The 71,175-nt window shown below is 45.1% G+C and overlaps 1 protein-coding gene and 1 non-coding gene across 8 annotated transcripts; both read left to right on the forward strand.

Moving 5' to 3' along the window:
• The first annotated feature begins 7,148 nt into the window (after positions 1-7,148).
• On the forward strand, positions 7,149-53,120 carry Cnot10 (CCR4-NOT transcription complex subunit 10). Of its 7 annotated transcripts, none has more exons than XM_041677394.1 (19): positions 7,149-7,414; positions 14,547-14,641; positions 15,387-15,548; positions 17,598-17,748; positions 21,264-21,406; positions 22,964-23,050; positions 23,573-23,656; positions 26,719-26,836; positions 29,894-30,043; positions 31,472-31,674; positions 33,583-33,704; positions 34,648-34,824; positions 36,457-36,534; positions 44,780-44,893; positions 46,584-46,714; positions 47,488-47,523; positions 47,714-47,841; positions 51,623-51,698; positions 52,532-53,120. In XM_041677394.1, the coding sequence occupies exons 1-19, from the start codon at positions 7,393-7,395 to the stop codon at positions 52,684-52,686; spliced, it is 2,232 nt and encodes a 743-aa protein (XP_041533328.1). In that variant the 5' UTR covers positions 7,149-7,392; the 3' UTR covers positions 52,687-53,120. The 7 variants fall into 7 exon arrangements, with proteins under 7 accessions (XP_041533328.1, XP_041533327.1, XP_041533329.1 ...); XM_041677393.1 differs by having other exon boundaries at positions 36,454-36,534; positions 52,532-53,118; XM_041677395.1 differs by lacking the exon at positions 15,387-15,548 and having other exon boundaries at positions 36,454-36,534; positions 52,532-53,117.
• LOC121464588 lies at positions 43,259-43,364 on the forward strand. The gene has a single exon (XR_005976532.1). It is a non-coding gene; the product is annotated as a U6 spliceosomal RNA (small nuclear RNA).
• Positions 53,121-71,175: the final 18,055 nt, after the last annotated feature.

Here is a 71,175-nt window from a genome sequence, read left to right on the forward strand (position 1 = left end):
TAGATATTGTTATTATTATTATTTAGATATTATTATTACTATTACTATTATTATTATTTAGATAAGGTCTCCATGGCCCTGTCTGTCCTGGAACACATAATTCAGGCTAGGCTGGCCTCAGACTCACAGGTTTCCACTGACTCTCAAGTGCTGGGATTACAGGGCCACCATGATGGCTCCTGTCAAGTTCTTGATTAGATTCGTATGGGGACAGGGTCCACAATGTTTACACTTGACACCTTGGTCAAGTCAAACACTCTCCTCAATGCGGTCTCAGAACGCCCACGCTAACTGTCGCATGGTCTGTGAGATGGTGCCATCTAGTGGCCAATGGTAAAACTGGAGTTTTCTGTTAGCATTTAAGCACAGGTTTGAGGGTAGTGCCATTGGATGCATGTGCTGTAGGCACACACGAGATAGGGGTAGAGAGAACCTGGGACTAGGAAGGCCATCTCCGAGGTCAGAATGTGAGGTCCTAAAACAGATAGCAGCGTCTAAAGATCTTTCTCTTAAAATGTATTTTTCAAATTACTTCATGCATATGGGTGTTTTGCCTGCATGTCTGTCTGTCTGTCTGTGTACCGTGTGCATGCCTGATGCCTGCAGAAGTCAGAGAGGTGATCTGATTCCCTGAACCTGGAGCTACAGATGGTTGTGAACCACCATGTGGTTACTGGGAACCAAACCCAGGTCCTCTGCAAGAGCAACAAATGCTCTTAACCATTGAACCATCATCTGTCTAGCTCCCTGGTCTAATGAGTTTTGGGTTGGTCTCCAAAACCATAGAGACTTGCCATGCAGTAGTGTGCACACTTTTAATCCCAGCACTCAGGAGGCAGAGACAGGTGGATCTCTGTAAATTCAAGGCCAGCCTGGTCTACAGAGTGAGTTCCAGGACAAGCTCAAAAGCTCCAAAGTTACAGAGAAACCCTGTCTTTAAAAAAAAAACAAAACAAAACAACAAAAAACAAAAACAAAACCTTAGATATTTGCCAGGATGGCTGTTCTGAGTGCAGGAGTGTTTGGGACCAGGCTGTGTTTATCTGATCAGGAAGGAGGAAGGATAAAGCCTTTTCAGCTGAGGGTGGTGGAAGGGTGCCCTGAAGTCTACCATTGTATGTTGTGTAATCCCAAGTATGATAAAGATCACCTGGCTTCCTCAAGCCCAGGTTGCTAAATACAGAGAAGGTGGCTGGCAGTGGAGTTTCCTGAAGGCCTAATGTAACCTCATCCTATCTAGTTAGTTTTCACTACTCACTTGCCTTTGATTTGGTGTCACCTAGGAGACACATCTCTGGTTGTATCTGTGAGGGGGTTTCCAGGTTGAATGTGGGTGATACCATCTGTCTTAGTTAGGGTTTCTATTGTTACAACAAAACACCATGACCAAAAAGTAAGTTGGGGGTGAAAGGGTTTATTTAGCTTACATTTCCACATTGCTGTTCATCACCAAAGAAGTCAGGACAGAAACTCAAGCAGGGCAGGAACCTGGAGGCAGGAGCTGATGCAGAGGCAATGGAGAGGTGCTGCTTACTGGCTTGCTTCACATGGCTTACCCAGTCTGCTTCCTTATAGAACCCAGGACCATCAGCCCAGGGATGACTTCACCCAGGATTGGCTGGGCCCTCCCCAATTGATCACTGAATTAAGAAAATGCTTTTTAGCTGTATCTTATAGAGGTATTTTCTCAATTGAGGCTCCTTCCTCTCCATGACTCTAGCTTGTACCAAGTTGACATAAAAGTAGCCAGTACACCCATCCCATGGCTGGACTGTCAGAGTGAATGACTAGGGAGAAGGAAAGAGCATACAGACAGACCTTACATGATGGTACATGCCTTTACTCTCAGTACACTGAAGGCAGGTGGATTATCCGTGAGTTCAAGCCAGTCTGGATTACAAATGAAATTCCAAGGGCAACCAGAGATATATGGTGAGACCCTACCCCAAAACACGTTTTTAAAGAGTATACTGACACATTTGTATGAAAATGGCAGGTGTCAAGGAGATGACTCAGTGGGTATTGGCACTTGCCACCAAGTCCAACAACTTGATTTCAACCCCTGGTGGCTGGAGAGAACTGACTCCAAGAGCAGTCTTCTAACCTACACACACACACTTTTTAAAAATGTGTATGAACTTTTTACCTGCATGTTGGTGTACCATGTGCATGTCTGGTGCCTGTGGAGGCCTGAAGAGGGCACTAGATCCCCTGGAACTGCAGTTACTGAGAGTCTTGGGCTGCCGTTCCAGTGAGAGACTACACATACTGCTTGTTCGGGGGCCAGCTGGCATCCCCTCTGACTCTGCCCTTCTTCTGATCATTCTCAGTTTGACTTTTCTGAATAACTTTGTCCTTCCCAACTATTGGTCAGTCAGCTTCTTTATTAAATCAATCAGAGCATAGTTTACACACTGTACATGAATATCCCACAGCAAAAAGGCATCTGCATGTCTTTTCTTCCACCAGACCCTCCACTGACTAACCTACACAGTGTGTAAAAAGAGACAAATTACAAGTTTAAAGATCCTATTTGTAGCTGGTGATAAAGGCTTTCTGGTGGAATGCTTACATAGCACAAACCAAGGCCTGGATTTGATCCCCAGCACTACATAAACCAGGTGTGACGGTGCACACTTGTAATGCCAAAACTTGGAAAGTGGAGGCGGCCTGTTTAGTTGGATTTTTTACCTTTTTTTTCCTTTTTCTCTATGTGTATATGATAATGTCAGTGAGTAGGTGACTGTGGATGTCAGTAAAGGAAGCTGGATCTGCTGGAGCTAAAATCACAGGTAGTATGCACAACTTGACATGGGTGCTGGGAACCGAACTCATGTCCTCTGAAAGAGCAGCAGCTACCCTTGACCACTGAGCCACCTCTCCAGTCCCTGTTCTGTTTTCGTTGTTTGTTTCTGTTGTTGTTTTTTCTCTCATTTGTTTGGCTTTTTGTTTTTATTTTTGCTGTTTGTGACAGGGTACCATGCTGGCCTCCAGTTGGCTATGTGGCCACGGATGCCTTTAAACGCCTGGCTCTCCTGCTTCTGCCCTTCCAGTATTGTGATGATAAGCATGTGCCACCACACTTGGCTTGGGTTTTGTAAGCAGGGTGTCATTCTTTACCCAGGCTATCTGGAATTCATCATGATCCTCTGGACCACTATGTCCCAAACGCTGGAACTAAAGACATGTACCACCAAACAACACTCTGCTAGTTTGTATTTGTATTTTAGAGTGTGTACATGTTGTTTATGCTCCTGCCATAGCATACATGCCACAGTGCCCATGTGTAGGTTAGAGAACAACTTTCAGAGTCCTCTCTGCCATATAGATCCCAGGGATCAAACATCAGGTTCTGTTGTCAGGGTTTCTAACCTGCCCAGTTCCCGCAATCGTTAAGTCCCAAAGAAATCACACAGAGATCTACCTTAACTATAAACTGATTGGCCCATTAGCTCAGGCTTCTTATTAACTCTTATAACGTATATTAGCCCATTATTCTTATCTTTGTTAGCCACACGGCTCGGTACCTTTTTCAGTGAGGCAGTCACATCTTGCTTCTTCTGTGGCTGGGTCAGAACTGCAGAAGGAGCTTCTCTCTTCCCAGAATTCTCCTGTTCTCACTGACTCGCCTTTACTTCCTGTCTGGTTGTCCTGCCTATACTTCCTGCCTGGCTATTGGCCAATCAGCATTTATTTAAAATATACTGACAGGATACAGACCATTGTCCCACAGCAAGGTTCCATGGTGGGTGAGAGCGCTGAACCATCTCCCCAGGCCATCTCCCCTGCAATAAAAGATATTTTTAAGTTTTAGAGCCATTTTGTTATTTGTAGCCACGTTGCAAAAATCATTCACAGAGTTCCTGCATTATGCATCCCGTTTTCCTGACTGTGAACCCTGCGTCATTAACTTACTATGGTACATCAGTCACATCTAAGACATCAGCTTGGAACATCACTATTACAAAGCACAATTAACTATATTCAAATTCAGATTCTCTGCAAGAACAATACCCATTCTTAACCACAGAGCCATCTCCAACTCGTGTCTTGACAGTTTTTGTTTAATTTTGAGACAGGGTCTCATTATGTATCCATGGCTGACAATCTTTGTCGCAAAGGTTTTAAGCAGCAACTGGTTCTGGTTTTGTTCAGTGACCACAGGCTTGGGCTCCAGAAACACCTACTCCATCCTTCCTTTTCCGGAGGAACAACCAGTGCTTATGGTTACAGAGGTTTGTTTCATGGATAGAAACAGACATGAAGGACACATGTATTAGACATTTGTTACTAGGAAAAATACCATGGAAGAGAATTTAAATGAGGAAGGATTGATGTTGCCTTAAGGTGTCAGAGTTTTCAGTCCGCAGTTACTTGGTTCCATTGTTTCTGGGCCCTTGGTGAAGCAGTGCATTGGGCCAGGGCCCATGTGGCAAAGTAAAGTTGCTGACTTCTTGGTGGCTGGAAGCAGAGAAGGCTGGGAGAGGAAATAACCTTGAAGGACACATCCCACTGAGATACTTACTCTAACTAAACTCCACCTCCTTAATTTCCATTACTTCTCCATAATGCATCAGATTATAAATCTGCTAATGGATAAATCCATTGAGTAGTTCCAAAACCTTGGAATCCCATCTCCACCCTCAGTCCAGGCCTCTGTTTAGGAGCCTTTTGAGGAAGTGAGTGCTTCCTATCTAAACGAAAACAGCACTGAATTGTAAAGTGACCCAGAGTGGTGCTTTGATGTATGGTAGATTGAAAGAAAAAAAAAGTGGCCTCCAAAGAGAGTGACACTATTGGGAGGTGTGGCTTTGTTGGAGTATGTATGGCCTTATTGAAGGAAGTGTGTCACTGTGGAGATACACTTTGAGGTCTTCTATCTGCTCAAGTCTAGTCAAGTATCTCAGACCACTTCCTGTTGCCTGCAAGTCAAGATGTAGAACACCTGAATACTTCTCCAGCACCATGTCTGCCTGCACACCACCATGTTGCACCATTATGATGAGAGACTAAACCTCTGAAAGTGTAAACCACCTCAATTAACTTTTTTTCCTTTATAAGAGTCTCTGTGGCCGGGCGGTGGTGGCGCACGCCTTTAATCCCAGCACTTGGAGGCAGAGGCAGGCGGATCTCTGTGAGTTCAAGACCAGCCTGGTCTACAAGAGCTAGTTCCAGGACAGGCTCCAAAACCACAGAGAAACCCTGTCTCGAAAAACCAAAAAAATAAATAAATAAAAATTAAAATTAAAAAAAAGAGTCTCTGTGGTCATGGTGTCTTTTTACAGCAATAAAAATCCTGAGACAGAAGTGAAGGCAATAAATAGATAAATAAAATGCATTAACCTATTTATTTTAGTTACATTTTTATATTTTATACGTAGCCAAAATCAGAGATCTATCTGCCTGCTGCTGCCTCCCGAGTGTTGGAATTAAAAGAACACACCACACACCAGGTGCTCCTCATAGGATCTTTTAAATTTTCTTTTGATTTTTTTTTTAAATTAAGCCAAGAGCCAGCAGGATAGATCAGAGCATAAACACTTGCCACCAAGCCTAATGGCATGAGTTTGATTCCCAAAACCTTCATGGTAGAAGGAGAGAAATGACTCCCACAAACTGTCCTTTGACCTCCATAGATATACATACTGTGGCACACCTGTACACACACACGAATGAATGAATAAGTAAATGTGAAAAAAATTAACTAAGGGGCTGGAGAGATGGCTCAGAGGTTAAGAGAACTGACTGCTGTTCCGGAGGTCCTGAGTTCAATTCCCAGCAACCACATGATGACTTACACCCATCTATAATGAGATCTGGTGCCCAGAACACTATATACAAAATAAATAAATTAAAAAAAATTAACTAAGCAGTTCATGGTGGGATACAAGCACAGGACTCGACAAGCAGCAAAAGGAAGAAGTCTAGTCTAAGGCTTGTCAGGGCTATAAACAAGACCAGACCCTGCGTCAAGAAGAAAGTAATAAAGTATTTTATTAAAATGCTTAGAGTGGTTCCTATTTTTCAAACTAGTCCTCTGTTGGTATAAATCTTGGGCAAAAGACTTAGAGGTTAGATGTGATGGCACATACATAATATCCTAGCGCATGGGTGGCCAACGCAGGAGGATTTTGAGTTTGAGGGTAACTTGGACTGAACAACAAGATTTTATCTCAGATTTTAAGAAAGATGCAGAAGAAAACTTTTGACTCTACTGATGATGCCTCCTTGAAGCTATTTTTAATTTTACACTTTAAAGACATTGCTACAAAGATCATCCTTAAGCATGTGCAGAGCTAAGAGTCATTCTTTAGGATACAAACAATGAAAAGGGTTTAGCCTCGTGTTGTCATTAAAATTTTATTGTAAAGCATTCCAAATATATGCAAAAGCAGTGATTATCACAACTCCCATGTCCATAGTGCATTTTTGCTGCTTATTAGTTTCTTCTATGTTCTTATGCACTTTGTGTTTTGTGGCTAAAGAATGTTAAAGCAAGTCCAAACACTTCAGTATGCAATTTGCGGGGAAAGAAATATGTGGGGCTGGCCAGGAGTACATGCCTTTAATCCTGGCACTTCTTAGACAGAGGCAAGCAGATCTTTGAGTTCAAGGCTACCCTCTTTTATAAAGAGAGTTTCAGGGCTACACTGAGAAATATTGCAAAAGAAAAGAAGAAAGAAAGATATAGGGCCTGGGTCAGGCAGTGGTGGCATACGCCTTAAATCCCAGCTCCCGGGAGGCAAAGGCAGGAGGATCTTTATGTGTTTGAGGCCAGCCTGGTCTACACAGAGAGTTTCAGGACAGTCAGGACTGTTACACAGTGAAATCCTGTCTCAGAAAAAAAAAATGTCTTTTATCTAGGGAGGGAATGCAACATAGGGTTGTTGTGGGAAACCAGTGAGTCAGTACAGGCCATGTCAGGCCCAGCGCTTGGCACATAAACGTCAGATGTGATGCCTAGCATTTTGGTGAAACGCGGAACAAAAATCCCTACCTTTTCCTGTTTCACTCAGGATCTGCCCTAGCTCACTTCCGGCTTAGCACAGGCACGAGCTTCCGGGGCCGAGACCAGCCACTGTTCCCACGCCCAGCTGTCGGCGCAGCTGGCCCCGCCCCGGAAGTAGTGTGTTCCTGGGCCGCTACCGGGCGGAAGCTGTGGATGGCGGGGAAAACAGCCCTGTACAGGCGGATATGTAGGTGTTGTTGCTAGACGACCAACCGTAGCTTCGTCACTTCCTCAGCCCGTGGTCCGTCCAGGCCCGAATCAGAGGCGAGCGGAGCCGGGTTGAGCTGAGCGTTGTCCCCCGCCTTGCAGAAACAGCGGCCAGCCCGGCGGCGGGAGTCGGGGCCACGCCACCTGCAGGGAAGAACTCGAGCCGAGGTGGGAAGATGGCTGCAGACAAGCCTGCAGGTGAGGGGCCCGCGCCGCGACCCGGGGGCTGACACACTGTGCGCGGGGACGGCGGGGCCCGCGTGGGGGACTCGAGGCCACTTGTCTTCGCTCCTGTGCCCCCGCGCCTCCCTCTTCTCAGCTGTCTCCGCTGGGAGCCCTCGGGTCCCACCTCCAGTGGCTTTCTGCTGTGACTTCTCTTGAATCCACTGCAGACCATCCTTGCCTTGTGCTCCAAGATCGTTCTGGCCCAGGAAGCTCAGCTGTGTCACCCCGCTTTCCAGATGCTTCAAGGAAAGGTCTTCCCGAGCATACACGGTTGTCTGAAGGTCCCCAGGTTCAGCCACTGAAAGTGGCCTCCGGTCAGCAACTTTCCTGTGTCCTGTGAAATCCTCTTTCTGAAAACTGTTTAGATAGACGTGGCGTTCTGCTCTGTGCCGTTGTGAGCCTCCTCGTGTGGCTGCTGGGAACTTGGTCTTAGTCCTTCTGCAAGTGCTGCTGAGCCGTTTGCCCGGCCCTAAGATTAAGTTCTTATTCTCTATGGTTTTCTGTAGTGTCTCTCTGCTATTCCACTAGGGAATATCAGCCTGTCACCTGGAAAATCTGCCCTGTTTCTTTCAAGAAAGTAATATTTACTGTATTCAGGTTTAGTGAAAGAAACTTAAGCGACAAGAATTTAAAGTGGTCGGCACGCTTTTTACAGTGAAATATGATCAGAAAGGGGGGATGTCAGGTGACATAGGTTTTAGGTGGTTCCCATCTCCACAACTGACAAACGAACTTGTTAAAGTGAGCCTGTCCCAATTCAGGTGCAGATAAACAGAACCGCTGGAGAATCCTCTCAGTGGTCCCGGAAGAAAACAATAAAGATGTCGGGTGTTGAGCTAACAGAGTGTACTGTGGAATTGGTTGATAAATTGATTAGTGATTGAGACAGGGTCACAGGCTGGCCTGGAGCTTGCTTTGTAGACCATGCTGTTCCTAAATGCACAAAGACTTACGGTCTCTGCCTCAAGAGGCCTGGGTTAAATGGATGTGTGCCACCATGCCTGCTGCTATAGAATTTTAGATAGGTTGGTCAGGGATGGCTTCTTGTGAGATTTTGGTTTTATTGTGGTTTTGGTTTTTTATAATTATTTTTAATTGTGGGTGCGTGCACTTTAACACATATACCTGCAGAGACTGTCAGAGACATTGGATTCCCCGAATCTGTAGGTACATGTGGTAGTGGGTGCTGGGAATCAAACTCAGGTCCTCTGAAAAGCAGTATGTGCTCTTAATCCCTGAGCCCCCAGGTGATTTTTTTTTTAATGTTTTATCTGTGAGTGTGTGTGAATGCATGTGTTATGCATGCTTTGACTTCCAAGGATTGAACTCAAATATCAGGCTTACACCTTCAGGCTGCAAGCATCTTTACCCTCTGAGCCCTCTGCTGAACCAACCCCTGCTGGGGTAATGTTTGAGCAGAGATCTTAATATAGTGCATGGACGATCCACGTGTTGTAGGACGGCGGGAGGGTATGCAGTGCCTGTCCAAGTCCAGACGAGGAACCAACTTCGTCCTTGTTAATTAACATGTTCTGGCTGATTGAGGCCATCACGTTCATTTTCTAAAATCATCTTTCTAGATCCGTAGGACTACCCAGTTTGAGTTCTAGCTCGGTCATGCACGTTGCTTCCCTGGTCACTTGTTCCTTCGCAAAGGCACTGCTGCAGGTGTTGACGTGGCTGTAGCACAGCCTGCCCTGAGGGCCTAACCCTGGTTTGCTAAGAGCTGTGTGACATGTCTAACTGAAGAAGAAAGATCCAGAGCAGCCTTGATGTTCTTGGAGGAGGACCCTGTTCCTGCTGAGATGTTGGATTTATATGAAGGAGATGAGTTTGGCAAAGTTCCCACGAACCTGCTGTTTTCAGTGGCATGTTTCTGACCTTTGGGTCTCCATATTTTCTCTTTCATACTAGTCTTTTTTTTTTAAATAAGACTTATTTTTATTTTATTTTTGGTTTCTCGAGATGAGGTTTCTCTATATAGCCCTGGCTGTTCTGGTACTGCTTCTGTAGAGCAGGCTGACTTGGACTCACAGGGTCACAAGTGCTGGAATTAAAGGTACCTACCACCACTGCCCAGGTTAAGGCTTATTTTTAGTTATGTATATGTGTGCGTGTCTTCGTGTGGGTATATGCATATTTGGAGAGATATTGGAGGATGCCAGAAGGTGTTTTGATGCCCTGGAGCTTGAGTTACATGCAGTTATGAGCTGCCCCATGTGGGTGCTAGGCTCCAGACTCTGGTCCTCTGATGAATAGCGCACACTCTTTAAGTTTTCTCTGTTCACATCAGCCTGCAGAAAGGGTTGTCAGTCTCTTTCCATCCATCCTGTTTGCTTCACTGATCTGTTTTATTTTTCATCTTGTAAATTTATGTATATGGTATGTGTGTATATGTGCTTTAAAATGTGAGGGGTACACATGTTCCATGGCATGTGTGGAGGTCACGGAAAAGCCTTGGGTGTCTTCATCTTCCCCTTTTTTGGAAAAGATTTATTTTGAATTGCATGTATACATTTGTGTGTCTGTATGTGGTTATATACCTGTGAGTGCAGTGTCTGCAGAATTCAGAAGAGGGTGTTGGTCCCCTAGAACTAGAGTTACAAGCAATTGTGAGCCCTCTGACATGGGTACTGGGAACCAAACTCTGGAAAACAATATGCTGCTCTTAACCACGGAGTCATCTTCTAGCTGCTCACTTTGTATTTGGGGCAAGATCTCTTTGGTTGTTTGCCACTGTGCTGTATACTCCAAGACAGTTGCCTTCCAGGTTCCCAAGAGATTCGGATGTCTTCACTGCCCATCTATCTCACTATGGGAGTGCTCGAATTACAGACACACCATCCTGTCTGACTTTAAATGGATTCTGAGGATTGTTTAACAGAGAAGAACAGATTTTCATTTGTTTCTGGATTATGTGGCTCCTTGGCAGTTGATGAACCAGTAGATTCTACACTAGCCTCAGGCTCAAAGTCTTCCTGCCTCAACCTCCTAAAGTGCAGGGATTACAGATGTGTGTCATCATGCCCAATTTACCTCAGTGTTGGATGCTAAATGTCCAAGATGAAATGACAGCATCCCAGCCTGTGTCTGGTGAGGCCCTATGACTGTGTTATATGATGGGTGGTGGGGTTCCTGAGTGTGTAAGAGAGATCTTGTGATAAAATAGCAAGTCAGCCAGGCGTGTTGACACAGCCTGATCCCAGCAGAAGAACAGCACACAGGTTTGAGGTCAGCCTGGGAAATGTGATAAGTTCTAGGCCTTTCTGAGTTACAGACTGGGACCCTGTCGCAACAAAACAAAAGACAAAAAAGGCGAAGAGCAGATGGAGATCACGCTTGCCACCCTCCAATTTGCTTAGTATTCTAAGATGGCCTTATACCCACAATGTTTCTGCCTCCATGCACCATGGCACCCAGCTACCCCGAGAACAGGTTTGATCAGAATGTTTTTTGATTTTGTTTGTTTGTTTTCTTTTTGATTTTGTTTAGACAGAGTTTCTCTGTGTAACAGCTCTGGCTGTCCTGGAACTACCTCTGTAGACCAGGCTGGCTTCGAACTCACAGAGATGCGCCTGCCACTGCCTTCCAAGTACTGGGAATTAGGATTCCAGTACCTTACTTTGGTTTCTGGAACGTGTGTCCTCCCATTTTTTTCCAGCTGTGCTTATCTTAAAATAGAAGGAACATAGTTTGTTGGGCTGGAACTGTAAAATATAACCCCTTTGTGTTCTCTCTCTCTCTCTCTCTCTCTCTCTCTCTCTCTCTCTCTGTGTGTGTGTGTGTGTGTGTGTGTGAGACATATACATGAGGGTACGAGCTAGCATGTGGAGGCCAGAGAACACATGTCTTCCACTATCTCATTCTCTTGAGACAGGACCCTTCTGTTTCTGTGAAGAAGGATGTACAGCCATTTCCAGCTCTTTACATGGGGACTGAGGGTTCAAACTCACATGGTCTTGCTGCGGAGTAGGCACTCTCACCCACGGAGCCATCTCCTCAGCCCACATAACACCTTTGACCTTGTAACTTCTTTGCATTGTATTGAAGCTAATATCAGTTTGGATGAATTCAGCTTTTCCTTTGGGTGGTAGAAACCACATCTGAGCTGTCCTAGCAGCTCTCTGATGACTTCAGTAAGGGCTTTCATCCCAGCATTCAGAAAGTGGAGATGAATCGTTGAAACTCACATAGTGAGTTTGAAGCTAGCCTGGACTACATGAGAGCCTGTCTCAAAAACAAAATAAAATAAAATGAAAAGATATCATTTAAAACTTTGCCTTGCCAGGCATTGCTGATGTTTTGTGACCACACTGCCTGGCAGCCTTAGCATTGTGTTTCAGTCGTTCCTTGACTGCCCGCATCCTCCAGTCAGCTTTGAAGTGTTAACATTCTGTGTTGGAATATGTCTGTGCTTTCAGTTAACTGACCTCTTTTCATTTGGAAGAGGTGTTACGTTTCTGTTCTGTGGTTGAAACCTAAAGGTGTGTGTGTGGTTAGAAATGAAGTCTTTCAGCTTAAAGAATGTTAAGGTTTGTGCATCCAAGAGCTCTGTGCGCCTGCGTCAGCCGTGCTCTTTAGGCCAGGGCAGAAGGAAGATGAAGCTTCTGGAGGAGCGACCGTCCCCGCTTTCCATTGGCAATGGAGAATACTTTTGGACAAGTAAAGACACACTGTGGGATTATGTGCAGACGCTGTCTGGTAAGCAGTCAGCAGCTACAAGTAGTGCATGGCTCTTAAAACACTGGGAAATTGATTACAGCCCTGCACATGCAGAAGAAGCAAAACAGCAGTAATCTCACTGAAGTATTTTTTAATTGTTATTCTGAAGTAAAAGATGTAGGTGAACTATGGTTGATTAATATTTGAGAATATGCAACTCAGTTCTCTAGACATGGAAATGAGTTCCAGAGTCTGTCAGCCCCAGTCTTTTTCTATTTTCTAGGGATTATGACGTCTGTGGCTATGTGAGTCTGATTTTATTTTTGTTTTTGTTTTTTGGTTTTTCGAGACAGGGTTTCTCTGTGGTTTTGGAGCCTGTCCTGGAATTAGCTCTTATAGACCAGGCTGGTCTCGAACTCACAGAGATCCGCCTGCCTCTGCCTCCCAAGTGCTGGGATTAAAGGCGTGCGCCACCACCACCCGGCTTTTTTTTTTTTTTTGTTTTTGTTTTGTGAGTCTGATTTTAGTCGATGATAGATGCTTAAAATCTTCAGTATCCTAGATGGGCACCATGGCTCATCCTGGAAGCCCAGAGCTTGGGAGGCTGAGACGGGAGGATTGCCATGATTTTTGAGGCTAGCCCTGAGCTATATAGTAAATTCGAGACTAGCCTGAGCTAGTGTCTCAAAGAAAAAGAAATCTGAAATCTTCAATACCTTACTGAATAGTTAGGATCTCCCCTCCCTTCCCCCCAGTGCTGGGGCTCAACCACAGCCCTAACTGCTAGGCAAGCACCTCTACCCTCTACCACACAGCCAACATCACTACTGCCTTACTTTGGTTTGGTTTTGGTATTAAGTGTGGAACACTTTACAGATCTTCAAGTCATCCCTGCAGCTGGGCCTTCTTGATCTGCTGTCATTCCAGTTTTAGTAAATGTGCTGCCAACATGAGCACTTTATTGTATTTTAGTTTTGAAACAGGATCCCACTATCTTCCTTGGGCTGGTCTTGAACTCCTGGATTTCTAACAGTCTTCCTGCCTCTGCTTTCTAAACCAACAATGTTCTTGGTTTAATCTATTTTTTAAAAATTTGTTTGTTTGTTTATTATATGTGCAATGTTCTTTCTGCATGTTTACTGAATGCCAGAATAAATAGGGCACTATGATGCGGTGTAATAACCAGGCTAGCTCAATATGAAATGGTAAACTTTAATGAAGAAATAACTTACAACACCAGGGATCCAGCGATGAAACCGGAAGTACAAAATGGACCGGCGGGGCATGAGGGGGTCACGCCCGATTTATACATAAACATTAGCCCAAGGTGAACACGCCCCCTTGGGCTGGGCTTCCCCTACAAGCAGTAGATCTTACAGGTGGCTGTGAGTCACCATGTGGTTGCTGGGAATTGAACTCAGGCCCTCTGGAAGAGCAGCCAGTGCTCTTACCTATGCCATCTCTCCAGCCCCCAAACAGTGGTTTTTGAGTTAGGGTCTCTTGTCTTAATCTGACCTTTAGATGGCTAAATGAAGATGACCTTGAACTCCTGAGTCTCCTGACTTTGCCTCTGGAGTGCTAGGCACCACCAACCATAGTTGGTTTATGCAGTGCAAAGGACTGAACCATAGGTGCTAGGCAAAAAGTCTACCAGCTGATTTACATCCTGTTTGTTTGTTAATTTTTTGTGTTGCTGGGAATCGAACCCAAGACCTTGTCTATTCTAGGTAAGAGCTCTTCCTCTAAGTCACTATAATCTCAACTCACTACTATCATCTCAGTTCACAGGAAGCATACATGGGCGGGGGTGTGTGTGCGCGTGCGCACCTTCACTAGAGTCTGCTTAGATATAACTCTGGCTCTCTACTTGATCCTCAACCTAACTTCAGAACCCTGAAGGTAGACCTGAGGACATTATTAGGACACATTGAATAAATCCCTTTTCTGCTTTTTACTATTAACTTGGCTATTTTAATTAGTTTATCAAGGATAAGCGGCCACATTTTGTTGGGGCATAGGATGTCACCTCAGGTCTGGTAACCAGAGCAAGTGCTCAAGATCCTAAATCCCCAGTCATACAGAGACACACACGTGACAGTGTAGGGCACATGCCCAGCACTAGGAGTGAAATACTGAGTTTGAGGCTATTGATTACATGACACTGTATCTAAACCTACTCCTCAACACCCCCCCCCCAAAAAACAACAAAACAGATGGAGAACGGATTCATTGTACAGATTCATATTTTGTGTGTGCGTGGACATGTGATGAGCTATGGAACCCGTGTGGAGGTCAGGATAACTTGTGGAAGTTAGTTTTCTTCATCTTTTAAGATCTGGGGATCAAACTTGGGTTGTCAGTCTTGCGTACAAACAGTATTTTCCCTTGCTGAGCCCTCTTGCCAGCCCCAGCTTCCATTTCTAAAGAAACTTTGTGTTTGCAGATCAGGGAGCCGAGAAACATGAAGGGGCAGGCCAGTCGTCTGGGGTCACTGACCAGGAGAAGGAGCTGTCTACCAGTGCTTTCCAGGCCTTCACAGTAAGACACGGTCTCCCTCTTCAGCTGCTCGGAATGGGTCTGCCGAGTAGAACTCACTTCAAAACAAATCTAAATTTTATAAATTTTATTCTGTCATAATTCAGGAATTAACTTTAGGGAGAAGTGGGTTTCATTTTATATAAACATGCTGAAAAGATTGGAAATATTTTGAGCCACCCCCAAATTTTTGTTTTCATAAACATGTTTTAACTCCAATGTTGTTTGAGTCTTTTAAATTTAGATTGATAAATGTGTGGGTCAGTCTTCATTTCCCTACTTTGTCCATTTCTTGTCTTGAATGTACTTTAAAGTGGACCACCAAATATTTGTTGTCAGAATTGCAACTTATCTGACATAAACAGTATGAAAAAAATCTTATGATATACATGCACATTAAACAAAAGAATTCCAAAGGATCTGACCTTTGGAATAATTATGTTCCTTTTCTTGGCTAGCCTCCGATCCATACACTGCCAGCAACATGTGCGCACTATCTATCATGTCTGCATACATGTGTTAGAGCTCTGCTTACTGGTGTGAGAGTTGGAGTCTTAGGAAAATGTAACACAGTGTTCTCTGGCGTGCCTATTGCTCTACCTAGGGCGTTCATTAGAATGCTAAGGGGACTCCCACTTTAAAACATAAGTGAGATGAGGGAAACATATTTGGAAAAGCTGTATTGTTCTTAAAGCTAATATGGAATTTTGTGTGTATATGTGTGGTTTTGTTTGTCTTTTCTTTTTAGTCTGGAAATTATGATGCCTGTCTGCAACACCTTGCCTGTCTCCAAGATATAAACAAAGATGATTACAAAATAATTTTGAATACAGCAGTAGCTGAATTTTTTAAAAATAATCAAACAACAACAGATAATTTGAGACAAACACTTAACCAGCTGAAGAATCAGGTGATAAATGAATTTAACTGTAAAAATTTGTTGTGTTAAGTTGTGAAATACAAATAGTTAAGGAAAATAAATGTGATTTCTTGCTTGATATTAAAGACAGAATTTCTACTTCTCTGAATCCTTTGTTGCTATAAGTTTTGTTTGGACTTAGTTATTACTCCAGTCCCAGCACCGGGGAGGCAGTGACCAGCCAAAGCCAGTGTGAAACCTTGTCTCAAGAAAAGGATGGAGAGCAATAGAGGAAGATGCGTGATGTCGGCTTCTAGCTTTCATAGGGGCTTTCTACACTTGATCACACAATAATAGAAATTTTCAAATCAAATAAACTAATATTACAAGAAGGGCTGCCTGTCTTTCGAAATGGAGTTTTCACTATTTAAGACAACTTTTAATATGAAGGTAGTGGCTGGATAAGTAATGAAGAGCTAGCTCCCTTGAGCTGCTGGTCAGCCAGGGTCTTTCCCACCCTGCGAACTCCCCTGCCATGTCATGCTCAACCGTATGTGTAGCTGAAGTCTGATTGTGAACCACTCTTCTGTGAAGTTTGAGGTTCCATGCCATCAGCCACACCAAAGTTGTTGGATCTGTGTTTACTAAACCACTGCATGATTTGGGGAAATGTCAGTCAGAATTAATCTTATAACATTATATAATTATTCGTTTTAATCTTTATGATGGCAAAGAGATGTTAATTTTAGTATGACTAGAATTTTCGTTATGTGTGGTATACATAATTAGAGGGTTTTTTTTTATTTGTTTTTTTGTTTTTGGTTATTCGAGACAGGGTTTCTCTGTGGTTTTGGAGCCTGTCCTGGAACTAGCTCTTGTAGACCAGGCTGGTCTCGAACTCACAGAGATCCGCCTGCCTCTGCCTCCCGAGTGCTGGGATTAAAGGTGTGGTGGCGCCCGGCTAGAGATTTGTTTTGAAATGTAAAGAGATTCAAGGCAGCCTGGTTCACAAAATGAGTTCTAGACCAAGCAAGGAGGGCTACAGGAGACCCTTTCTCAAAAAAAAGGCCCACAAGTAAGCCAGGTGTGTGCATGCCTTTAACCCCAACACTCAGGAGACAGTACTCTGTGATTTCAAGGACAGCCACAGCTTTATAGTGAGATCCTGTTCCAAACAGACAAGAAAAACAATGGAAATAAAATGCAAACCTAGTCTATAATCCCCTCACTTGTTAAGATGAGGCAGGAGGATTGCTGTGTGTTTGAAGTCCTCCTGGGCTATAGAATGAGACCCATCTCAGAAATCTTGTTTTAAAAAGTGGAAATATGGGCTGGAGAAATGGCTCAGCAGTTAAGAGCGCTGACTCCTCTTCTAGAGGACCTGAGTTCAATTCCCAGCACCACAACCATCTTGATAACACCTGATGCCCTCTTCTGGCCTGCAGGTATACATGCAGAGCACTCGTAAAGAAAATACAAATAAGTAAATTTTTTTAAAAAATTAAAAACATGAGCCAGGCAGTGGTGGTACATGCCTTTAATTCCAGCACCCAGGAGGCAGAGGTAGGCGGAGCTCTGTGAGTTCGAGGCAGCCTGGTCTACAAGAGCTAGTTCCAGGACAGGCTCCAAAGCTACAGTGAAATCCTATTTCGGAAAACAAAACAAAGCAAAAAAAATTAAAAACCTGAAGATACTATTTTTTGTTGTTTTGTATTTTGTTTTTGAGGTAGGGTTTCTTCATGATTGTCCTGGAACTCATTCTATTGACTAGGCTGGCCTTGAACTCAGGAATCTGCCTCTCTGGTCCTCCCAGTGTTGGGATTGGGAGTGTGTGCCCCAGCCTAGTGAAGGTACTGTTGGGATGTGAGAAAGTGAGATGTGCTAGAGCTAGGCGTGGCAGTGCACATCTGCGCTCACAGCTATTCGGAAGCTAGCCTGGAACTCACTATTGCCTGGGCTGATCTTGAATTTACACTAGTGCTGCCTCAGCTTTTTAGGCGCTGAGATTATAGGGGTGTGCCACACATCCAGCTGAGGTCTTTCACTTTTGCAGTCTGTCGTACTGTTGTTAGAGCACATTCTGTCTGGATTGTTTTGTAGGTTCACTCAGCTGTTGAAGAGATGGATGGATTAGATGACGTTGAAAACAGCATGTTGTATTATAATCAAGCAGTCATTCTTTATCATCTGCGACAGTATACAGAGGCCATATCTGTTGGTGAAAAGCTTTATCAGTTCATAGAACCATTTGGTATGTTATCTGTCAAGCCAGAAATCTCATCCAGTCTTACTTGCAAAATTCTCTAAAAATGCTTTTTATCCAGATGACCTAAATTAAATCTATATGTCAGCATTTAAAGGGAATAGCTCAGTCAGTGGACTGCTTGCCTTGCAAGTGTAAGGACCTGAGTTCACTGCCTAGAGCCTATATGAAAACAGCTGAGTGTGGTAGTGTGTGCTTGTAATATACAGGTGGATCCCTTGAGTTTGCTGGCTGGGTGGCCTGGCCTGCTTCAGAAGCTCTAGGCTATGGAAATTCCTGTCTCAGAGTACTGGAGTCAGGGGCTGGAGAGATGGCTGGAGAGAGATAGTAGTTAAGAGCACTGGCTATTCTCCTAGGACATGAGTTTAATTCCCAACACCCACATAGCTGCTCACAATCATCTGTCACTCTCAGATCTGATGCTCTCTTCTGGCCTCCTCAGGCACCGGGTATGCATTTGGTGCACAGACATACATGAAGGTTCACTAAGGAACAACCGCAAAGATTCCTGTCTTCCACACACATGTACTCACATTCAACTGCATACCTGGGCACACACATATAAAATGACCAAAAATAAAGCTGTTTCCGTCTTTCTCAATTTGAGTTTAGACCAGATAAGCTTGTATGCCACTTAGAGAAGTCCAGTTTCCTTTAGCACTCCTCCTCACCTGAGCTTTAAAGGTGCCCCCATATGCTGTCACATGCCTGTGATCCTAGCATCTGGTAGACCAGCTGTTCAGGGTCGTCCTCTGACACATACTGGGTTTGAGACCTGGGTTTCATGAGACCCTATCAAAAAGGAAGGAAGATAGGAAGAGGGGAAGGGAAGGAATGAACTGTTAGATAGTAGAAAGATGTTTGCCTTTTCTTTCCTCTTAAATACTACCTTATTTCAGAGCCCTTTTTACCATAATATACATGAAAAAGAGATGGGGGCAGGTTGGAGAAATGGCTCAGTGTTTTGGAGTACTTACTGCTGTTGTAGAGAATCTGGGTTTGCCTCCCAGCCCTACATTTGGCCTCAGCATACACCAGGCATACACATACATACACACAGTCAAAACATTCATGTGTCTAAAGTAAACATTTTTAAAAGGCCATTTTGGAGCCGGGCAGTGGTGGCGCACACCTTTAATCCCAGCACTCGGGAGGCAGAGGCAGGCGGATCACTGTGAGTTTGAGGCCAGCCTAGTCTACAGAGCTAGTTCCAGGACAGGCTTCAAAGCTACAGAGAAACCCTGTCTCAAAAAGCAGAAGGACAGTGTAGTATTTTATTTCTCTGTTGCCCTGCTGAAATTTGTGCATGCAGAGAGCAAGTAGGGGTTTGTGTTTGCATTCTGATGCTAGCCCTAAGAATTGGGAAAGGTGGGTGCTAATGAGCAGGAAGGAGCTAGCAGATAAACAGCTGCTGGTGTATGGTTAGAGAGCACCAGTGCTCTCCAGTCCACAGGGAGTCTGCGCTTTCTGTTAGATCAGACCATTAAGGGGACTCAGAAGCTGCGAACGAACCCTGGTCTATTGGTGGTTCCTATACAGCAGGTGGAGGAGTGTGCTTCTGTCCCGGTGGCACTTGGGAAGAGGCTATGTAGGGCCTCTGACAGCTCGGTGAGCAGTTGGTGAATGACTCTAGGGAACCATTTTGAGTTACCTGTCTTTCAGTTCTGATGGTTTGGTGACTGGTAGGCTAGCCAGGAGAGAGGCAGTGGTAGGGACTGTGTATTAGGGACTATCTGTCAGAATTGCTCCCCACTGTGTGCTAGAAAGCATTGGCAGAGCTTTTCTGAATTCTGCCAACAGTTCACAAAATGCTGTTGAGCTCTACTGTGGCTAAGAGAACATAAAATTCAGTGTAAGTCATACAGATCTATTCATTTTTGTGAAAATTATTGTAATTACTTCAATTTTTCTATTTAAACTTTTAAATTCATTTATTTATAATTTAAGTACTTTTTATTTTTTATTCTTATTTTTATTTGGTTTTTTGAGACAAGGTTTCTCTGTAGCTTTGGAGCCTGTCCTGAAACTAGCTCTTGTAGACCCGGCTGGCCTCGAACTCACAGAGATCCGTCTGCCTCTGCCTCCTGAGTGCTGGGATTAAAGGCATGCATCACCATTGCCTGGCTTAAGTACTTTTTAAATGATATGTGTTGGAGGTGTGTCTATGTATGGGTGTGTGCACATGAATACAGATATCTGGAAGTTAGCTGGAGTTACAGGCAATTGTAAGCTGCCTGATGTGGGTGCCAGGAACTCGGATCCTCTGGAAGAGCAGCAAGCTTTCTTAACCTTTGAGCCACCTCTCTCGCCTTTATTTTATTTTTGAGACAGTATCTCACTGTGTAACCCTGACTGACCTAGAACTTGCTACGTGGACCAGCCTGACCTAGAACTGTCCAAGGTCTGCCTGCCTCCTCTGAGTGTGGGATGAAAGGCGTGCAGCATCATGTTCAGCTAAATTGTTAACTTTTTACTACTTGGGGTTTGGGTTTTTTGTTTGTTTGTTTTGGTTATATTCTGAGCAGTTTTGGATTCATAGCAAAATTGAGAGGAGAGCGCAGCTCTTTCCTATTGCCTTCCTCATCAACATTTGTAACTCCCATAGCAGCTGCCCCATTGGTGTGCGTGTTACAGTGGATGAGCCACGGTGACACATCACAGTCCCGCAGCGTCCATAGCTTACGTCAGGATTTACTCCTGGTGTACTTTGTGCATCTGGATATACAGAGTACAGTCACTGCCCTAAAATAAATGTTGTGTGGCTGTCTCCTCTCCTCTCCCACAGACATGGAACTTTCTGCCATCTCTGTAGCTGTGCTTCTCTTCTAGAGTATCTGTGCAGGTTGGAGCCCTGATAGGCATGCTCTTCACATAGCACATTTATTGAGTGCACACACCAATGCTATGAGCCAGGCATGGCTTGGCAGTGTAGGGGGCATTGCAGTGAGCTTAACAGAGGAAATCGTTGTCCTTGTCACTCTCACAGGAGTAGTTGAATGCTATGGAATAGTGCTAAAATCAGGTAAGAAGATAGAGGTTGATTAAATAGAGACTTTTAGATGCAATAATCAAGCAAAGCCTCTGACCTTCCACACATACTCTGTGTACACTTATGTGTGGAAAAATACACATGCACACACATATGCAGTCATACTAAAATAAATAAAAATTGGAAGTTAAGTGGTATGCAGAGGTATTGTGTATTAGTAAGTAATGAAGCAAATGCTTGAATTAAGGCTTCTTCCCACTACATGGCTGCCTCTATGAAGACTGTGTAAAAGAATACTCGCTGACTGCCTGAATGAGGCCTGGAGACCCCACTAGAACAATGGCAGCACCAGGAAAGGATACTGCTTTCTTTCATGGCTTTAGTGACATTCTTTGTTTGAATGAAGATGTGCTTTGTTTTGCGGAGCTCTGTGTCCTGTTTAGGAGTAAGCAGAGGTGTATGCTCAACCTTGGATTGTAACGTTTCCTATTTGTTTGTGTGTTTGTTTTGTCAGAAGAAAAATTTGCCCAAGCAGTGTGCTTTCTGCTTGTGGACTTGTATATATTAACCCACCAAGCTGAGAAAGCTCTGCATCTTCTTGCTGTCCTAGAAAAAATGATATCACAGGGCAGCAGCAACAAAAACGGGAAGAACGAGGTGAGTTCCCAAGCATCAGACTGAGACTTTAAAAGTGTGCCCCATAAAAAAAAAAAAAAAAAAAAAGTGTGCCCCATGTCTGTCATGTGAGCTAGTATCCTAGCAGCTTTATGGAGTGTGATTCACAGAAACTGTGCTATCTGTCTAACCCTTGTAAACTGCCTTTTAAAAACTTTTCTTTTACTAACATCTGCGTGGTCTACATTTTCAACCCCCACAGGTGGGTTAAGAGATTCCAACTAAATGCTCTTAGCAATCTTCCTAAACTTTGTGTTGTATAATATTTCATTTTCATACTTGGTACTTATAGTATTTGTTGAAGTAGACCTTAGTTCGGCAAATATATATATGTAGATGGAAGTTTCTGTCCCACCTGGTCCCACAGCCATTTAGTCCCAAAGAAACACACAGAGGCCTACATTAATTATAGACTGGTTGGCCTAATAGCTCGGGCTCATTATTAACTAGCTCTTAGAACTTAAATTAACCCATAATTCTTATCTATGTTTAGCCACATGGCTTGGTATCTTTTCTCAGTGCAGAATTTTCATCTTGCTTCCTCTGCATCTGGGTAGCAGCTGCAGACTGAGCCTTTCTTCTTCCCAGAATTCTTCTAATCTGGTTGCCCCGCCTATACTTCTGCCTGGCCACTGGCCAATCAGCATTTTTTTTTTTATTTACTTACTTATTTTTGGGTTTTTTAAGACAGGGTTTCTCTGTAGCTTTGGAGCCATTCCTGGAACTAGCTCTTGTAGACCAGGCTGGCCTTGAACTCACGGAGATCCGCCTGCCTCTGCCTCCTGAGTACAAGTGCTGGAATTAAAGGTGTGCGCCACCACCACCCAGCCAATCAGTGTTTTATTAAACCAATACGAGTGACAAATCTTTACAGGATACAAGAACAGTATACCACAGCATGTCTATGTGCAGTAGATTCTAATCTGACAGTAGGAACACTGAGCCCTTGTCCTTGGGGCCCTCTGTAGGGAAGGGATGGATGGAGTACAGTGAGGTCATGGGGAGAGAGGAAGAAAATTAGAGAATCTCCAGGAATTGAGTGTTTGATTTGAATATGCAGACTGACCAGTCAGAAAAGGAGGGATGGAGCAGAGTAACTGTCCTAATGGAGGAAACAGCACAAAGGGGATGAATGGTGGTACTGAAATGAGCAGGGTCTGAGTGTGGAGAGTGCCGAAGTGCACTCATTAGAAGGGAAGTGGGTCCGAGTAGGAGAGAGTGGGAAATCCTTCCTCGGGAAGTCAGGGCTCAGTGGTGCTGGCAGGATTCTGACAGAGGAGGGTGTAAGAAGGCAGAGTATCTAGAGAGATAGTCTGAGTGACATGCATGACTTTAAATGGGTCCATAGTTATGTTCATCGGTGAGTTTCCTGTTAGGAATGCCATACTGACCTGACCCATAGTCCCTCGGAGTGGGCTTTGCAGCAGGCTCAGTTTAAAATGGCCTAGGACTGCTTGACTTGGGCACTTTGTGCGTAGCTCACTTGAAAATCAGTTATGGTCATAACTATTTGATTAACTTTGTTTCACTGTTATACAGACTGGCAATAACAGCAGCAAAGATGGATCTAATCCTAAGGCTGAGAGTGGAGCTCTAATCGAGGCTGCAAAGTCCAAGATACACCAGGTAGTGTACATCAAAGGGTGGGTGTGCCCTGAAGCAGTCTGAGAGGCAGTGTGTTCACTCAGCTTGGAAGACTTGTAGTTTAGAAGTATAGTTTTCCCTCCAAATACATTTTAAAATATATATGTGTATGTATGTATATATGTATATACACATAAAACTTCTTTAAGTTACTTTATAGGACTTTGAAATAACATAGAATATATGATAAGTCAATATATGAAAATTTAAAATTATACATTTAAGGTAAATTATGCAGATGTAGATTTGTAGGGTTTTTTTTTTTTTTTTTTTTGCTCAGGAGTAGAATTATTGTCTACAATGCACAACACCTTCGATTCTGTCCCCAGCACCACAAAAAATAAAAGAAAACAAATATTTAAGATAATTTATAAGATGCATTTGTATGTGACTGGAATTTGACTGTGTTGTAAGCAGATGAGAACTAGTGTCCTGCACTGGAAACTAGAACTTGAGCATGTGTAAATGGCCCACCTCTTACACCCCTCCCTTCCTCCTCGACAGTACAAAGTCAGAGCATACATCCAGATGAAGTCCCTGAAAGCGTGCAAACGGGAAATCAAGTCTGTCATGAACACAGCTGGAAATGTAAGTTCTTTCTGGACTTTTTCTTGTGGCATCAGTTTCTGACTTTTCTATTTAGACTGAGGATTTGTTAGTTTTCGGTGAGGGGTGGCTTAGTGGTAAAGCACATGCCTCTAACCCAGGTTCTGAGGGGTCCAGGAAGATTCCGGGCTTGCTTGCTTCCAGCCTACCATTGAAAACACAGACTTCAGGTTCCGGGAGAGCCTGTCTCAACAGAACAGGGAGAGAGGGTAGGCTACCTGTTCTCTTGTGGCCTCAGCACATATACATATTTGTTTTTAAAAATTGATTGTGGCAGCACACGCCTTTAATTCCAACACAGAGAAACTGTCTTGGAAAAAATCCTAAATATATAAAATAGTTGGTGATTGTTGTATAGTTTACTGCTTATACCCAAGGCCATGAACACTTGACTTGGAAGTGGCTCCGCCTAGATCATAATCCTGAGATTATGATTTCTTAGTGCCCAGATCATCTCTGGGCCAACAGAAGGCTGAGAGAGAGGGTGAACTAGACCATAGAAGGAGAGCATGTTTATGAGCCAATGAGTAAATGCTGGGATGGAGGTTTTCAAACTCCAGTGTCCAGACCTCTGTGTGTGATTGCACTCTGAATCAGCACTCTCTGGAGGCCAGACAGCGTGAGAATTTATTGACAGTCGTCTGAAATCCAAAGAAAGAATTGAGGGATAGAAAGAGTAGTGCCTACAAACAAAACTTGCTGTTTTAACGTTCTTCCTTTCATACAGTAATACGGTTTCCCGTTATAACTGGTTATTGGTTATTAGGTGAAAGGTAAACTTGAATCCTAAGTAATGAGAAACATTGGGGATAGCTCAGTGGTAGAGCACTGAGCACTAGCCTAGCAAGCAGTCCTCTGTAGTTGACTTTTCACTCTTTGCTCTTTGGTGGCCCATCACCTGCTCCCAGACTTATTCTTACTTATGAATGCCCAACCTTAGTTTGGATTGTTTCTAGCTAGCTTTTGTAACTTATATTATTCCGTTTCTCTTTAACTACATTTAGCCTCTGGGCTTTTTATCTTTTTTTATTCTATATATTTTCTTTCCTTCTTACTACAGGGCTGGCTGTGTGGCTGGCTGGCTAAGCCCCCGCACCCTCCTCTCCTCCTTTTCTTGCTCCTCCTCCTTCTCCTGAGCCTAGATTTCTCCTATTTATTCTCTCTGCCTGGCAGCCCCACCTATCCCTCTTTCCTGCCTAACTACTGGCCACTCAGCTCTTTATTAGACCAATCAGGCATTTTACGCAGGTGAAGTAAACAGCTTTACAGAGTTAAACAAATGCAAGACATTTCTCCATAGTACATATGTAAATAAAAAGCCTGGGTATGGGGGCTCAGGCTTACAGTACCAACACTTGGGTGATGGAGGCAGGAGGGTCAGAAGTTCAAGACCATAAATCCCAGCTCCAGGATATCTGACATCTTATCCTGGTTTCCGTAGCATCCATACTCAGTATGTCTGTTCTTCCCCCTCCACCCCTCGCCACCACACACATAATTTAAAAAAATAACTTGTCTTTGTCTTAGTCAATGTTCTATTGCTATGAAGAGACACCGTGACCAAAGGCAACTTTTATAAAAGAAAGCATTTAAATGGGACTGGCTTACAGTTTCAGAAGTTTAGTCCGTTATCCCTATGCTGGGGAGAATGGTGCACATGGGCAGACTGGCACTGGAGGAGTAGCTTTGAGTTTACAAATCCCCAGGCAGCAGAGAGCACTGAACTGGTTTGAGCTTTTGAAGCCTCAAAGGCTACCCCTGACATATTTCTTCAACAAGACCACACCTACTCTAACAACAAGACCACACCTCCTAATCCCTTTCAAGCAGTGACACTCCTTAATGACCAAGCATTCAAATATATGAGCCTATGGGGGGCTAATTCCCCCTCCCCACAGGATTTCTTTGTGTAGCCCCAACTGTCCTGGAACTCAAGAGAGATATCTCTGCCTCTGCCTCCAAAATACTGGCATTAAAGGCATGTGTCACCGCTGTCTGATTTATCGAGGCCATTCTTATTCAAGCCACCACAATCTTTTTTTTTTTTTTTTCTTTTTTCTTTTTTTGGTTTTTCGAGACAGGGTTTCTCTGTGGCTTTGGAGCCTGTCCTGGAACTAGCTCTGTAGACCAGGCTGGTCTCGAACTCACAGAGATCCGCCTGCCTCTGCCTCCCGAGTGCTGGGATTAAAGGACACCACAATCTTTTTTAAAATCAAAAAGAAATAAGGAAGATCACTCTCTAAATTACCGTTCTCCTGCTGTGAGGAGACACCATGGCCAAAGCAACTTATGAAATGAATTTTTTAGTTTGGGGCTCTCAGTTCCAGAGGATTAGAGTCCGTGACCATCATGCAGGAAGCATGGCAGTTAGGCAGGCAGGGGGCTGGAGCAGTAGTGGAGAGCTTCTGTCTGATCCACAAGCACAAGGCATCAATAGCTGTCTGTGAGTGATGTGGACTTTTGAAACCTCAAAGCCTGACTCCAGTGACACACCTCCTTCACAAGACCACACCTCCTTATCCTTTCCAAATGGTTCTACCAATCAGGGATTAAGTTTTCCAATATATGAGTCTAGGGGGGCATTCTCATTCAAACTGCCATTAGCATCAATTTTGCAATAACCATTAAAACAAAAGTCTTAGTTTGTGCTGTACAGTTGGCTTCCAGTTAAGCCAAACCCAGCCTTGTGTGTTTGTATCCCCAACTGCATAAGGGGCTAGGGCAGAAGATCATCTGAACATAGACCGTGCTGGGCACCTGGAGACTGCAGTGCATGGGGACGGTCACTTAATACTCTGTGAGCGAGCTCTGTTCTTATGCACACGTGTCATAGTGTTTTTAGGTGGACACATCACAGGCTGTTCTCTGTAAGGTTTCAGTATTTTAAATAGCAAGATCCATGCAGCATTTAGAGATTGTTTTCTGTGGCATGATTCAGCTGATTGATTTATGTCCTAAACACTTTCATGCACAGCGGTGTAGTCCCGATCATGCAAAAAAGAACTGAAAACAAATTTTAAATCACTTTTATATTTTCTTTACAGTCTGCACCCTCCCTGTTTCTTAAAAGCAATTTTGAGTACTTAAGGGGCAATTATCGAAAAGCAGTGAAGCTGTTAAATAGTTCAAACATTGCCGAGCATCCAGGCTTCATGAAAACAGGTAAAAGAAAACTGTAAAGTTTTGGTTGGTCTACTCCTTATTACTTGGGGTCCCCCACCCCACACACCAGTCTTCTTTTTCGGAGTGATGTTGGTTCATCTTTAGGTGGAAATGTTCTAAGTCTGGTAGGTGGCACAGTCTAATCCCATCACTGGGTAGACTGAAGTACGGGTGTCTCAAATTTGAGGCTAGCCAAGCTGCCTTTCAGAGCTCTATCTTAAAACAGGGTTTTCCTATTTCTTCATGCAAAAATAAAATTTTTATCGTATAATTTGCTTCCACGTTGAAAGAGGGCTCATCACATCTTTCCTTTACGTTAACCTTACCTGTTCATTACCTGTTCCTGGTGTGTGTGTGTGTTTGAATGTTTGTATTCTTTGTTTTAGATTCTGTTCTGATGCACACATAATCTCTATTTACAAACCTGTGGGCCTTCCGCCTTCCTCCAGTTTGGTGTCTGAGTTCACTGGAGAGTGGAGAAAGTCAGTTGTATTCTTGGTTCCTCTTGGACATTCTTTAAACAAGCACCCCTAACCGTCCTGGGTTTGTTTAGCTTTGGGTCTTGTATCTCCTGTGCCTGGGCTAATCTTGTTTATTTAACTGAGTGTGTCAAGGTTGACCTGGATTTTTTTTTTTTTAATCTTACCTCTTAGCTCTGCAGTGGTAGAAGCACAGGCTTGTGCCTCTGCCCCTGGTGATGTGGTGCTGGGGGATTGTTGATGTGCAAGGGCTTATGAATGCTAGGAAGCACCCAGCCTGTTACACCACATCCCTAGCCTGTTCTCCTCAATTCTGTTTCTAATGTTTTTATTGTTGTGGTATAAAATGATCTCTCAAATCACAAGTACACTCTGAAAAAACTGCAACAGGTCTAGAGCTAGACGTGAAGTCGGCCTGATCTACAAAGCAAGTTCCAGTACAGCCAGGGCTAACAGAGAAATCCTGCCTCAAAAAAACAAAATATATAAATATTCAAAGCATACAGCCTTGATATTTAGCAGTGAATATCCTGTTACCAATTTGACATAATCTGGCATTGTGTGTTGCAAGTGTAAAGTATGCCATGCCAACTAGTACATTTTTCTGTAATTTTCGTTTCAAGACAGGGTCTTACTATGCAGTTCTGGCCAGCCTCACACTCGGATAGCTGCCTAACTCAGGCTCCCTAGTACTGATATTAAAGGCACGAGCCACCACACCCAATCTCACATAGACCAGGCTATCTTTGAACTTGCTGTCTGACCAAGGATAACCTTGAACTCTGTATCACTGCCTCTACTTCTCAGGTGCTAAGATTATAGGCATGCACTACTCCTTTGCCACTACACAAGTGTCCATAAATAGTGAAAGTGAAAGCTAAGTTTGGGTTATTTTCATTATACCAAAGTTGAAAATCTATCCAGGTAAAGGATTGAAATGTAAAAATAAAACAAAAGCCCGGAAAGAAACTGGGAGGAATATTCTGCTCTGTGGTGAAGAAGGCTTGCTTGAACATTATCCAAAATCCTAATGCTGTAGAGTTTGGAGAAATAGCTAAAGATTTTGACCACAAAAAAAAAAAATGTTGTTTTTGTGATTAAAAACACAAATACACACATACATTCAAGATCAAGTCACAGAACAAATGAGGAATATTGGTGGGCATGAGTGTTTGAAGCAGGCAGAAGGCCTCTCTGACATACATGTCAAGGGTAACTGACAAACCAGATGAGATAATACCTAAGGTAAGAAATCGTGCCCAGTCAGGTGTGAGAGAAGATACTGCAGTCCCTGCACTCAGGAGGATGAGGCAGAAGGACTTCCAAAGTTCAAAGCCAGCCTCAGCTACCTAGTGAATTCTAGGCCACCAGGGCCACAGTGTGAGGCCCTCTCTCAAAATAATAAAAATCATCTGAAATGTAGTTCAGTTGGTAGAGCTCACCTGTCATGTGCAGAGCACTGGACTTCATTTCTAGTACCCCACACACCAAGAGCCGGTACATATCTGTGATCTTTACACTTGAGGAGGTAGAGGCAAGAGAATTAGGTCACTCTCAACTGCATGGAGAGTTGCAGTGAGGCAGCCTTTTTTACACAGGATCCTGTCTCAGGTGGTGTAGTATGATGGATGGATGGATGGGTGGGTGGATGGATGGATGGATGGATGGATGAATGGGTGGGTGGATGGGTGGGTGGATGGGTGAATGGATGGATGGATGGATGGATGGGTGGGTGGATAGAGTAGGTAGAATGGGAACTTAAGCTTCAGATGAAACAGGATTTCTATACTCTTTGTTTTTGTTGTTTTGTTTTATTTTGTTTTTCCAAGACAGGGTTTCTCTGTGCAACAGTCCTGTGTTTCTTGGAACTTGCTTTGTAGACCATGGTGGTCTTGAACTCACTGAGATCCACTTGCCTCTGCCTCCCAGTACTGTTTACTCTGTTGATACATTCTCCTTGTTATTCTTCCCTTAGTGTATTTTATTCTTTCCATGTGCATGCATGTGTTCTACTCAAGACCCTTTTCATGCTAAGCCAGTGCTAGCACTGCACTGAGCTCCAGCCTCCGTGTTTAGATTGTTTCACTGTTTGCAGTTTGTACTGTATTTCACTGTGGACAGATGGCGTATATATTTGTTTTTAATTTTTTGTCACTTGTTGAAAATGAAGTCAGAAAAAAAGTATGCAGGGTTTTTTTAAAATGATATCTGCTAGCCGGGCGGTGGTGGCGCACGCCTTTAATCCCAGCACTCGGGAGGCAGAGGCAGGCGGATCTCTGTGAGTTCGAGGCCAGCCTGGTCTACAAGAGCTAGTTCCAGGACAGGAACCAAAAGCTACAGAGAAACCCTGTCTCGAAAAAACCAAAAAAAAAAAAAAAAATGATATCTGCTAGAGAGGGTGTCTGTGTCACCCTATCTAGTCCTCACACTTACACCATGCCTCATGAACTGTCCTTTAGTGACTAAGTGACATTCCAAATAGGTTAGGTAACTGACAGCAGCTAGGCCTGATTTTTATATGAGGGACTGCAAAAACAAAATTCTGTAGATAAAGTGGTTTGTGTTGTGTTATTTTCAGGTGAATGCTTGAGGTGCATGTTCTGGAATAATCTTGGTTGCATCCATTTTGCCATGAGCAAGCACAATTTGGGGATTTTCTACTTTAAGAAGGCTCTGCAAGAAAATGACAATGTCTGTGCCCAACTCAGTGCAGGTGGCACTGATCCAGGTAAGAAGCGCTGGGAACTGCAGTGTCCTCCTTGAGAAACACGTGACTGAGATAGCAAGCATCAGGCAGGAGACCTCGGTATGGGAGATACAGTCAGGGCTTGGAGGACGAGACAGGTTTGTTCTAAGATGTCATAGTAAAAGGAGTAGCAGCCATCCTGTCAAGGGTGCAGGCCATGTGTACAGACTTGGCTCTGGAGACTTTTAGTAGTTATTGCCCCTTGGTATTAAGAAGCTAAGAAAATTTTGAATTATAAAAAAGCGAGAGCTGAGGAAATGTTTCAGCAATTACACAAGAGGAGCAGACTTTCGACCCCTGGATCTGCATAAATGCTGTATGCCCAGGGCAGCTCACCTGTAATTCCAACCTTAGAAAGCAAAGGTGAGGTCCTGGAACAAGCCAGCTAGTGAGGCCCCTCTATCAAGAAGCTTCAGTTTGATTGAAAGACACTGCCTGCCTAAAGAAAACGAGAGATTGAGGGAGATTCTTGACCTCTAGTTTAGATTCAAATACAAAAACACACAGGCATGGGGGAAAAGAAAAGACAAAAAGAATTCAGTTACTTCAGTTTGTTTTGTATTTGAATCCGTTATCCTACATGATATGTCATTCAATTTTAATTAGTCATTAGGACTTCTCGACTGTCAGGCCGGCGCATTATTAAATTGTTGGCAGATCTTCCAAAGTGATGTATTGGTGGCATCTGACAGCCTTAAAGCATTGCTGAAGTTTGTTATTGAACAATCAGATTATATGGATCCTTAATCAAAAATGCTTTAAATCAAGCAATTTTCTAATTTTTAAAATCATAAGTACTTAGTTGATGAAAAATATATTCTATGCTGGGCATGTTAACGCACGCCTTTAATTCTAGCCCTTGGGAGGCAGAGGCAGGCAGATCTCTGAATTCAAGGTTAACCTGGTCTACAAAGAGAGTTAGTTCTAAGGACAGCCAGGGCTACTCAAAGAAACATTGCCTCAAAAAAAACAAAAGAAAAGAGAAGAAAAGAAAAGAAAGAAGGAGGGAGGGAGGGAGGGAGGAAGGAAGGAAGGAAGGCAGGCAGGCAAAAATATATATGGCGAGTGGTCCTATTGTGGGTATGAATCACTGGAAACGTGTAGCAGTGGTAACAGATTGACCAAGCTGAAGGTGCTGGAAGGTTCAGGGAGTCAGTGACTCTCACTTCAGTTCTTTGGCTCCCTGAAGCAACCAGGGAGAGCTGACACAAGCAAGGGCATCTCTGTCCCAACTAGCACAGACATCTGATATGACTGACAGATTCTTGTAGGGTTAAGCATGGAGAGAGCCACTGATGACAGTTTAAATTGTGGTTGTTGGGTACTAAACATACAAGGGTTTACTTGGAAAAACAAATACCTTCAGTGCAACTGAACTTTAATGATCTAGTCTCCAATTCTGATCGCTAGGCAAAAAGTTTTCTGGAAGACCCATGTGTACATTGCTAAGCAACAAAAGGTATGAGCTGCTCTATAACTGTGGGATCCAGCTGCTACACATCGGGAGGCCTCTTGCAGCCTTCGAGTGTCTGATTGAAGCTGTTCAGGTTTATCATGCAAATCCCCGGCTTTGGCTACGACTGGCTGAATGCTGCATTGCTGCCAATAAAGGGGTGAGTGCTCCTTGGGTATCTCTTTGAACCTCTATTTCTCCTCTCCAATACTTGTTACACAGAGAGCAAAGCGTACTTGGGAATCTAAGACCTCATTTCTTTTTTCACCCTCACTGAATTTACAGGGGAGTCTTCTGTTAGCAGTTGGGGGTTGGATTTAGTTTCAGAATGTCACTTGCTTAACTCTGATTCTTGGGAAAGGGTTGATGCCGATGAGAAAACTGCCTGTCTGAACAGTGCCTCCTGCTGGGCCTGCCCTGTGCCATCTGCAAGCATGATGATAGTGTGTATACACAGTACTAAGAGAACAGTTGGCTCTGATCCAGAATGGACAGGACATTAAACAGCATTCCCTTCAGGGAAGCACATGCAGTCAGCTATCCGCGCCGACACATTTGTCCACAGTGCTTAGAAATAGGCTGCCCTGCGTCGTTATCTCTAGATTAGTAGCTGTCTTCTGGATCTCTGCTGGAGAAGGGTCAGTGAAAAGTGGAGGAAATAAGAACTCCCAAGTCCCCTCACCCTCTGCCTGTGTTCCCTGGGTGTGTGAAGATGGGAGCGGTTGACGTCTACGGTCTTGCCTGGCATGCCTGCCTGCCATAGGATATGTAGGATTTTGAAGTTCTTTACTGAGCAGCATTTTCTAAAAAGCAGGCAAAAGAACCAAGGATTTAAAAGAAGCATTTTTTTCATTTAGTGTTTAAGTAGTTGATGACTTGAATATAGCAGAGAAGAAACTACAGATGCTCCTGAAAGGCTTTCACCATGTAGTTAATTGTGCTTTACCTTTCGTGGCGGGGTGTGTGTGTGCGCACGCATGCTGGTTCAAACTTAAAATAGAGCCTTGTACATAGTAGGAAAGTTCTATATCACTGAGCTTCTTTGGGGGTTTTCATTTCTTTTTTTTTTTTTCTTTTTTGGTTTTTTTTTTTTTGGAGGGAGGGGTCCTTTTTTTTGGATTTTTTTTTCTTTTCTTTTTGAGACAGGGTTTCTCTGTAGCTTTGGATCCTGTCCTGGAACTAGCTCTTGTAGGCTAGAGTTTGGCTTTCCGGCACCGTGACTGATGAGCATAATTCCAGAACTGGAAAGTAGGGAGGGAATCCCTAGCTGGCTAGCTGCACTAGCTTTCCCAGCCAGCCTAGGTCCTGTTGAGAGACTCTGCTCAGTAAAGACACAGGAGACAAACCGAGGACAACTCCACATGTCCCCTCAGGTTTCCAGACTCAATGCACAGGGACTCATGTGTGACAGATACACAGGGCGGAAAAAATGTGGCCTCACAGTGGCCGTAGGAGGTTGAAGCAGTAGGACTGCAAGTTTGAGGCCAGTTTGAGCTGTCTAACAAACCCTATCTCCTAGGTACACACTCACATACTTATTTAATAATTGTAAAATATGGTGCTAGAGGTGGACACTTGCCAGAAACTCATGTTAGTTTCCGAGTACTCACATGGTAGCACACAGCTACCAGTAGTTCAGGGAGTTCAGTGCCCTCGTGAGCTTTCATGGGCAGCAGGCATATACATGGTATACATACATACCAACAGGTAAGCACTTATGTACATGAAATAAATTTATAAAATGTAATAATAATTGTAAATTATTTTATCATATTTTATGTCATGTCTTTTTTTTTTCCCTGAGTGCTGGGATTAAAAGTGCCACCACCACCCAGCTAAATTGTTCTGTGTTTTGTTTGTTTTGTTTTGTCGAGACAGGGTTTCTCTGTGCATCTGTGGCTGTCCTGGAACTCACTCTGTAGACCAGGCTGGCCTCAAACTCATAGAGATTTGCCTGCCTCTGCATCCCTAAATGCTGGGATTAAAGATGTGTGCCACCACCTCCTGGCTTTTATATCATGTCTTATAGTTCCTTTAAATTTTATTTGAAGTATATTTTGTTTTGTAGACTTCTGAGCAAGAAACTAAAGGTCTTCCTACCAAAAAGGGAATTGTACAGTCTATTGTTGGTCAAGGATATCACCGTAAAATCGTTCTGGCATCACAGTCTATTCAGAACACTGTCTACAAGTAAGTATTTTGCCACAAGCCAATGTGTCTCTGTAACAATCCGGTTCACGCTGTGGTCTCTTAGTGGGAAAGAGCTTGGACTTTATCATTTCATAGGAGAATTGCTTTGTGATGATGTTTTATTGCAGCATCAGTAACCAGACCCGCAAACCGAGGCCCACACTGAGTAACTCCACAGTGAGTTCATCTGTCTGCTGTACTATGATTTAGTGCATCTGGGGTGCTGAAACAGTCTATGTCCTAAGCAAGCAGCCTATTGATTGCCATGAATCAGAATGTCCAGAAGAGGGCATTTTGGTGTCTCTTTTTTAGATCACATTGCTTCTAGAACAATTGCCTACCCTCCTCACCCTTTCTTATTAGTCCCCTTTCATGGAGTCAACCAGCCTGATTGAAAACATCCACAAGCAAAAAAAATAAAACCATATTGAACATACACTGATTTAGTTCCTTTTTTGTTTTTGTTTTCCAAGGCAAGGTTTCTCTGTGTAGGTTTGGAACCTATCCTGGAACTTGCTCTGTAGACTAGGCTGGCCTCAAACTCACAGAGATCTGCCTTCCTCTGCCTCCTAAGTGCTGGGATACAAGGCGTGCACCACCACTGCCCGACACCCCTCATTCTTGCAACACCTGTTCTGACCTTTATTCTCATCTATAATTCCTCTCCTGCATTAATATTGACAGTACAGAGTACTTGAGTTTATTTGATTTATATGTATTTATAGTCCTTTGTAGGATCTTTTTTGGTGTTTCAAGACAGGGTTTCTGTGTGTAGCTCAGGCTGGCCTCGAACTCACAGATATCCACCTGCCTTTGTCTCCCCGGTGTTGGGATTAAAGGTGTACGCCACCACCGCTGTATAACAGTTAATGATTTCTTATAGCAGCAATGTCCAGTTTCTTTTTCTGCTGTCTGTTCAGCTTGTTTGTCTCATTCTTTGAAGTGATGGGCAGTCTTCAGCTATTCCTGTAGCAAGTGTGGAGTTTGCAGCCATCTGTCTCAGAAATGCCTTGTTGCTATTACCCGAAGAACAGCAAGACCCAAAGCAGGAAAATGGCTCCAAGAACAGCAGCCAGCTAGGAGGAAACACCGAAAGCAGCGAGAGCAGTGAGCCGTGCAGGTACCCACCCCACTCTTCCTGTCTCATGCTCTCTACTGCTGTGGTCAACACTAGACCAAAAGCAGCTTGGGAAAAGCTTTAGTGTTCTGTTGCTACACAAAGACACCATGGCCATCAACGGTTATAAAGTATTTGTTTGGGACTTGCTTTCAGTTTCAGAGATTTAGTCCATTATTCTCATGGTAGCACGCAGGCAGACATGGAGAAAGTAGCTGAGCTTTCTATATACACAGACAGCAGGAAGGGAGACATTGGGGCCTGGCTTGAGCTTTTTAACCCTCAAAGCCCATCCCCAGTGACATACTTCCTCCACCAATACCACACCGCCTAGTCCTTTTAAATAGTGTCACTCCTGTTGACTAAGCTTTCAAGTAGATGAGTCTAAGGGAGCCATTCTTATTGGAACCCCCACAAGAAGGACAGGGTTTGTTTGGTCTTGGTGGTATTCCATCATTGAGGGGTGGCAGGAACCAAAGCAGAAGCCTAGGAGGAACTCTGCTTTTGAGCTGTTAACCCGTGTCTCCTCTTCCATAGCTCACTATGCTTGCACAACCCTGGACCATCAGCTCAGAGGAGGCACCACCCACAGTGGGCTGGGTTCTTCCTTATCAGTCAGCAGTCAAGAGTTGCTTGTAGGCCAGTCTGATGGAGGCCTTTTTTTTTTTTTTTTGTTTTGTTTTGTTTTGTTTTTCGAGACAGGGTTTCTCTGTAGCTTCGGAGCCTGTCCTGGAACTAGCTCTTGTAGACCAGGCTGGCCTCAAACTCACAAAGATCCGCCTGTCTCTGCCTCCCGAGTCCTGGGATTAAAGGCTAAAGGCATGCGCCACCACCGCCCGGTTTGGAGGCCTTTTCTTAATTGAGGTTCCCTCTTCCCAGATTATTCTAGTTTGTATCAAATTAACAAAACAGAAAATAGGGGCTGGAGAGATGGCTCAGTGGTTAAGAGCATTGCCTACTCTTCCAAAGGTCCTGAGTTCAATTCCCAGCAACCACATGGTGGCTCACAACCATCTGTAATGAGGTCTGATGCTCTCTTCTGTCCTGCAGGCATACACACAACAGAATATTGTATACATAATAAATAAATATTAAAAAAAAAATACCAACACAGCTCCCTTGGCAGAAGCCCTTCAGGACTTTTGCAAGCCCTCTGTCCTTCCGATGTCTTCCTCAGCTGCATCCAGCAGTTCCTATTCTTTCACAACAAAGGAGGCGAGAATGTTTCTGAAGAGAAACACAGGAAAGGCTAAGTGAGAAGAGGACTCTGAGAAAAGATAGAAAACGAACTTGGGATTAAAGACACACACCTTATGCAATGCTGGGACTGGATCCCACTCTATCAACTGAACCACAGCCCTAGCTTATATACTAGAGAAATTTTGAAGCAGTACAGTGTGAGAAGATACTTCTATAGTAGTGACGTTTGCAGCTGGAGATTTCGTAGAGGTGCTCTTGTGTGCTCGGGACACTAAATAGTGCGCAGTACGGAGTGAGCGTGAACGCACTGCAGGCCTCCGTTCATTAGTTGCTTTCACTCACACACTTAAACTGCATTGGGGTGGTAGGGATAGGAGAACAAATTTCACACTGGTTTGTTTCTTTTTATATATGAGTCTTTCTCTATTTCAGCAGTAAAAGCCATGATGGAGATAAGTTCATTCCAGCTCCACCTTCTTCTCCACTGAGGAAGCAGGAATTAGAAAACCTAAAGTGAGTATCTGACGTGGTGAGCATCTCTGAGGTGAGCATCCTCTGAGGTGAGCATCCTCTGAGGTGAGCACACTGGCTTTCTCCTGTGTTACAACACTGTCAGATGCAAGACCACATGCCTGCACCACTGTGGGAGACCTCTCCGTAGCACCATCTTCCAGCTTTGGTTGTCCTGCATGACCTGACAATCCTGCCTTTCCTTTCCCTTTGCCCACCTCAGTGCTGAAGTTATGGGATGCTCAGCCACGCTTGGCCTCTTCCATAGCTGCTGGGAATGCAAAGTCAGGTCCTCATGCTAGCACAGCATCTGCTGTTACCCACTCTGTCCACTCCAAGCCCCGTCCCTTAAGTTTATCTGAACAAATTGGGACAGAGAGGCCATGACTAGAGATGCAGTCAGGGACTGACTTGTGCATGTTGGGCGGGTGCTTCATCACTACCATGGAGCTAGGTCTAACCCCTGGTTACAAGATCCTGATTGGCTTTTACCATACAATGCCTTGTTCTCTGAGAAAGTCAGTTTTCCAGTGAGCTAGACAAAGGGTGTTGGCTCAAATGGTTTTTTTGTTTTTTAATTTAGTCATTGTACCAGCAAGATGGCATTTTCTCACCTAAGTTTGGTCCCCACGCCCATGAAATAGAGAAAGGAGTTCTATGAGTTGTCCTCTGGCTTCTACCCATAAGTGCCTATTTGAATGTACATGCAATTAATACAGGTGTAAACTAGAAAAAAAAGCTAAAAGCAATTACATTCCACCTGGAATCAGATGTGGTAGTCCACACCCTTAATCACAGCCCTTGGCAGGTGGAACCAGGAGGATGGGGTTCAAAGCCAGCCTCTGCTGCATGGTGACTTTGAGACATGTCTGAACTTTTGAAAGAAAAGAAAAATCCACTTGTAGCCGGGCGGTGGTGGCGCACGCCTTTAATCCCAGCACTCAGGAGGCAGAGGCAGGGGGATCTCTGTGAGTTCGAGGCCAGTCTGGTCTACAAGAGCTAGTTCCAGGACAGGAACCAAAAGCACAGAGAAACCCTGTCTTGGAAAAAAAAAAATCCACTTGTATAACTAAAATAAAGTCATGCCTTTAATCCCTGCACCATTAAAAAAAAAGAAAGAAAGAAAAGAAACCCAGAACTTGGGAGGCGTAGGCAGGCAGATCTCTTAATTTGAGGCCAGCCTGGACTACCGAGCTAGTTCCAGGACAATCAAGGCTACACAATTAAATCCTTGGTGGGGGTGGGGGGATTACAGATGAGAGCTAGCCCAATCCTTCAGAAATAGGTTTAATTATAAATAAGGATGAATCTAGTTTCTCTTTACTATAAGATGGCTTCAGGCCTAAGATAGAGGCAGGCTGGTTTATCAACAAGTACCTGTGGTTCTAGTTCCAGGGCACCTGATTCCCTCTTATGAACTCCACAGACTCAGTCCTGCATGCACGTAGTACACATGCATGCACACACATGCACATAAAGTCAAACAATAAATACTGATCATGGGTGGACTGGGGTGAAACTTGGTAGCCCCTGTGTCCTAGGCCTTGTGTTCTATTCCTAGCACCTCTAAAAATTTATTCGATGTTAAAAATGAATAAGAGAGCCGGGCAGTGGTAGCGCACGCCTTTAATCCCAGCACTCGGGAGGCAGAGGCAGACGGATCTCTGTGAGTTCGAGACCAGCCTGGTCTACAAGAGCTAGTTCCAGGACAGGCTCCAAAACCACAGAGAAACCCTGTCTCGAAAAACAAAAACAAAAAAAAATTAATAAGAGAGTCAGGCAGTGGTGGCACACACCTTTAATCCCAGCACTCAGAAGGCAAAGGCTGGCAGATCTCTGTGAATTCGAAGCCAGCCTGGTACACAGAATTAGTTCCCGCACAACCAGGGCTACACAGAAAAACCCTGTCTCCAAAAAAAGAGGTGAGATGTGGTGATATATTCCTTTAATTTCAGCACTGTGGAGGGAGAGGCTGGGATATCAGAAGTCAAGGTCACCCTCACTTACATATTTGAGGCTAACCTAGGATACAGGAAACCCTTTCTTTAAAAACAAAACAACAAAAAAAAACTTTGAATCCAAGGTCCTTTTTTATTTGTGTGTGCAAGGGTACTCAGGTACATATATACACATAATTTAAGATTGCATAAATCTTAGATAAGCTAGAGGATTCCAGAATCTGGAAAGACTACAGCAGTACTAGGGAGGTGTAAGAAAAAACATTGGGACCAGCATGGGGGACTTCTTTCTGTATGGGAAATTAAATCAAAGCACACAAAATGAGAATGAATTTTAATTTGTGTTTTTTGGTAAGAGGCCACAAAATGGATAACAGGAAATGTTTAGGACAAAGATAATTAGGCCCAGTGTTGTACAGGTGAGGTAATTCCTTAGATCCTAACCTGGCACCTTTGAGTTCCCCCTCCATGGATTCAGAGGATCCCCAAGGGTTGGTTTTAAGGAGTCCAACAATGGGCTGATCACATGCACACCGCGGAGGACTCAGCTTGTGTAAGGGTTCTGCTTGTTTGAGTCTTGTCCTGGGGCAGAGTTGGAGGAGGTGAGACCTGCCGCTTGGCATGCCTCACCTGGTCTTCATCCTTTGTACTGCCTCCTCAGGGCCCATACCTGCCCCATTTCAGTTGAGTTTGGGGTTTTTTTGTTTTGTTTTGTTTCTATTTGAGGCATAGCTACATGATACGTAGTCTTCCTATATAAACCACAGTGATCCTCCTGCCTCAGCATCCCCAGTGCAGAGGTTCAGGCATCTTATGATTTGAGTGTGGTCCTGCTAAAGCCTGCCAATGCAGTAAGTTCTCCAGAGGATCGTGCGCAGGACCTACATATCATCTGCATGTGTGTCCGCTTTAGCAGGATCCCGTGCGCCTCCCCAGAGCGCCCTTAGGCCTGACGACTGTTCCCACGCTGTCGCAGTGATTTCTCACTGCTCTGCTCCTCTGCACCTCACTCTCCTGTCAGGTTGCGGGGTTAGAGTTGGGTTATGTAACATCGCGGTTCTGTTTATATAAAATGCTGGATCTCCAGGACTTTCTGCTTTTTTAAAAAAAATTCATTTTACTTTTAATTATGTGTTGTGGGAAGGGAGGTGTGAGGACAAGTGATGGGGATGGGGAGGGGTGTGTGTATGTGAGAGCTTGTGACTGGAAGCTTGAGGCACAGGATCCCCTGGAGCTGTGGTTCGTGCTGGGGCTTAGACATCCTCCACAAAAGCTGTACTTGCTTTTAGCTTCTGAGCCATCTCTCCAGCCAGATAGTATATGTTTGATTTTCTGCCTAGGGTATGACCAGTTCTTGTGATACTACATTTACTAAAGATAAAAGGAGCTTTTTAGATAAAGCAGAATGCGCCAGAGAGATGGCTCGGTGGTTTAGAGGACCTGGGTTTGGTTCTCAGCACCACATAGTGGCTCACTACCATCTATTGGAAACTTAGTTTCAGGAGATTTTCACCCTCTTCTGGCCTCCTTAGACACACAAGTGGTACCTACACAAGCTGCAGAACACCCATAGTTTGTTGTTGTTGTTTTAAAGAAAAAGCAAAACAGGTAAAAAGAAAGAATGTGGTGGTTTTTGCCTTTAAAACCCCAGCAGAGGCAGGCAGATTCAGATTCTGTGAGTTCAAGACTAGCCTGGACTACTTAACAGGTCTCAGGCTGGCCAGGGCTACATAGTAAGAACTTGTCTCCTATGAGAGTAGGGGTGGGGATTATTCAGGCATAAGGCCCACCTCTGTAATCTATAATCTAGGAGAGTGAGGGACAAGAATTGAGAGGCTAGCTGAGGCTGCTTTAGCAGAGCTCTATCTCAATGTGGGAGGGGCCTCCTGGGGCTGCAAATGTAGCTCATTTGGTGGAGTGTCTGCCTAGCAAGTACAAAGCCCTTGAGTTTGCTCCCCACCACAGCATAGAGGATATGGTGCATGCCTGTAAGCCTTACACTCTGGAGATGGAGGCAGGAGAATCGGGGGTCAGCTGGTAGTGGACAGGTTTCATTTTTTCTAAATTACTTGTAGAGAAGTGGAATAAGCTTGGTGGTTTGGGGGCTCTTGATATATATGTTATATATATATATATATATATGTGTTATAAATATATTTCTTTGAGATTTTACCTTTTCCAGTTTGTTGTGCGTTGATTTTGTTAGCCAATTTTTCAAATGATATTTGTTGTGGAATTTCACTGTAAATGTGTTTCATTTTGATAAATGGTGACTGACTGATTTTGACCATGTCAGCTTCTTTGCTGCTGGTTAAAGTTTGAGGTATCTGAACTGCATTCCTTAGTCCCCAGGATATCTCTTCGACAATTTTTAATGCCTGTCTTCTGCCGCTGATTGTAACTTAATGTTTAAGGAGGAACCCCCTTCGCCTCTCCTTCTTTTCTTCCCTTTCTGTGGTCGTCTGAGGACTTAGCTAGCTCCTCAGGATGTGGATGGAGTGAGGGTTTTGTCAGATTCTCCACAGGGGCAGAAGCTAAAGTGTCTCTGCCCTTGCCTCTTCATCTTCTGGTTCAGTGAGCTGTCAGATCCACTGAGCGTCAGGTAAAACGGATCGGACAGTGGCTCCAGGGTGCAGTGTGTGTTGGGGACGGGTGCTTTAAGGATCAAAAGTAGAATGATTTTTCTGCAAGGGCCTGGTAGGTAGAGCCATGCTTGTCTCTTTGTGCTGTGCAGAGCCTGCGGGAGATCGCGTTTTCTAACAGGAAACTGAGTGGGGAGGGCACTGAGAAGTGACCTGGGGTGAATTATCAGGCTTCAGGAGGAGTGTGTCGGTTCAGGGCAGTAAAACTGCCTTAATTCCATGGCCCTTGATCAGGATCCCAGCCACTTTGTTGTTTTGCTTTGCTGAGAGCTGAACCAAGTCGTGTTAGCCAAGGTCTCTGGCTGCTGAGCCATCCCTGGCCCCAGTTTTATATCGACATATTTAATATTTTAGTGGGCTGATTTTACTAATAGAACCTTAGGGTAAAAGTTGGGGAAACATTCACTTTCTTACGCATGGGTTTGATGTGGGCTTGCTGTTAAACTGTCCTGCTCCAGTGCTTACATGACTGGTTTCTGGACCCAAAGTGAGCGTGACAGTGGGCTGAAGTAGTAACAGCCCACCTGCCGTCAGGAGCGGCTGGGGCGGTGTTTCCCAGTGAGCCAGGCTGAGGTGATCCTGCTCTGGACTCGTAGCACTACAGCTTGCAGGGACAACCTCTGGCTGTGGGAGTGTGGAAAGGAGCAGTGGTCTGAGTGTACCTACTGAAGCTTTTGCTTTTGTTATTGTGGGGCGGGTTTTGTTTGTTTTTTTCTGAGACACGGTCTTACTGTACAGTGCAGGCTGGCCTTGAACACTGTACTCCAGCCTCTGTGCCCATGTCCCCTCACCCCCAGTGCTAGGAACACAGATGTGTACCACCATGCTTAGCATAGCCCATATTCTTTCTTTTTGTGATACTGAAGTCTTGAGTTCATGACCTTGCCTGTGCTAGGCAACTACTATACCATGAGCTATGTCTCCAGCCTTAAGTTACTAGGACACTGTTGTTTATCTAGAATTAGATGGGCAGTATTCTTTTAATCCCAGCAGTTGGAAGGCAGAGGCAGGTGGATCTCTGTGAGTACAAGGCTAGCCTGGTCTATATAGTGAGTTCAAGAACAGCCATAGCTATGTAGAGACCCTGTCTCAAACAAACAAAATGATTAGAGGTTTTTATAGAGAAATGGTTCCGCAGCTAAGAGCACTAGAGTTACCTGGGTTCATTCCCCAGTGCCTACTTAGTGGCCTACTTAGTGCCTACTTAGAGGCCCTCTTTTGTCCTCTGACGTGTGATACACATCCAGGAGGCAAAATACCTAAGCACAACACCTTTAATTCCAGCACCTGGGAGGCAGAGGCAGGTGAATCTCTGAGTACCAGGCCAGCCTGGGCTATATAGACTAGCAAGTTTCAAGACAGCCTGGGCTGTCTCAAAAAAAAAAAAAAAGGAGGAATTAAGGAAAGCCAGTGCAGTGGCATAGAGCTTTCATCTCTGCTCTCTGGAGGCAGGGGTAGGTGTATTTCTGTGAGTTTGAAGCTAGTCTGGTCTATCTAGTAAATGCCAAAAGGTAACTCATCCTGTAATCCTAACATTTCAGAAGCTGAGGCAGGAGGATTGTTGTGAGTTTTGAAGCTAGCCTATATTACAGAGGAAAGCCCTGTCTCAGAAGTTGTTGTGGGACCTATGCCTGTCAGTCATTGCAGCTCTTGACGGGGCCATACCTGTCAGTCATTGCTGCACTTGATGGGGCAGCACTTGACGGGGCCATGCCTGTCAGTCATTGCAGCTCTTGACAGGGCCATGCCTGTCAGTCATTGCAGCTCTTGGTGGGGGGGTGCCTGTCAGTCATTGCTGCACTTGACGGGGCCATACCTGTCAGTCATTGCAGCTCTTGACGGGGCCATGCCTGTCAGTCATTGCAGCTCTTGATGGGGCCATACCTGTCAGTCATTGCAGCTCTTGGGGGGAGGGGTGCCTGTCAGTCATTGCTGCACTTGACGGGGCCGTGCCTGTCAGTCATTGCAGCTCTTGGGGGGGGGGGTGCCTGTCAGTCATTGCAGCTCTTGGGGGGTGGGGGTGCCTGTCAGTCATTGCTGCACTTGGGAGACTCAAGTATAAGGCCAGCCTAGATAGACTATATAAGTTTGAGGACAGTCAGTACTTAGAAGTAAGACCCTGTTTCCATGCTAACTTTGGCAGCATATATAGTAAAACTGGATTGACAGAGAAGATTAACATGGCCCCTTGCAAAAGAATGACTTGAAAATTACCCAAAAGTGGCAGGTGGTGGGGCTGTGGATTTGAAAGGGAGCAAGGGAGGTAGTGTACTTGGGAGGGATTGGAGGGAGAAAAGGAGGAAACAATGTATTAGAATCTCAAACAAAAAAAAATTAATGAGAGGGAACTGGAGAGATATGGCTTAGAGGTTAAGTGCACTTGACTGCCCTTTCAGAGGAAGAAATGAATGAAATGTGTGCCCTGGCAGTGCTGACGCGTGCATGGGCAGCCCGAATGTGGCGAGGACAACTGACCAGGTCTCTTCCTCAAGAGGGCAGCAGACCTCATTACAGATGGTTGTGAGCCACCATGTCGTTGCTGGGAATTGAACTAGAACCTTTGGAAGAGCAGGCAGTGCTCTTTTTTTTTTTTTTTTTTTTTTTCGAGACAGGGTTTCTCTGTAGCTTTTGGTTCCTGTCCTGGCACTAGCTCTTGTAGACCAGGCTGGCCTCGAACTCACAGAGATCCGCCTGCCTCTGCCTCCCGAGTGCTGGGATTAAAGGCGTGCGCCACCATCGCCCGGCCAGGCAGTGCTCTTAACCACTGAGCCATCTCTCTCTCCAGTCCTGAGTTGAATCCCCAGCAACCATATGGTGGCTCACAACCATATGTAATGGGATCAGGTTCTATCTTCTGGTGTACATGAAAACAGAACACTCAAATACATGGATAATTTATTATATATATATATATATATATATATATATATATATATGAATAGGGCTGAGCAGTGGTGGTGTACGCCTTTAATCCCAGCACTTGGGAAGCAGAGGCAGGTGAATCTCTCTGAGTTCGAGGCCAGCCTGGTCTACAAAAGCTAGTTCCAGCAAAGCCAGGGCTGTTACACAGAGAAACCCTGTCTCGAAAAACTTTAAAAAAAAAAAAAAAAGAGGAACCATTTTTCACAAGTGGGGGTAAGACCCTGGTCTTGAGCTCACCATGCAGCCCAGGCTGCCTCAAGCTTGAGATCCTCCTATCCCTGGAAAGCATGGAAGTAGACATATCTTTTAAATTGTTATTTGGAGACACGTATCCTACATGTAGCTTCCCACTCTAACCTTTGTATTTCATTTATTCTCCCTGTATTTTTTAAATAATTTTATTTTTTAGATTATAGAATAACTATATTATTCTTCCCCCTTTCCTTTCCTACAGCCTCTCCCATGTATTCCCCTCTTGCTCTCAAATTCATGTACTCTTCCTTTACTATAAGTGTGTGCATGCATTCCTAAATACATGAATATAACCTGCTTAGTTCTTGTTGCTTGTTTCTGGGCTAACCATTTGGCATTTGACCAAGATATTGTCAACATCTGGATGTTTTGTTTTCTGTTTTTTGGTACGGGGTTTCTCTCTGAAACAGTCCTGGCTGTCCTGAGACTGTCACATCTGTAACTTGGGTTCTTACCTCCTCTCTTCTGTTGTAGGTGCTCCATCCTTGCTTGCAGTGCTTACGTGGCTCTAGCCTTAGGTGATAACCTCATGGCTTTGAATCATGCAGACCAGCTCCTCCAGCAGCCCAAGCTGTCGGGCTCTCTTAAGTAAGTGTGACTTCATCTGCACTCACGATTGTTTCCAGGATACTGGGTTCTCTTGACTAGGCTTACTTTTCTTTTCCAGTGGGATATGTGTTGATGAGGAAAGCAACAGTTGTGATATATGACTGTTATCCCAGGACCCTGGAGGTGGGTGCAGGAGGATCAGGAATTCAGAGCCAGTTCTCAGATGCATACCAAGTTCAAGGCTATCCTGAGCTACTTAAGACCCTGTCTCAAGTTTAAAGGAAGGGAAGAAGGGAGGGAAGACAGGCAGGCAATGGTAGCTCATAACCATAACCCCAGAACTCAGGAGTTGAGACAGGAAGATTAGGTGCTTTGTGTTCAAAGCAACCAGGGCTGTCTTTAAAAACAAAGTATAAAGCATGCCACAAATGTGGTTAGGTTGATAGTGTGCTCGCCTCGACATGCGTGAAGCCCTGGGCTCAGTTACAGCATCCACATAACATGTACCGCTTGTGCAGATAATCCCAGCAATGACAGCACAGGGTGGCAAGAGGATCAGAATTAGGCAGGTGGTGGTGGTGCACACCTTTAATCCCAGCGGCACTCGGGAGACTCGGGAGGCAGAGGCTGGCGGGCCTCTGTGAGTTCAAGGCCAGTTTTACAAAGTGAGTTCCAGGACAGCCAGAACTGTTTCACAGAGAAACCCTGTCGCAAAAAAATCAAAATAAAAATTAAAGAAGTTGTTAAAGGTTTGAGGCAGCCTGGATACCTGGAATCCCACCTCAAGTTTTATTTACTTTTAGATGAAACTTCACTATGTAGCTCCACCTTGTCTGGCTGATGATGTGGGTGGTAAATTTAATTTATTAGTAGTATGTGTGTGAGCGTAGCCATGCAGGTGCTACAGTACGTGCCCCACACTCTGGAAGTCAGGACAACTCTTGAGAGGCAGTTGACATTCTTTCTAGAGCCGGTACCTCCTGCTGCTTCTGCCACTGTGCACTGTGCCACTGTCGAGCAACATGGGGGCCGTCCATGGTGCTCATGGAGCTTAGAGAACAGCTCTGTTTGAACTAGTTCTCTGCTCCCAACCCTATGGGACTGAGCCGAGCTCCACAGGCTTGCCTTTTCAAGCACCTTTTACCTACTGAACCCATCTCACCAGCTTCTTTGGTGCCAGGGAGTGGGGGCTCTGAGACTTCCTATGTTTGGGTGTCTTGTCTGCATGTCGATCTGTACACCACATGTGTGCAGTGCCTGTGGAGGCCAGAACCCCAGAACAAGAGTCAACAGCCAGTTCTGGGCCACTGGGAAGTGAACCCAGGTCCTCGGTAAGAGCAATCAGTGCTCTTAATCTGGGAGCCATCTCTCCATTTCCTCCTACAATGTTTTTGTTTTGTTTTTGAATTGTTCGTTTATTTGTAATGTTTGTGCAAATAGAGATTGGTAAGGTACATGTCATAGTATACATGTGGCCGTCAGAGAACAACTTGCAAGAGTTAGGCTCCCCGTCCTTCTAGCGCATGAGTCCCAGGGATTGAACTTGGCACGGAAGATTTGGTAGCAGATGACTTTACCCACTGATTCTTGCTGGATTAGAATAACCTAAATAAGCTTAGGTTTCAGGTGAGGTACATGGAGTATGTGAATCACATGCCCTGTGTTACTGTACACTAAGCATTTCTGTGATGACCTGCTCCTCAGACTAAAATCTGCAATTTCATTTCAGGTTTTTGGGCCATTTATATGCTGCAGAAGCCCTCATCTCCCTCGACAGAATATCCGATGCCATTACACACCTGAATCCAGAGAATGTCACTGATGTCTCCTTAGGGATCTCCTCAAATGAGCAGGACCAAGGTTAATGAGGACCCATTTGATCCAACTGGTCATTGTTGCCACTTCCTTCCTTTTGTAATTCAGGATATGTAGAGACCTTAGGGCATGGTTGTGAAGGGAAGGAAGATTGAAGTCAGCTCTTCATGTTTAAGGCAATCTAGTAACTGTTTGCTAAGTAAGCCTGGGAACTGATTGTCTCTTGGCCTAAATTCTCACTCAAAGGCTGATATGTTAGGATTCTTCCCTTCCCTTCCATTCCCTCCTCCCTTCCTCACTTCTTCCCTTCCTTCCTTCCTTCCTTCCTTTCTTTCTTTCCTCTGCTCACCTCACCTCCCCCCCCCTTTTTTAAGAGGCATAACCTCACTGTTTGCCCAGGCTGGCTTCAAACTCCTGGGCTCATGCCATCCTCCAGCCTGGCTGGACTTTTTCAGTGCTAGGATGACAGACATTTGTGCCAGCTCACCTGCCTTAAGAGGATGCATTTTGGTTTGGTTCTGATACTATTTTTTGTTCCTTTTAACTGATTCCTCCATGCAAGAGTGAATGGAGGTGTGGTTTTCAAACAATTTTCAATCATGTTTAAGTTTCTGAGGCTGTGAAGCCATGTGGTCCCCTCTCTTCGTGGCTAGCTCACGTGGGGTGGTGGTGAGGTTGCATCCTGACATCTTTAACAAAGCCTCCACAACACCAAAAGCAAATACTACCATACGTTAAGTTCCTACTTGGTAAGAAACTTAGGTGTTTAGAAGATGTGCTGTTGTCCTGCCCTCAGATTTATTTTCATGTATTTGTAGGATCAGACAAGGGTGAAAATGAAGCAATGGAATCCTGTAAGTAAGAAGTTTTGTAAATCCTTAAGTAGCCTGGCCTGCATCCCAAAGATTTAGACCCTGCATCTCTGTGTCCTTCGTGTATCTGTCAGCCTGAGGAATAGTGCTTTGTTCCAAGTGCTCAGCGGTAGAGCGGTGCTCCCGTGTCCTCTGCACAGCCCCTTCACCAGTGTCTACGCTTTCTCCTCAGCCGGCAAGCGCGCCCCTCAGTGCTACCCCAGTTCTGTCAACTCTGCCCGGACTGTGATGCTCTTCAATCTGGGCAGTGCCTACTGCCTGAGGAGCGAGTATGATAAAGCCCGGAAGTGTCTGCACCAGGTAAGAGGACCTGGGAAGGGCAGCTGGCCATGTACAGTAAAGGACCTGAGAGTTTATAGGGTTTGTGATTTTATTTGAGGTTTATGGTCAATTTATTAAACACCTGAAAAATTTTTCCAGATTTAAAATACTCTTGGGCTGGGTGGTGGTGACGCACACTTTTAATCCCAGCATTCTAGAGGCAGAGGCAGTCGGATTTCTGAGTTCAAGGCCAGCCTATCCTACAAGTGAGTTCCAGGACAGACTCCAAAGCTACACAGAAAAATCCTGTCTCAAAAAATCAAAAAAATAAATAATTAAATTGAATTGAATCTTCTTGAGAACATGGCAGGGCATACCTTTTACTCCAACATTCAAGAGGTAGAGACAAGTGGTTCTCTGCAAGTTCGAGGCCAGCATGGCCTACAAAGAGAGTTCCAGGCTACCCTGAGCTACATAGTAAGTACTGTGTGCTGGCTAATTTTATGTTAGCTTTATAGAAGCTATAGAGTCCTTGGGAAAAAGGACTCTTCAGTTGAGAAAATGCCTCCCTAAGATTGGCCTGTAGGCACGTCTGTGGCGCACGCATTTCCTTCTTTCTGTAGTTGTTGTTTGAGATGATTTCTGTGTAGCCTTGGCTATCCTGGAATTTTCTCTGTAGGCCAGGCTGACCTCAAACTCAGAAATCTGCCTGCTGGGATTAAAGGCCGCTGCCACCACCGCCTGGCGCATTTTCTTAATTAGTGATTCATGGGGGAGGGTGCCGTAAAAAAGCATTTTGAAGCAAGCCAGTAAGCAGCATTCTTCCGTGGCCTCTGCATCAACTCTTGCCTCCAGCTTCCTGCTCTGTCCATGAATTCCTATCCTGACTTCCCTGAGTTATGGATTGTAAACTGTAAGTTGGAAGAAAACTTTTCCTCCCCAAACTGATTTTGTTCATGGTGTTTGCCACAGCAATAGAAACCCTAACTAAGACAGCCTGTCTCAAAAAGAAAAGAAAAGGCAAAACTAAACTGAAGAAAAGGACATTCTGAGAGAACCACCTGTGTTCTCACCTGTTGGGGAGACTGGCACTGAAACTGACTGGACTCTCGGGACATCACAGAGGACTCCATATACTATCTGCTTACGCAGGTGACCTTGATGGGTCTTAAAGTGATGGGGCTCTATCCTGGAAAATAACCATCCATAAGCTGTAGTCACCTTAGTCCTTAGCCTTGGACACTTCTAGTGCAAAATCAGAAAATCAATGCTGAGCTCTCTGGGGAACCCTGAGCACACAGGTGAGCTGTGAACTGAACTGCAGGAGGTGGAATGTCTTAGTGCTCTCTGTGATGGAGCTGTAGTCAGCGGCCCTTCTGATGGCCCCGCTGGGCTTTAGACCTGTGGTTAGTGTGCACAGCCCAGCTCAGGTTCTCGTACTGCAGATGGTCGCGGCTGAGCCATGTGAGAAGAGACAGATGAGGTCAGTCCTGGTTCGGGTCTCCTGTTTGTTTTGGTCTCCGTTCTTTGGGTTAATCCAGTGGCAGGTCTTTGTTAATTGGGAGGCCCACCCTGTCTAGGAGGGCAAAACAATGATTTGGAGAGTCAGAAAGGGCTCTGAGCTGATGTTTCCAAATCACCCCCCCACCATGATTCTGAGCAGTCAGCAGCCAAATGCCATTAAGTCTCAGAAAGTTGTTACCTTGAATTCCTGTATTTTATAAAAAGCTGTGTAGGTTGTGGTTGATGCAAAGAACAACAGCAAATTACCTCTGTTTATTAGCCACCAAAAAAAAAAAATAGAACTTAAAGTTTTTTACAGGTGTGTGTGTGTATGTATGACTGGGGGAGTTAGTTATTTCCTTTACCCACTGATCCATCTTAACACATACACACCCAAAAAATATTAATGTCTACAAAGTAGTGTAGTGATGCCCTCCCCCACATGAAGGTAGACCTGTAAGTACAGAAAATCCAGTTTCTAGGCCTAGCTGCTGTTAGACCTCTGTGATGTGAGAGGGAAAAGCTGCCCGCCCCGCTCACAGGGCAGGGTCTTCAGAGCGTGAGCTGTGCAGGGCAGTGGTGGCGCATACCCTTAATTCCAGCTCTTGGGAGGCAAAGGCAGGCAGATCTCTGAGTTTAAGGCCAGCCTTCTCTAAAAAGTGAATTGCAGATAGCCAGGGCTACACAGGCTCTGGGTGAGAGGCCCCGGAATCTGCATTCCCTCTCAGCCTTCCGTATCTTTGTGCCCATTTTCTGCCCATCAGTTAGGTGTCTAGCCCATTTTCACATATATTCACCTGCCTCTCTTCCACTTCAGTAAACCTGAATCAATTATTATGTGCTCGCTTGTTTATCATCAGGGAGGCTCCTGTCTTAGCTGGGCATAGTGGCACACACCAGTAATCTCAGGTAGTCTTTCCAGAAGTTTTAAGGCCAGGCTTGGGGGTGGTGAGGCACACTTTTTAAGTTTTAAAGGCAGCCTGGTGAACTCATAGTGAGTTCCAGAGCAGCATGGGCTACCTTAACTCAAAAAGCTGAGGAGATAGCCGGGTGGTGGTGGCGCACGCCTTTAATCCCAGCACTCGAGAGGCAGGGGCAGGTGGATCTCTGTGAGTTCAAGGCAAGCTTGGTCTTCAAGAGCTAGTTCCAGAACAGGCTCCAAAACCACAGAGAAACCCTGTCTCGGAAAAAAAAAACGAACAAACAAACTAAAGTTGTCCTGTGACTTCCACACGTGCACTGTGGCGTGCACGCGCCCTCTTCCCCCACGTACAGACACAAATATGAGAGAATAAATAATATCAGTGACTGGAGAGATGGCTCAACTGTTTGCTTTTATAAAACAGGGTTTCTCTGTACAGCCCCAGCTGTCCTAGAGCTCACTCTGTAGACCAGGCTGACTTCAAACACAGATGCACCTGCTGGGATCAGAAGGGTGAGCCACCACACCCAGTGATGGCTCAGCTACTGAGGCATTTGTTCAGTGGGCAGTGGTGGCGCACAGCTTAACCCCAGCCCTTGGGAGACAGAGGCGGGTGGATCTCTGAGTTAAAGGCCAGCCAGGGCTACACAGCGAAACCCTGTCTTAAGAAACACAAAAAAAGAAAAAGAGCACTTGTTCTTGTAGAGGACCCAGGTTTGGTTCCCAGCCCCCGCTTGCTGGCTCACAAGCATTTACAACTCTAGTTCCAAGGGCACTGACCTCCTCAGGTACCAGGCATGTGTGGTTCACATAGAGAAATACAGGGAAAATGCACATAAAAATAAATCCATCTAAAAAATTTTGTATTTTGAAAACATGTACATTCATACAGTCCTATACTCTCCACCATTGAGGAGGGAGGTAGAGGTCAGGGTTAGAAATTCAAGGTCATCCTTGGCTACATAGTTTGGGGTTGCTGTTTCAAAAAACAAAAAAGAAGAAAGAAAGCCAAATTAGGGTTGAGGAAATATGGGTAGAAGCTGGGAAACCTACATTTTTATACCATACATGAGGAAAAATAATCATATTGAGTTTAATAGGTATCAAGATAAGGGAATGTTGGGTGAAATAGCATATTCTATACCCTGTGCTCAGAGGATGAGGCCGTACAGCACCGTGTGTTCAAGGCCTGGCATCCTCATTTGCCACGGAGCCAAGCATAATAGCTCCCAGCCCTGGGCACGCAGTGAGCCTGTCCTGGGCTACAGTAGGAGACAGCAGAGGTGCTGAGGGGCGCTGTGACCGTGAGCCCTGAGTCAGTGCCAGCTTCTCATGGAGACTCACGGAGGACTTTGCTTTCTTGAGTGTTTTTTCTCTCTCTCTCTCTTGGCAAAGGCGGCTTCAATGATCCATCCTAAAGAGGTGCCCCCTGAGGCCATCCTGCTGGCGGTCTACCTTGAACTGCAGAACGGTGAGTGATTCTCATTAGGGTGCTGTCCTTCAAAATGCTCATGACCTTTGGTACCAGGCATGTTGGTTTGTGTCTCTAATTAAAGCATTTGAGAGGCAGAGGCAGGAGGGTCATGTGATCCAGACTAGTGTATCCCCAAAACAATACAGGTTAAAGCTGCACAGTCCTTGAGAACATGACCCACCCGGTTTTCTAAGTAGAAAATGTAACTAAGGGGACAGCACAGTGGCTCAGCAGCTAAAGGGCATTTGCTCCTGGTGACCTGACCTTGAATCACAAAATTGTCCTCTGACCTCCATACACATGCCAACACTCACACACACCAAGGGCCTAACCTGGAGCTTAGCAGTTGTCTGCCTGGGTATGCCTTAGAATCCTTGGGGAACTTTTTTTTTTTTTAAATATTTATTTATTTATTGTGTATACAATATTCTGTCTGTGTTTATGCCTTCAGGCCAGAAGAGGGCACCAGACCCCATTATAGATGGTTGTGAGCCACCATGTGGTTGCTGGGAATTGAACTCAGGACCTTTGGAAGAGCAAGCAATGCTCTTAACCTCTGAGCCATCTCTCCAGCCCCCTTGGGGAACTTTTTTGAGATCCTCTTGCTGGCCTAGTGTTTAGACTCCAGCACAAGAGAAAAGAGCACCGCCCGCCACACTGCACATCGCTTAAGTGAGAATGTGTGGCCTGCGCAGTGGCTCTTTGTCGTGGTGCTCAGGCAGACCTCCTTCTCTAGGCCTCCTTCGCCTCCTTTGCAGGGTGCTAGTGGCCTAGTCTGTGCGTTGGTAGTGTGTGTGCTTGGTTTTCTTTAATGGGCAGTGTTTTTCTAGGCAACACACAGCTGGCCTTGCAGATGATCAAGCGGAACCAGCTGCTCCCCACAGTGAAGGCACACTCCGACGTGAGGAAGAAGCCCGTGTTCCAGCCTGTGCATCCCATCCAACCCATCCAGATGCCCTCATTCACCACCGTGCAGAGGAAGTGAGAGCTTGCTTTGGGGGAACTGTTAACCTGAGGCCCGGGGCGTGGTCAGTGGCCTCTCGGTTGTCCTACAGGAAAGCCAATAAAGAAAACAGGTGGGAAAGGTGCTGGCTTTGAAAACAGTTTGAGACTGTTGTACCCCCACTGGAATTTTTGCCAGAGGTTTACTTAAAATTAAGGACTAATAAACCCACTTTCCATTTTTATTTGCGAGACTTTTACTTGTGACCCATTCTGTGGTATGTCTGTGTCCAGGCATTAAAAATGTTCTTCTCAGAACAGTGTTGTCATCTTTCTTTCCGCCGTTGGAATTATCTAGTGAGAGTTAATGTCAAAACTGTAAAAAAGACCAACAGAACAGAGCATCAGCTCTAGTCAGTCCAGAAACTGACCCTGGGGTGAAGGAGATAGAGTAGATTCATGCTCACCCGCAGGGTCTGTCTTAGTCACTGTTCTGTTGTGAAGAGATGCCATGACCAAGGCAACTTAAGAAAGTGTTGGGCTGGAGAGATGGAGTGTTGGGTAATGAGATCTGGTGCTCTCTTCTGGCCTGCAGGCATACACGCAGACAGAATATTGTATACATAATTAATAAATAAATAAATAAATATTTTTTTTAAAAAAGAAAGTGTTTACTTGAGCACTCTTTTACAGTTTCAGAGGTAATTCTGTTATTGTCATGGCAGGGAGCAGGGGGCACTTGCGATGCTGGAGCTGAGAGCTACATCTGGGTCAATAGACCAAGAGAGAAACTCTGGTCTTGGTATAGGCTTTTAAAACCTCAAAGCCCACCCCCAGTGTCACACTTCCTTCCTCAAAGCCATACCTCCTAATCTTTCCAAATAGTTGCACTCCCTAGTGACTAAGCATTCAAATCTATGAGCCTTTGGGGGCTAATCTCATTCAAACCAGCACAGGATATAATTGGGTTTAAAGGAGATGACTGATACAGTTGGAGTCATTCACTGAAAAATTAATGACAGTGGGGCTGGAGAGATGGTTCAGTGGTTAAGAGCACTTACTGGTCTTCCAGGAATCAGTTCTGTTCTTCACACCCACATGCTCACAACTTCCAGGAGCTCTCCAGCTCCAGGAGTATCTGACACCATCTTGTGGCCTGTGCAGGCATCTGCACAGACAGAGTCCACATTCATTCAGGAATCACATGCACATAAAGAAATACCTTGGGGGCTGGAGAGATGGCTCAGAGGTTAAGAGCATTGCCTGTTCTTCCAAAGGTCCTGAGTTCAATTCCCAGCAACCACATGGTGGCTCACAACCATCTGTAATGGGGTTTGGTGCCCTCTTCTGGCCTGCAGGCATACACACAGACAGAATATTGTATACATACATACATACATACATACATAAATATTTTTTTAAAGAAAAGAAAGAAATACCTGGGCATAGTGTGACTCGCCTTTCCCAGCACTCAGGAGGCAGAGGCAGGCGGATCTCTGAGTTCGAGGACAGCCAGGGCTACTTGGAACAAGAAGAATTTAAAAGTTTAAAAAGTTGTTTACATGATACCAGGTGTGCGTGTTGTAAGATTGCTGTCCCAAGAATTTGATAGGCCACACACTAACTTTAAACTGGAAAATGTAGATATGCTTTAGAGAAAGTGAGTTGCCCTGACCGATGACAAGTTGTTTCTCAGTGTTTTTCTTCTAGGGCTATCACTTGGTATCTTCCCTTTCCTCAGGTCCTGGGGTGGAGACCAGCTTGGCATGGGCAGTAGATATACCAGCTGCTGTCACGGTTATTTTGTCAACTTATTTGAAGCTTACAGTTTCAGAGGGCTAGGGTTCATGGTCATCATGGTGGGGGCCATGGTGCTGGAGCAACAGCTGAGAGCTTGTGTCTTAATCCACAAGCAAAAGCAGAGAGCATCTGAAACCTCTGCCCACAAATCATCCACCATGGCCACACCTGGTTCTTCCCAAGCAGTTCTACATAGTACGAACCTGAGGGATTGTTCTCGTGCAAGTCACCACAGCCATGCTTGCTGGCTTCTCAGGTCCAGTCAGAGGCTGGTAGGTGGAAGTTCCAATCCCACCAGCATCTCCCAAATAAACCCAGAGGCATATATTAATTATAGATGCTTAGCCAATAGCTCAGGCTTGTTAACTAGCTAACTCTTACATTTAAATTAACCCGTATTTCTTATCTGCTTTGGGATGTGGCTTAATACCTTTTCTCAGTACAGCATGCCCATCTTGCTTTGGGATGTGGTTTAATACCTTTCCTCAGTACAGCATGCCCATCTTGCTTTGGGATGTGGCTTAATACCTTTCCTCAGTACAGCATGCCCATCTTGCTTTGGGATGTGGCTTAATACCTTTCCTCAGTACAGCATGCCCATCTTGCTTTGGGATGTGGCTTAATACCTTTTCTCAGTACAGCATGCCCATCTTGCTTTGGGATGTGGCTTAATACCTTTCCTCAGTACAGCATGCCCATCTTGCTTTGGGATGTGGTTTAATACCTTTCCTCAGTACAGCATGCCCATCTTGCTTTGGGATGTGGTTTAATACCTTTCCTCAGTACAGCATGCCCATCTTGCTTTGGGATGTGGCTTAATACCTTTCCTCAGTACAGCATGCCCATCTTGCTTTGGGATGTGGTTTAATACCTTTCCTCAGTACAGCATGCCCATCTTGCTTTGGGATGTGGTTTAATACCTTTCCTCAGTACAGCATGCCCATCTTGCTTTGGGATGTGGCTTAATACCTTTTCTCAGTACAGCATGCCCATCTTGCTTTGGGATGTGGCTTAATACCTTTTCTCAGTACAGCATGCCCATCTTGCTTTGGGATGTGGTTTAATACCTTTCCTCAGTACAGCATGCCCATCTTGCTTTGGGATGTGGCTTAATACCTTTCCTCAGTACAGCATGCCCATCTTGCTTTGGGATGTGGTTTAATACCTTTCCTCAGTACAGCATGCCCATCTTGCTTTGGGATGTGGTTTAATACCTTTCCTCAGTACAGCATGCCCATCTTGCTTTGGGATGTGGCTTAATACCTTTCCTCAGTACAGCATGCCCATCTTGCTTTGGGATGTGGCTTAATACCTTTCCTCAGTACAGCATGCCCATCTTGCTTTGGGATGTGGCTTAATACCTTTCCTCAGTACAGCATGCCCATCTTGCTTTGGGATGTGGCTTAATACCTTTCCTCAGTACAGCATGCCCATCTTGCTTTGGGATGTGGTTTAATACCTTTCCTCAGTACAGCATGCCCATCTTGCTTTGGGATGTGGCTTAATACCTTTTCTCAGTACAGCATGCCCATCTTGCTTTTACTTCTCTCTGTGTCTGCTGGAGTCTCTCTGACTCTGTTCTTTTTCCCATCTATCTGTTTGGCTATTCGCCGGTCAGCTTCTCTATTAAACCAATCACAGCAACGTATATTCACACAGTGTAAAGGAATATTCCACATTTACCTCCCTCACATTTTAACTTTAACATAGTAAGGTTATGTATAACAAAACAGTTATCAAGTAAGAATTACAGTTACAAAATCTAGTTCATTTGTATTTGGCAAAATTAGAGAAAAAATTATTTTATGCATTTTATCTTTGTGACTCTAAAGTTTTATTTTTTTAATAAGATTTACTTATTCACTTATACAATATCCTGTCTATAGGCCAGAAGAGGGCACCAGATCTCATTATAGATGGCTGTAAGCCACCATGTGGTTGCTGGGAATTGAACTCAGGACCTCTGGAAGAACAGTCAGTGTTCTTAACTGCTGAGCCATCTCTCCAGCACCTGACTCTAAAGTTTTATATCTAATTTGCCTTTTATCATAACTAAGGAAAACTTTCACTATGACTGTTTAGTCTTAACTCCATCAAAGATCCCAGAAGCATGAAAAGTTACCTAAGGACAGGGCCATCTGCCTGGACAGTCACCCAGAGTTCTGTAACATTGGGGCATAATGTAGGTGGGCCTTCTGTCTATGTGTTACTTTCATTGGTTAATAAAGAGACTGCCTTGGCCTTTTGATAGGCCAGAAAATTAGGTAGGTGGAGTAGACTGAACAGAGTGCTGGGAAGAAGGGAAGTGGGGCACTTCCGGTTCAGTTCCCACGCACAGATCCCCTGGAATAATGAGTGCACGTCACCTCTCTAAACACTAATACAGCCCTTGTCAAACACAGATGACGCCCTGGGGTTAATCCACTACACGGAAGGTGGGGGAAGAGAACCTGATTTAACAATTTGTTTTGTCCTGGGATTAAAGGCTTGTGCCCCTACACCCTACTCTAACAATGTTCTTAATCTCTGAGCCAGCTCTCCAGCCCCACCCCCATAATTTTTTTTAAATATTTATTTATTTATTTATTATGTATACAATATTCTGTCTGCAGGCCAGAAGAGGGTACTGGACCTCATTACAGATGGTTGTGAGCCACCATGTGGTTGCTGGGATTTGAACTCAGGACCTTTGGAAGAACAAGCAATGCTCTTAACCGCTGAGCCATCTCTCCAGCCCCCCCCCCCATGATTTTTTTGTTTTTTTGAGACAGGATCTCACTGTGAACTCTAGGCTGGCCTTAAATGATAGGTATTCCTCCCGCCTCAGCCTCCAAGATAACAGGTATCTACCACTATTTGTAAAGTGGAAGGGCCTTCTCTTAGCACCCAGTGTGAGGATTAAAGTTCAGTCCTTGGGCAGTGTTGTGACTCAGGTGGTAAAGCGTGCTCGCTCCGCATGCAGGGAATAATATCCCCAGCCCCTCGGAAACCCCACTATAATGGTATATGCCTGTAATGCCAGCATTCAGGGGATAAAGACATGAAGGTAAGGAATTAAAAGCCGGCCTGGGCTACATGAGTCCCCATGTCTTTGAAAAAGCAGATGAGCCGGGCAGTGGTGGGGCAGGCCTTTAATTCCAGCACTCTGGAGGCAGAGACAGGCAGATCTCTGTAAATTCAAGGCCAGCCTGGTCTACAGAGCAAGTGCCAGGATGGGCTGGCTCGAAACCCTGTCTCGAGAAAAAATAAAATAAAACAAAACAAAAAAGGGCAGATGAAATGTTTCAGTGGGAAAAGGCATTTACCAACAAACCAGATAGCCTGATATTAGCCCTGAGCTCCCATGTGGTGGGAGAAGAGAACCAATTGCTGCAGACAGTTCTATGGGCACCTGTGCTGTGGCATAAATACAACACACAAATAAATGTAAAAAAAAAATTGTAAGTAAAGATAATAAAAATAATAACTAAAATACAATGGGATCACAGTGCAGGAGAAGTCTGGCCCACAGACTAGATGAATCCATTCACCCTCTGCTGCCTCTGAACCCTTGTTCTTAGAAGCCACCAGAAGAAAAGCAACTGATGGGGCTGGAGAGATGGCTCAGGTTGAGAGCACTGACTGCTCTTCCAGAGGTCCTGAGTTCAATTCCCAGCGACCACATGGTGGCTCACAACCATCTGTAATGGGGTCTGGTGCCGTCTTCTGGCCTGCAGGGATACACACAGACAGAGTATTGTATACATAATAAATAAATAAATCTTTTAAAAAAAAAGAAGAAGAAGAAAAGCAACTGATGATGTCATGGACCTCCGAGTCAGTCTTTGGCTTGAGGTCTTGATTCTCTTGCTGAGACAGACTTGACCTGGAACCAGGTTCTCCCCACCATCTCCACCCCCCATCCTGGGTAGGGTTTCTCTCTATAGTCTGGTTGTCTTTTTTGTTTTGCTTTTCTTTTTTACATTTATTTTTATTTTATGTGTGTTGGTGTTTTGCCTGCTTGTATGTCTGTGTGAGAGTGTCGAGTTTCTTGGAGCTGGAATTGCAGACAGCAGCGAGCTGTCATGTGGGCGCTGGGAATTGAACCTGGGTCCACTGGAAGAGCAGCCAGTGTTCTTAACCACTGAGTCAACTCTCCAGCCCCTTTGTTTTGTTTTTCAAGACGGAGTATCTTTGTGTAGCCCTGGCTGCTGGCCTAGAACTCACAAAGATCCTTGGCCTCTGCTGGGATTAAAGGCATGCACCACCATTTCTCAGGCAACTTTGGTCTTGTGCCTGAGTTTTGTTGACTGTGGCGTGGATACCTTGGTCTTTCCACACCATGGAAGAAAATGGCCTGTGCTGGTTAGTGTTTGTCAGCTCCACATAAACCAGTGACCTGGGAAGAGGGAACATTGCTGGAGAAAATGTCCCCATGTTTTGATTGTTGATTGATATGGGCCCAGCCCATTGTGGGTGTTACCACTGCTGGACAGGGAGTGCAGACCAGACCAGTGGTGGTACACACCTTTCATCCCAGCACTCGGGAGGCAGAGGCAGACAGATCTCTGTGAGTTGAGTCCGAGGCCAGCCTGGTCTACAGAGTGAGTTCCAGGACAGCCAGGGCTATGCAGAGAAACCTGTCTTGGAGGAAAAAAAAAAAAAAAAACAACTTGAGCCAACTTGAGTCTGGGAGCAAGCACAGAACAGTGTTTCTCCATGTCTCCTGCCCCTGCTCCTTCTTGAATTCCTGCCCTGACATCATTCAGTGATGGACTGACTGGGAATCCGAAGACAAAATAGGCCCTTTCCTCCCCAAGTTGCTTTGGTTTTGGTGTCTGTCATGGTGTTGGTCACAGCAAGAGAAGACAAACTAGTTCGGAGGTTGGAAAGAGGCTGAAGGCCTGGTTGTTGTTACTGTTCCTATTTTTTGTGCCCCAGCTCCTACAGGGCCTGTAATTCTTATTTTTGTGTATATGTGCACATGCATAGAAGTGGCCAGGAAGCCAGAAGACAACAGTGAATCCCTTGGAGCAGAGTTACCAACAGTTCTGGGCCACCAGGCCTGAGTGCTGGCAACTATGGTTCCCTGGAAGAGCAGCAAGCAAACTTCGTTTACTTAGCTATGTTGTGGTAGCTGCTTAGCCACTGCTCTGTGACTGTAAAGAGACACCATGACCACAGAAACTGTTATACATGGAAGCATTTAATTGGAGCTGGCTTAGTTTCAGAGGTTTTATCATTATCTTTGTGGTAGGGAAGCATAGTGACAGGCAGAGGTGGTGCTGGGGACAGGATGGGGTTGATAGCTACATCCTGATCCTTATGCAAAGAGAGAGAGACTGGGCCTGGCTTTGGCCCTTGGGGACTCAAAAGTTCACCTCCAGTGGCACACTTCTTCCAACAAGGCCACACCTCCTAATCCCTCTCAAATAGTGCCATTCCTGATAACCAAGCATTCAAATATATGAGCCTATGGCGGCCGTTCTTTTTCAAAACACCACAGCATCTTCTAGTCAGAGGGTACCACTGAGCTGTGACCCTCCGGTCTCCACCTCCTGAATGCTGAGCTTATAGGCTTCCAGCTTCAGTCTCCCCTCTTCCCTTCCTCCCCCCCCAGAAAGAGTTCTCATTTCTCCTGAAGGGTGATGCCTTGGGCCACTCAGTTGCTAGAACTGACCCTTACAGCTTCCGTATATAGTGTTCTTCATTCACCCTTCCAGCCCCCAAAGCCTCTTTCTCTCGGGTGCTCCCTGAGGACATCCAGGGCTGGAAAGTGTCTGGTCCCCTAAAACAAAAGCCATCATTCCCTCAGGGCCTTGAAGAAAGTTTCTGCCTGCTAAAAAGGGAGTCATTCTCTTTGTCTCTGGCAAGAGGAACCTGTGGCCCTTCATTAGCAGAACTGTGGTGCCTATTAATTCATCAAGGTCAATGCTAGCCTCTTGGCTCCCTCAGTCCCTGCTCACAAGCCCCGTTCACAGCTCACAACAGAGACTGTCTTAGCAGTTTGGAATAAATTTTTCATCCATTTTCATTCAGTAAGGTTTTCTGTTGAAACTACAAAAGTCTACAGCACATTTTGTTTTTCATGGTATTGAGAATCAAACCCCAGACATCTCACCTCCCCGAGGAAATTTTGCTTTGTTTTTTGTTTTCATTTTTTTGAGGTGGTGGTGGTTGTAATGGTCTGCTCTGTTCCTTTAAGAGACAAGCCACGCCCACTCCCTCCCCATCCAGCTGATCTTCAGCTACCAGCCTGAATCTCTTCCTTTTCCATCTCTCTGGAAGAGTCAGCTTCTGTCTCTCCCTTCTCCTCACTTCTCCCTTTCCCCCATTCTCTCTCTCTCTCTCTCTCTCTCTCTCTCTCCTCTCTTCCCCCTTCTCTTCTTCCCTTCCATAATCCACTAAATAAATATCCAACTTCACCCTCCATGGCGTGCCTGTCTGTAGTCTGTCTCTTGCCCTCCGCATGGCTCCCTGCCCAGGACCAACCACCTTCAGAGACCTGTGGTGTGGTCTCGTGGAGTGCCCATCTATCTCTCCTCGTGGGACTCGCTGCCCCATTGAGGTCTCTCATCCACTAAGCAGCACACTGCCTGGGACTTGTGGCCTGCTGCAGCCACTTGGGGAACTGTGCCATCCCTGCCTGGGACTGGCTGCTCTCGTGATCCCTGCCTACTGCCACTTTGGGGACCTACAGCGTGGTCTCATGGCCCACTGCAGCCGCTTGGGTATCCACAGCATTTTACTTAAACCAGAACAGTAGTGGTGTTTTCTTTGAAACAGGGTCTCTCTGTATTCCAGCTGTCCTAGAACTCATCATGTAGACCAGACTAGTCTCAAACTGACACCTATCTCTGCCTCCCGGATTCTGGGATTAAAGGTGTGTGCCACCTTGCCGGAATAATTTTTTTCTTTTAAGAAAAATTTGCAAAAAAAAAGAAGAAGAAGAAGAAGAAGAAGAAGAAGAAGAAGAAGAAGAAGAAAAGAAAGAAAGAAAGAAAGAAAGAAAGAAAGAAGAGAAAAGAAAAATTTGCTCTGTGTGGTGCACAAGCCTTGAAATCTGGAGAGTGAAGCCAGCGTGGTCTACATGTCAAGTTCCAGGCCAGGCCGGGCGATGGTGGCGCGACCCTTTAATCCCAGCACTCGGGAGGCAGAGGCAGGCGGATCTCTGTGAGTTTGAGACCAGCCTGGTCTACAGAGCTAGTTCCAGGACAGGCTCCAAAGCCACAGAGAAACCCTGTCTCGAAAAAAAAAAAAGTTCCAGGCCAGTCAGGTATTCATAATGAAACTCTGTCTCAAATGGGGGGTCGGGTGAGAAGGTGGCAGGAGGGGGGAGGTTTGCAGGGATGGCTATATGGCTTAGAGCCTTTGTCCATTCAGAGTACCTGGGTTCAAGTCCCAGAACTCTCATGGTGGCTCAACATCACCTGTAGCTCGTTTCCCGGATCCAGCGCCCTCTTCTGGCCTCCAAGGACACAGCACACAGGCAAAACACTCAGACCTATAAAATAAAATAATATGGTATTTTTCTTTCTGCGCATGGCAGTGTCACAAGGAGCCTGAGATGGGGTGGCCTGTAAGAGCCCCAACGTTCAAGGGGCCTCGGGATCCATGACCCTCAGGATCTTGTGAATAAGAGTTGAAAAAAGGCCCGGGATAGGTGGGTTAGTGGTGAGACTGGATCCTGGGAGGCAGCTGGCCCGGCCTAAGGTAAACAAGCCAACACAAAGCCGGAGGGGAGCAGCGTCCCGGACCGGGTACGAGTGGGCTGCCACGGGAGGCTGCAGTGAAGTTCATTAGCCCCCTCATTTGGGGCAAAGCGAATCCGTGTGGTGACACACAATTGTCTTGGAGGATTTAGGGGGATTTGCCCGAGTGTCCCGGTGGGCCCCCAGCCTCCTCCTAATCCTGTCCACATTTCAGACTACTTAGGAACGCATTAAATGTCAAAGCCTGCGTTTAGGGAAATATCTACATTTCGTATGCATCGCCCGGGTCAAAAGAAAAGCTGAAACGAACCTTCCAGCTTTTGGCGCGAGAGGCGCTCTGTGTGGTCCCCGGTGTGAATGGGGAGGGCCGCGCTCCCGGCCTAGGAATGCGGTCCTTTCACATGGAGAAAACGCTAATGCTTTGTTCTGCCTCGGCCTCCCCAGGCGCAGATTGTCACTGCCACATTAGCATGTGAGCTGCCCCTGTCCCCACCCCCTACCCCCAAAGCGGCCCTGGTGCGGACTTCTGGGACTCCCGCAATGGCCGGCTGCCAATGGCTTGCCATCATCCACGTCTCCGCTGAAGCCTCAGGAAGCGAACCCAGGCAGAAGGCAGGTGGGGAGTTTTCATTCCACACTTAAATGCTCACCCTTTCATGTATGAGAAACAACTTTATTGTGAATGGTCCCACCAAGGAAGTCCAAGTCATTGGAACATCTGTGGTCCAGCTGCGCATCTGTTCTTGTGACCAGTGTATCCTGCACACGACGCGACGCTTCCCACGACTTCCAAAGCGTTTCCTGCGGGGACAACCGGGACAGAGACACCGTGCAAAGCCGAGCGACTGCTTGCCTGCCGGATCCCCTCGGGAAGGAACGGAGGGGCAGAGGCTCTGGACACCGCTGGGAACCCGCGTGGACCCCGGCACACCGAGCACCCGCTAGCGACGACGCGGCGCAGACCCGCCTCTTAAGTCACCCAGGCCGCCAAAAAATTTACCCAGTTTTCTTCATGTTAGCTGAGCTTGCTTTATTCGTTTATTTTCATTTCTTCTATTTATTCCGTTTTACTTATTCAACTAATTCTTCAGCTAATTCGTTTTATATAACTTTGTTTTACTCCCATCACTTACGTGGTTAATGATTTTAGCTGAGTAAATGTTTCGGCCACTGTCTTCAGCTTTTTGTTTTTCCGTTTGTTTTTTTTTTTTTTAATTTTTGCCGTAACACAGTATTTAATGTATTTTATTTATTTGCTTCGATTCCATCACTTATCTTCGTTCTGTGGGTGATGACATAAACCCATTTTTGTACTCTTTTGAGGCTTTTCTGCCTGAGTTCTGAAGAATGGTTAAGAAAAGAAAATGCCTTACCTAAGTCCTCGGGGTATTGTTAAGGACAAAATTTTATGGCTTTATGCCGTGACTGGTTCAGGCAAGCATCTATTAATTGGATACATACCATTATTAATAAGTCCTTCAGCTGAACATATGACACACACGTATAACACTTGGAGTCACTAGACTGAGGCAGGAGGATTACTCAAAGTTTTTTTAAAGATTTACTTATTATGTATATGTGTTGTCTGCATGTCTGCCTGCAGGCCAGAAGAGGGCGCCATATCTCATTATAGATGGCTGTGAGTCACCATGTGGTTGCTGGGAATTGAACTCAGGACCTCTGGAAGAGCAGCCAGTGCTCTCAAGCACCTGATTACTCAGAATTCAAGCTTGGCTACATAATGAGTTCTAGGTCAGCCTGAACTATGGAGTGAGAACTTGTCACAAAATAATCAAACAACGGGGCTGCTGCTCTTCCACAGGTCCCTAGTTCAATTCCCAGCAACCAACTGGTGGCTCTCAGCATGAGATCTTGTGCCCTCTTCTATGTAGGCATACATGCAAGCAGAACACTGTAAACAAAAAATAACTATACCTTTAAAAAAAGAAACAAAAGTCAAACAACAGGGACTGGGAAGATGGCTCAACAATTAAATGCTGGCTGCTTTTCTATAAGACCAGGATTCAAGTGTCCCACGTGACCACAGCCATCTGTAACACCAGTTCCAAGGGATTTGATGCCCTCTTCTGGTCTTCCTAGGAATTGCAAGTGATGCACAGACATTTATGCAAGCAAAACACCATACACAAAATACAAAATATAGAGCTAGAAGGATGGCTCAGAGGTTAAGAGCACTGGCTTCTCTTCCAGAGGACCTGGGTTCAATTCCCAGCACCTACATGGCAGCTCACAACTGTCTATTACTCCAGTTCCAGGGGATCCAATGTCCTCACACAGACATACATGCAGGCAAAACACAATGCACATAAAATAAAATTATTTTTAAAAAATACAAGCAAGGCCAAAAGGTGTGGTTGCCTGTGACTTTAATTCTGACACTCCGGAGGCAGAGGTAGGCAGATCTTTGTGAGTTCAGGTCAGCCAATTACAAAGAATTGTAATTGTCTAACAAAAAAAAAAAAAAGAAACAACAGTAATACATAATATATAACATACTTCTCCAGTTGCCATAGTGTAAAAATAATAATTGAAAAATAATATATTAAAACAATATTATAATTAAAACAATAATTAAAGAAAAGTGAAATTCTTAGGTCAATCAGTCTCTGTTTGTTTGTTTGTTTGTTTGTTTGTTTTTGAATGTCTCAAGACCCGGTTTCTCTGTGTAACCCTGGAACTCACTTTGTAGACCAGGCTGACCTTGAACTCAGGCCCACCTGCCCCTGCCTCCCTAGAGTTGAGATTAAAGGCGTGTGCCGTCACCACCCCGTTTTTTTTTTTTTTTTTCAAGACAGGGTTTCCCTGTGTAGCTCTGGCTGTCCTGGAACTGTCTCTGCAGACCAGGCAGGTCTTGAACTCATAGAGAGAGATCTATCTGCCTGCCTCTACCTCTCTGTGCTGGGATTAAAGGCATTTGCCACCACTGCCTGAATTTTATTTCTATCTATTTATGTTCTTTCATTCATCCATTTATTTGTGTTTGTCAATGGGCTCCATCTAGGAACTGCTCCTGGCAAAACATGTTGCTCAGCTCTAGAGCAGAACTGAAGGGGAGGCCCCTGCCATGGGCTGAGTCCCAAAGAGCCCCAAGTCAAATTTAGAGCAAAGAGGGGGAGCCCAACCCAAGGAGTAGAACAAGACTGAGGTTTGGTGTTTAGTCCAATGGCCCTGGGTTCCCTCCATAGCACAGGGGGCAGTTAGAGACAGAAGGATGTGGCAGATGGAGCAACATGGATGCCTGTCCCTCTGTAAGCTCAAGGCTAGCCAAAGCTACATAGTGAGACTCTGTGTGTGTGTGTGTGTGTGTGTGTGTGTGTGTGTGTGTGTGTGTGTGTGATTATATATGAGAGATGCGTCAGCAGTTAAGAGAACTTGCTGCTTTTGCAAAAGATATGAGTTCAGTTCCCGGCACCCACTTGATGGCCAACCATCTGTGACTCCAGTTCCAGGAGACCCAAGGCCCTCTTGGCAAGCACTTCCCTTTCAGTGGTACGCAGACATACATCCAGGCAAAACACTCACACCCAAAAAATAATGTAAAAGAAATAAAACGAAAACTGTGTACTTGGGAGAGTCAGTTTTCTTTCTTTCTTTCTTTCTTTCTTTCTTTCTTTTTTTTGGGGGGAGTTTTTTTGTTTGTTTGTTTGTTTGTTTTTTTCAAGACAGGGTTTCTCTGTAACTTTGGAGCCTGTCCTGGAACTAGCTTTTGTAGACCAGGCTGGCCTCGAACTCACAGAGATCTGTCTGCCTCTGCCTCTGCCTCTGCCTCCCGAGTGCTGCGATTAAAGGCCTACACCACCACTGCCCAGCTCCTTCTTTTTTAAAAAATAAATGTATTTATTATGTATATGTGTTCCGCCTGCATGTCAGAAGAAGGCACCGGATATCATTATTGATGATTTGAGTTATCATGTGGTTGCTGAGAATTGAACTCAGAGTCTGTAGCACGAATAATAAAAACCCAGAGACAGATATTCAGGTTCAACCTGAAGAACAGCCAAGCCACTAGAGAGCTCTTACCGCTAAGAGATCCTCAGACTAAAAGAGAAGGAGTTCTTATCTCATCCCATGTCTTATATTCCTCTTTAGTGGTGGGATTAACGGTGTGAGTCACCACCACCTGGATCTGTTTCTGCATTGATCTTGAGTCGCCCAGGGTAGCCTTGAACTCACAGAGATCGGTCTGCCTCTGTCTCCCAAATTCTGGGATTAAGGCCACTAGTGGCTTAGTTTTATCTTCTGGTCTCTAGGCGAGCTTTATTTATAAAACATAAATAAAATGTCCCTGTAAGACTCAGCTTTCTATAGGTACGTGTTCCCTGGCAGGTTGCCATGCTCCGGGAGACGGCTCCACACCCGGGCACATATGTGCAGCCCTCATTGGACTCCGTGGGCAGTAAGGTAAGGGGAGTGTGGAGCAGGAATCCAGGGCTGGAGGGTGGACTGGGGTGGAAACAATTGAAACACACGATATGCACCCGTGAAATTCTCAATATTAAAATTTTCATATAAAGCCGGGCGGTGGTGGCGCACGCCTTTAATCCCAGCACTCGGGAGGCAGAGGCAGGGGGATCTCTGTGAGTTCGAGACCAGTCTGGTCTACAGAGCTAGTTCCAGGACAGGCTCCAAAACCACAGAGAAACCCTGTCTCGAAAAACCAAAAAAAAGAGAAAAAAAAAAAAAAAAAGAAAGAAAAGAAAAGCTAGTTCCAGGACAGGCTCCAAAACCACAGAGAAACCCTGTCTCGAAAAACCAAAAAAAAATAAAAAATAAAAAAAATAAAATAAAAAAAATTTTCATTTAAAAAAACTTACCAGGTGTGTATACGTGTTTGCCTGCCTGTGTGTCTATGTACCGCATGAACGCAGGAGCCGTGGAGGCCAGAAGAGGGTGTTGGAGCCTCTGGAACTGGGGACAGTTATGATCTGCTGGGAACAGAGTGATGTTTGCTCTTCTCACAGTGATCAGGTAGACACCCTTCTTTTGGCTGGACCAGAGGACTGGAAGAACATGACGGTGGCAGTGGATGGCGGGCGACAGGAAGGCATGTGTCTTCAGAGTTTTCTCATTTGCTTTGCTTGGTTTGGTATGGTTTGGGGGTTCTTGGGTGTTTTTTGTTTTGTTTTTTGGGGAGGGGTTTGAGATAGGGTCTCTCTATATCATCATGACTGTAGACCATCCTCAGCCTGTAGACCAGGCTGGCCACGAACTCACAGAGATCCGTCGGCCTCTGCCTCCTGAGCATCACCACCGCCCGGCTCACATTTGATTCTCTGCTCTGACTCAGTCACCACAACTGGTGTTAAGTCTGTGATCCCAGTTCCTAAGTGGCTGAGGCAGAAGAATTACCATGAGTGATTTAAAGCTACTTGGGAAGCCTTGTCTCCAAAAAAAACAAACAGAGCCATAGAGTTCAATTCCCAGCTACCACATGGTGGCTCACAACCATCGGTAATGAGATCTGGCGCCCTCTTCAGGCAGAACACTGTATACACAGTAAACAAATTAAAAAAGAAAAACGTCTCTTTTTTTTTTTTTTTTTGGATTTTCGAGACAGGGTTTCTCCGTAGCTTTTTGGTTCCTGTTCTGGAACTAGCTCTTGTAGACCAGGCTGGCCTCAAACTCACAGAGATCCGCCTGCCTCTGCCTCCCGAGTGCTGGGATTAAAGGCGTGCGCCACCACCGCCCGGCGAAAAACGTCTTAAAAAGGGGTGGTGGTGGCCAGATTTGGTGTAACTTCGGCTAAGTGGGCCTCAGAGAAAGGAGAAATGTCCAGAAGTTCAAAAATACGGTGACAGAAGTAGACCCTGCGTCTAAAATCAAGGTGGAAGGGGAGAGTCTCCTCCCGAAACGCTGTCCCTCACTTTCACACGTGTATGTATGAAGCATGCACATGGCTGCACACAGAATCAAAAATCGCCCTTTTGCTGGGTGGAGGGGGCACACACCTTTAATCCCAGCATTTGGGAGGCAGAGGCAGGGGGATCTCTGTGAGTTTGAGGCCAGCCTGGTCTACAAAGAGGATTTTAGGACAACCAAGGCTGTTACACAGAGAAACAAGAAACCCTATTTGGAACAAACAAACAAAAAATGTTTTGCCGGGTGGTGGTGGTTCAGGCAGGCAGATCTCTGTGTTCAAAGCCAGCCTGATCTACAAAGCGAGTTCCAAGACAGCCAACACAGAGAAACCCTTTCTCAAAAAGCAAATAATAACAATAATAGTAAAAGTAATAATTGCATTTATTTGTGCTGGCACAATGGAGAGAGACAGAGGGGCGGCCCCTGTGAGGGCCTCTGTGTTTGCCGTGGGATGAGTGGAGGTCAAAAGGCACCTGGCAGGAGCGGGTTGTCTCCTATCTTGTGGGTCCTAGGTATTGAACACAACACGAGTCAGTGTGTTTAGTGGCAAAGTGTTTCTAGGCCGGGCGGTGGTGGCGCACTCCTTTAATCCCAGCACTCGGGAGGCAGAGGCAGGCGGATCTCTGTGAGTTCGAGACCAGCCTGGTCTACAGAGCTAGTTCCAGGACAGGCTCCAAAGCCACGGAGAAACCCTGTCTCGAAAAACCAAAAAAAAAAAAAAAAAAAAAAAAAAGTTCTATCTTCTGAACTTGCTCCTCAGGCCGAGTGAAGTTTAAAGCTGGCAGGCCCAGTGTGGAGAAATGGCTTGGGACCCAAGTTTGGTTCCCAGCACCCGCATCAGTCGGCTCATAATCTCCTGTAACTCTCGCTCCAGGGAGACCCTACACCCCTTCTGGACAACTCCTTGGGCATCTGCACTCATGTGTGCATGTACTTACAAGCAGACATATTATATACAAAATTAAAAATACAATTAATTTTTATTTAATTAAAAAAAAGATTTACTATGAGTACAGTATTCTGTGTGCAGACCAGAAGAGGGCACCAGATCTCATTACAGATGGTCGTGAGCCACCATGTGTTTGCTGGGAATTGAACTCAGAAACTCTGAGCCGGGCGATGGTGGCTGGTGGCGCACGCCTTTAATCCCAGCACTCGGGAGGCAGAGGGGGAGGGGGAGGTCGAGGCCAGCCTGGTCTACAAGAGCTAGTTCCAGGACAGGCTATAGAGAAACCCTGTCTTGAAAAACCAAAAGAAGGAGAAACAAGGAAAGATAATGGAACAAAGAATGTGACTATGACGTGGGCCCCGGGAAAGAGGTCGTGGGTCCACTGAGTCTGTGTAACTCGATCCAGGTTGGCAGCTAACACACAGATTTCTTCCTTAGGAGAGACAGAAAAGGGACTCTTCACTACGATCCCAACAGCGAACCACCCTCACAGTCCCGCTGCGCTTGAACAAAAACCCTAATTCGGTCCTACCGGTAAGGTTCCACCTGCCAGACTGGGCTGCTTGAGAGAGCAAGCCCACTGAATTAAAATTCAATTAATCGAACTTTAAGGGCAAGAGAAAGTATTTGTAAAAAATCATTAGAGAGCACATAAAAGACTTGGAGGAGCTGACGGAGGCGGGAGAGCACAGCCTGGCTTTTGTTAAGGTACTTCGGGCCCAATGAGTTAACTTTTTTTCAGGAATTTTAACAAGATCGTGGTCAAAGTGAAATTAGTTCGCCTAGTTTATTTAAGGTTTTACAAGGCCCTGGAAAGAGTCCGGCCGTCCCCTGGGTCTGGAGGCACAGAGCTGCTGACAAGAGGTGAGGTGTGGACGCTCAGAGGAGAAATTTTCAAACATGGTGTGGGCTGTGACAAAGCCACCAACTGCAGGCCTGGCGGGGTCCTGAGAGACCACGGGCGCCTGGGGGGGGGGCGGGGGGCTGTTCTGGATGCAGGGAGTCAAAGGACGACTTGGGACAACTGATGAAATGTGAACAGTCTGTGGATTAGATAGTAGACTTGTATCAACATGGGATTTCCTGGTTTTGATAACGGCACTTCGGTTGTATAAGATAACGTGGATGGTTCAACACACAGAAATGGTCGCGGCGAGAGGACCACTCACAGGAGCGGAGGTCTGATGGAGGTTTGATTTGTAATTGTCAGGGGCTGGGTGCACAGGTGAGGGAGTTGGCAGCATATTGCGGGTTCTGTGGCTGGGCGTGGGAGTGGGGGTAGATAGGGTCTTTCTGTGTAATCCAGCACAGCTGGGCACCAATGGTTCTCTTCCTCCCAAGGGCTGGGATTTCAGCACGTGGGGTTTTCTTTTCCTTAGGGGGCAGGCATATTGAAGGCGTTGAAGCTAAGTAGATGCTCCTCTATCTTCAGCCTTCCTTTTTCATTGTACATGCTCATATGTGTATTTCTGTGTGAATGTGTACGGGTATACATGCACTCACTGTGTGTGGAAGTCACCAGGTTAGTATTTATTATTATTATCATTTTGGTTTTTTAGGTAGGGTTTCTCTGTGTAGCCTTGGCTGTCCTGGAACTCGCTCTGTAGACCAGGCTGACCTCGAACTCACTGAGATCCACCTGCCACTGCCTCCCAGATGCTTGGGACTAAAGGTGTGCACCACCATGCCTGGCCCATTTAGCTTTTTTTTTTCCCCTAAAGATTTGTTCATTTATTATTCCGGGCAGATCATTTTTAAAGATTTGTTTATTTATTGTTTATTATGGTGGCACACACCTTTAATTCCAGTCCTCCGGAGGCAGAGCCTGGTCTACAGAGTGAGTTCTAGGACAGGTTCCAAAGCTACAGAGAAACCCTCTCTCGAAACCCCCCCAAGAAAGATTTATTTATGTATTTAAGTGTTCTACTTACATGTGTGCATGCATGACAGAATGGGGTATCAGGTTATAGATGGCTGTGAGCCACCATGTGGTTGCTGGGAATAGAACTCAGGACCTCTGGAAGAGCAGCCAATGCTCTGAACCACCAAACCATCATCTCTTCAGTCTCTCAAGTTTTGTCTTTTAGGTATACTTTTTTTTAATTCATTTTTTTTAAATATTTATTTATTTATTAGGTATACAGTATTCTTTCTGCGTGTATGCCTGCAGGCCAGAAGAGGGCACCAGATCTCATTACAGATGGTTGTGAGC

This window comes from Microtus oregoni, unplaced genomic scaffold (genome assembly GCF_018167655.1).
Source record: "Microtus oregoni isolate MIOR12 unplaced genomic scaffold, Mior012 000028F_ref0000031, whole genome shotgun sequence".
NCBI classification, from domain to species: domain Eukaryota; kingdom Metazoa; phylum Chordata; class Mammalia; order Rodentia; family Cricetidae; genus Microtus; species Microtus oregoni.

Bases quoted from the DNA above. Each gene is read 5' to 3' on its own strand.
- Cnot10 (XM_041677393.1), top strand. From the start codon at position 7,393: ATGGCTGCAGACAAGCCTGCAG. The intron at 14,642-15,386 runs GTAAGACACGGT...TTTTCTTTTTAG, and splicing joins GTGCTTTCCAGGCCTTCACA to TCTGGAAATTATGATGCCTG. The intron at 31,675-33,582 runs GTGAGTGCTCCT...TTTGTTTTGTAG, and splicing joins GCATTGCTGCCAATAAAGGG to ACTTCTGAGCAAGAAACTAA.